This window comes from Nanorana parkeri, unplaced genomic scaffold (assembly GCF_000935625.1).
Source record: "Nanorana parkeri isolate BGI_ZX_2015 unplaced genomic scaffold, ASM93562v1 scaffold278, whole genome shotgun sequence".
In the NCBI taxonomy this organism is placed as follows: domain Eukaryota; kingdom Metazoa; phylum Chordata; class Amphibia; order Anura; family Dicroglossidae; genus Nanorana; species Nanorana parkeri.
In genome coordinates, this window is record NW_017306546.1 from 1,121,388 (window position 1) to 1,193,476 (window position 72,089).

At 41.4% G+C, this 72,089-nt stretch overlaps 2 protein-coding genes across 2 annotated transcripts in view; both read left to right on the top strand.

Moving 5' to 3' along the window:
• Nucleotides 1-5,205: 5,205 nt before the first annotated feature.
• On the top strand, nucleotides 5,206-39,994 carry SIRT2 (sirtuin 2). The gene is made up of 16 exons (XM_018557292.1): nucleotides 5,206-5,250; nucleotides 12,538-12,584; nucleotides 16,644-16,683; nucleotides 18,898-19,008; nucleotides 22,705-22,746; nucleotides 25,876-25,982; nucleotides 27,904-27,960; nucleotides 28,709-28,777; nucleotides 28,985-29,114; nucleotides 29,386-29,445; nucleotides 30,343-30,398; nucleotides 32,952-33,028; nucleotides 36,729-36,780; nucleotides 36,877-36,944; nucleotides 37,518-37,584; nucleotides 39,725-39,994. Exons 1-16 carry the CDS (start codon nucleotides 5,241-5,243, stop codon nucleotides 39,857-39,859), a joined length of 1,128 nt encoding a protein of 375 aa, XP_018412794.1. The 5' UTR covers nucleotides 5,206-5,240; the 3' UTR covers nucleotides 39,860-39,994.
• Nucleotides 39,995-64,315: 24,321 nt separating this feature from the next.
• Nucleotides 64,316-72,089, top strand: part of LOC108787678 (ras and Rab interactor 3-like) — a 9,254-nt gene continuing 1,480 nt past the window's right edge. The window contains exons 1-2 of the mRNA XM_018557285.1: nucleotides 64,316-65,015; nucleotides 71,717-72,031. Coding sequence (XP_018412787.1) covers nucleotides 64,424-65,015; nucleotides 71,717-72,031 — 907 coding nt within the window. The 5' untranslated portion in view covers nucleotides 64,316-64,423. The remainder of the gene's footprint in view (nucleotides 65,016-71,716; nucleotides 72,032-72,089) is intronic.

Sequence of the window (72,089 nt, forward strand, 5' to 3'; positions counted from 1 at the left end):
GGTGCTAGGATTTTTGCCTAGACAGGCAAAGTTGCATTTTTGGAAAAGGTGACAGTAGGGGTCTTTTGGACCCCCAGTATCACCTTAAAGAGTACCTGTCACCACCATTATGCTATCAAATGGGGGGCTAGATGACCCCCTCTATGTGATAGCAATTAAAGTAAAAAATTAAAATGTTTTTAAAAAATATTAAATGAAATAAATGTAAAAATTATTGCATTTTTTTGTTTAAAGTCCCCTGCCCCCGTGAGCATGTGCGTCTTCACATAAACATGTGTCGGGTGCACCTACGTACGAAAACGATCGCGCTACACATGTTGGGTATCGCCGCACACACCAGAGTGAGAGCAATAATTCTATGGCCAATATTTATGCACAACTCAAAATTGATGACCTGTGGGGGCTTTTAAAACGTTGACTATGGACTTTTTGGGGTACTGAATTTTGTCGCCACACCAAATTTTTAACCTGTGCATGTTGGGTATCTATTTACTTGTTGTAACCTCATCTTTTATATTTTCTAAAACAAAATGGTTATTTTATTGTGTTTTGGGGCACTAGATTTAACTTAAGTGCATTTTTCATAAAATGTTTGGATTTGATAATAAGTTGCGCTAATATTGTGCAACATAAAAAATTGCAACTGCCGCCATTGCATTCTACAGTGTCTTGGCTTTCAGAAGATATATAATATTTGGTGCTTTGAAGTGATTTTCCAGCCTAAAATGTGGATTATATCATGGGTGGAAAAAAAAAAAGGCCTCGGTCATTAAGGGGTGTACAAAGTGAAAAGAGAAACGGATTGGTCGCTATGGGCAAATGCTGCAGATTCTGTCTGCTTCAGTGTTGATAAATTCCCCCAATTTTGCTTTCAAAGGCTTATGTAGAAGGGCGTTGTTTTCTGTGCTTGAAAGGTAAAACACACTTCAAACTCAGGTTAGCAAATTGCCATTGCTTTGAATGGAGTAGTGTACATGGCAGGTTGAAGGCTGTGCGTGACCTGCTTTGTTTTGCATTTCTGCAGCCTCAGCAGGTCCTATTCGGGTGGGTTTGGACAGCAGGCAAAACAGATCAAAAGCAGTCTTTTCTTGTCAGTCGCTCATTGAAAACGAAAATGGCTGCATTTGACAAGAATGCCCATACATGAGCCCTTAGCATGTTCTCACATTGTGCTGTTACATTGTATAGATCAGATAAAGCACATTTTGTCAGCTTTGTGCTATACAACTCCGCACATTCTGCTGCTGCTAATTAAAGTGTATCTATAAGAAAAAGTTTTTTTCTAGTTTGTGATGGAGTGCGAAAGGTTAAGAAACCCTGGCATTGTTTAACTGCTATCTGGGGCAGAGATTTGCCCTTATTTCCTGTTCTGATGACACGGTTTTACCAGAAAGTAAGTGAGGGTAGATCTCCAAATGGGGAAGCAATAAAATGCTGACAGGGGTTCTAGCTTACCTCGACTTAAAGGAGAACTATGAGGTGAGTGCTTTTCACTCACCTCATAGTATTAAACAAAAAAATGTGTTTTTACTTCTGTCTGTTTTAACAATGGAGCGTTTAGCTTACTTCCTGTTTGGTGAAAACTGCTTGACCAGAACAGGAAGTAAGGGGGAATCTCAAACAGAGTCCCAGACAGCAGGGAAACCTGATTGGGGTTCTTATCCTTCTCCACTCTATCCAAAACTTGAAACAAAAAATTGGGCTATAGATAGACTTATTAAAGCGGAACTCTGGGAATGATCTTTTAGGAAACCTCAGGCCTCATTTACACAGACACAGAGGCCCATACAGTGTGAATGAGGCATTTGCTTATACAGCTGGGAAGTACCCAAGAGTAACAAGTGTCTGCATGCAGTCACTAATAGGCGTCCATAGGCACACACTGGTGCCTGCACTCAGTTCCACACTGGGATGAGCGTCTTTCAGTCTGCCATTGATTTTTACAGGCTGCCAGTCACTCCTGATCACCTCCCAGCCACATAAATGCCTCATTTACGCTGTACAGTTGTCTGCGTCTGTGTGACGGAGGCCTTACATTGCTGCAGGTTTGCTGAGTGTAAGTATACATAGCTGATCTCCGGAGGGTCGTTGGGATGCTGAAAATCAACCTGAGCCAGGCTGGAACAAAGTATTTTTCTATGAAATAGAAACGGTATGTTTGAAGCTGCTAACACTAAACGTAATAAACTTATTAAAGAAAACTCCAGGGTTAACCCTTGCAGTGTGCCTTCCCCCCATACTGCAAGGGTTAGCTGCTCCTTTTGGTCTAGGGCAGGGGCAGGCAACCTTGGCTCTCCAGCTGTGCTGAAACTACAAATTCCATAAGGCATTGCAAGCCACAGGCATGACTTCCCAAAGGCAGAAGCATTATGGGATTTGTAGTTTCAGCACAGCTGGAGAGCCAAGGTTGCCTACCCCTGGTCTAGGGACTATGATATAGCAGATATACTCACCTGCTCTTCTGTGCTGCCTGGCTGCTAGACCAGTACCTACAACCAAGCTACGGCAGTCTAAGAACCCATGACATCATCATGTTTATGCACGTGCATTAGACATGAGGATGCTGAGGGACATACCACATCCAGAGTGAGGTGGAGAGGGGAGTGCTGACTGCTGCAGGACCGACAATCAGGTAAGTGTATCTTCTCATAGGTGTGAACCAGGCCTTAGAGACACATTCATGTTTATTCAAACAACAGTGCAATGTTCTCTTATTATAACAATCTTTCCGGGCTTGTATAGCTCAAACAGATAACACTAGATACACCATAGTGCAGACCTTAAACTTACATGTTTCCGTGTACAGATTCCTTTCTGCTTCACCTATAAAGGGTGCAGCACAAGGGGGCACAAAGCTGGATTCATTGGAAGGTGGTTGAAGAAGATTTAAGAGCTTGTGGACTCTTTTCCTGCTGCTGTGAAGAGATTGCACATATGGCTCATATTACAACGGACACTTTAAAGAAGAACTCTAGGTTTTTTAAATGAACCCTTGCAGTGGGGCTACCCCAGCACAGCAAGAGTTAAGTGCTCATTTTGGTTTAGTAGCCAAAATAAAGAAGATATACTCACCTGTTCCTCGTTCCTGTAGCAGTGACCGCTCACCTCTCCCTTCACTCCAGCTGTGGTATGTCCCTTGTCTAATGGGCCTGATTTAGACTTAATGATGCCACCGGTCCTTAGACCACTAGCGACCACTAGGAGAAGAGGCTGCGAGGACCAGTCTAGCATCCATATAGAGAAGAGTCACTAGCACACTGACTGTGATAAAACTTGGTCCTTTATTGAGGCAAGTCCAACATATCACAAAGCAAACAATGTTTCGGTCCCTTTATCAGGCAAGCAAAGACAAACAACAAACATTCTTTGACTGATTAAGGGACCCCCTATGGCCCCAAAACATTGCTTTGTGATGTGTTGGACTTGCATCATTAAAGGACTGAGTTATATTACAGCCACTGTGTCGGTGACACTTCTCTATATTGCCTGTGATTGCAGAGCCATCCTCTTGTCACTGCAGCACCCACCACTAATTTTGTGACACATGCAGTTGGTCTAGCAGCCAGGCCAGTGAGTATATCTTTATTTTCATTCCTACACTGAAATGGGCACTTAACACTTGCAGTGCCGGGGTAGTCCCACTGCAAACAGGGCCGGATTAAGAGCATCACGGGCCTGGCGCTGAGAATTTTGATGGGCCTTTTTATAGATATGGCGACGGTCACCAGGGCCCTCTTCCTCCTGTCCGGGCTGTGATTTGTAGTCTCTCTACAGCTTGGAGTCAGTGATGGGGCACCAGGGCCCGGTTGCAGCTGTGACCCTGGTAGATCTGCCACTGACTCCAAGCTGTAGAGGGACTACAAATCTTAGCAATGCAGAATACCACCAACTATGGAGGACTACAAATCCCAGCAAAAAAGTATACAGCAATGCAGAATAATACCACTAACTATAGAGGACTAAACATTTCAGTAATGCATTACAGAGCAGTGCAGAATACCACCAACTATAGAGGACTACAAATACCAGCAATACATTATAAAGCAATGCAGAATGACACCATCTATAGAGGACTACAAATCCCAACAATGCATTGTAAAGCACTGCAGAATAACACCATCAGACAGCTCTAGAGGACTACAAATCCCAGCAGCACATTGTAAAGCACTGCAGAATAATGCCATCAGCTATACAGGACTATAAAAAAATCCCAGCAATACTTTACACAGCAATGCAGAATAATTTGAAGCTACATACTCCGTGTTGTTCTGGGTTCATAGCCTGATGTCTCCAGGCTCTCAGGAGTGCTGTGCGGGGTTTAGGGGGGCTCTGCAGGCTCTCAGGTGGCCAGTGCGGGCTCTTAGGTGGTAGTGCCGGCTCCAGGTGGTCAGTATTGACTCTTAGGTGGTCAGTGCGGACTCCAGGTGGTCAGTTGGACTGGCGGCTGCGGCCGCAGCAGATGCAGCTCTCTGCTCAGGCATATCTAAAGGCCTGGTTTTGGCCGGCTGCGATTTGGGTCGGGCTGGCCACGATTCGGGTTGGGTCAGGTTGGCCCAGCCTATTTGCGGGGACGGGCCCGGCTGCAAAGGGTTCATTTGAAAAATAATCCTGGAGTTCCTCTTTAGTAAGTGGAATGACACCTAACTGTGGAGTGACTTATATAGTGTATAGTAGAAAGTTTCACTTTCTTGGTAACCAGAACCTTGCACTGTTGTTTTCCATACCCATGAATATGTCTCTTACATAGGAGATTACTACACTGTTCTATTGGCACTTTTATTTGTAACTAGTGATCTGATTAGATGATATTTACTTTGTTTCTACATTGTTTTTACACTTTCGGTTGTTTCTATAATAGATCATACCTGGAGTTCCCCTTTATATGAATATCGCTTCTGCTATGGCTACAACAATGTACTAACACTTAATGCCCTGTGTATTGTAGGTCACCAGCACATACAACACAGCACATGTTGCTATTCTATTACGGTATATAAACTTCTCAGTGGAGTTGTGGCTTTTTTAGACGACCTAAAACAAGGAAAACACTCCTGCAGATGCTTGCTAGAATAGCAGCGAGCAGGAACCCAGCAGCCCAACAGAGCCTGTCACCGCAGCCCTGACACTAGCCAATCATCGCTGTCTTTGCACCCTCCAATGGGGTTCGGGCGGAGGCGGGGCGTATGCTGGTCACATGACCTATAGTTCTCTGCCTGACTCGGGAAGCAGCTGGCGGCTCCATGGCTGCAGGTAGTACACTGTAAACGGGCTTGTCATTGTCTCCCTTCCACCCATTCGTGTCTGCTTTATTTTCTATATTGCTTCTCATTAAAAATAATAAGGGGCGAACCCGTGCGGACGTTGTCAGCTATGTCGCAGACATATGCAGTCTACTCCACTGCAGTGTTTATGTTAGGTCTGTGTGAGTTTAGCTGAACCATTGCAGAAGCGCAGCTGCACAGACAGATTTGGATTTGTAATAGATTTGGCCATACATGCTTGTGACTAAATCTGAAACATCTGGATTGTTTGGTGCTTTAGGGGCCCATTCACAGCAACAGCATGCATTAAACTCCCTACAACAGGGGTGGGCAATGCCAGCCCTCCAGATGTTGTGGAACTACAAGTCCCATGAGGCCTTGCAAGACTCACAGTTACAGGCATGACTTCCAGAGGCAGATTTTGGGATTTGAAGTTAAAGCACAGCTGGGGGGCCGGAGTTGCTCACCCTTGTTCTAGGGACTATAATAAAGCTGGTGTGCGTTATGCAGGGGTGGTAAAATAAGTTGTTACAATTCATCACACTTTTTCTTATTTTAACTTTACACATACAGCAGTGACCTGTGTTTTTTACTGCACCGGAACAACACAGGCCAGCAAAAGAACACTCAGAAAACAATTGTGCCCTGTTGACACCACAATGCATTTGTGATAGGCGGTGCGTTACAGCGCAAAATAAAGGCGCATGCTGCATTTTTGCGCAGTGGATGCCACCACTGCTGGTCACTGCACAGCAGCACACCACACTGCTATGTGGGGTCCTGCATGAAGTGTACACATTGTACACTACCAATAAAGCAAAAAATGTAAACAGTGACAGATCCGGCAGTGTGCAATACAATGCACACCCCCGGAGCTGCCACAATGCATTAGCCCGCCTACTAAAATCCTGCTGCTAGTCTGTTAACCCCTTAATGACTGAGGACTTTTTTTAGTTTTTTGCACCCATGTTATAAACCACATTTTAGGCCTGAAAGTTACTTCAAACCCCCAAACGTTATATATATATTTTCTGAAAGCCAAGACCCTGTAGAATAAAATGGTGGCAGCTGCATATTTTTATGTTGCGTGATATTAGCGCAACGTATTATCAAACCTCAAACTTTAGTGAAAAATGCACTTCATTTAAATTTAGTGCCCCAAAACACAATAAAATAAAGAAAGATGAGGTTTTAACAAGTAAATAGATACCCAACATGCCCAGGTTAAAAATTGTGTGCGTCGGAGAAACAGCGGCAAAATTCGGTACCCCAAAAAGTCCATAGACGACGTTTTAAAAGCCTCTACAGGTCATCAGTTTAGAGATGCGCATAAATATTGGGCCCTAGAATTATTGCTCTTACTCTGGCATGCACGGCGATATCCAACATGTGTAGAGCGATCATCGTTTTCGTACGTAGGCGCACCCGATGTGTATTTATGTTATGATGCGCGTGCTCGCGGGGGACTTTTAAAAATGTTTTTATTATTTTTACATTTAATATTTTTTAAAACGGTTATTTTTTTAAAACTTTAATTGCTATCACATAGAGGAGCTTACAAGCTCCCCATGTGATAGCAGATTGGTGGTGACAGGTACTCTTTAAGGTGACTCCTAGTGTCACCTTTACACTCTAAATAAGCTGTTGAAGTGCTGATCGCACTTCAATAGCTTATTGCTGGGCTTCAGGAGCCCAGCACTAACAGCTACGTGACTGGAAGTGATGCAATACGTGTCGCTCCCGGTCCCATAGTACAGGGAGGAGATTGGTGAATGGATGTTCGCCACTCTCCTCCCCAGCTTCCCGCCGACACCCAAGATGCCGGTCCCGGGCCAGTAGGAGGGGCAGCGGATGCCAGGAAACACGGCAGGGACCCAGAGAAGCGATCTAGCGACAGTTCAGTCACCAGAATCGCTTCTATTGTAAAGCTGACAGTCGGCTTTACAATTGTAAACAGAGTCCCGGCGTCTTTAGCCACTGGGAGCCGGCTTAAACGGGCCAAGTGCAGGTGATGTACTATGGACGTCCCTTTTCACTAAGGGGTGTAATGTTGGGGAGCTCACAGAGCACTCGCACAGCTTTTCCATTAACAAAAAGTCTTTATTTCTCTTTCAAAGGAAGTCCAACATAAATAGCTTGTCTCCAGCATATAACATATATGGGCTCACCAATCCTCGAGGTGTCACACACACTCACAATGTCCCAGTCCTGTAACAGTTTTAATAGCTTCTCTTGCAGCACTGCTGCTCCGGCCTCAATCCCCAGGGCCCCTGTCTGTCACCTCCAGACAACCCCAGTAACGTGCTAACCCGCACAATAGGTATCACGAAACCGCAGCACTCTGCTGCACTGGCCTCCACTCTGACTCCTGGGTGGAATTCTCCTGACTCACAGGTGGGGCCCTGAACATGAGCCAGCATTCTTCTCATAAGGGCTGTGCCCAGGTGCACAATCTTACAGTGCTGGTTACCCCTAAAGCCTGGACCCAGGAATGGAGATTTCATCCCTCCCAATGCTCTTTGAAATCTTCCAGTTCCAGGAACCCATGCCAAATCCAGAAAACATGGAAGAACTGCAAAGCCAGCTCTTTCCCAGTAAACGTTTGCACTTTCTGGAACTGCTCAGCCCCCCTGGCTGAGAGACCTTGGTGACTATATTGCCAAAAGACACCCGGGCATTGCCAGGCACTGCCACAAGGGTTAAAATGTCACAAAATTGCATTTTAATATGTTTTCTCGCAAGGTGCTGTTGTTTACTCTAGAGTTTTACTCTACATAAAAATGCAGCATGTTCTATTTATCAGAACACATCAACAAGGTGCATTGGGGTGAACTGAACTCATAGGATATAGGGCAGATTGCCTTAACCATTCATTGGGACTGGGATTGGGTAACACTGCCTAACGCATATGGTACAAATGGGCCCTTACAAGCATTAGGACTGTTTATATCATAGCACAGCAGGGTGAATAAAAATCGATGTTTAAAAAAAAAAAAAAATCGGATTTTTTTTGATTTTTATCAAATTTATTTTAATGAAATGCTTTTGGAGTAAAAATCTATCTACAGATAGTTTTCTATTTAGGATACATTATTCATTTATTTTATTCATCATGAAATGGAGCTTATTTATCTAGCATGAGGCTGTACATTCTGCAATTTACATTTACGATAAACTCATTCAATGAATCCAAGCTCTGCAAGCTGAGATAACATGCACGGCATTGATGCATTCACACAATTTCACAGTAAGTAACCAGGAGATAAATCATAAAACAAAGTTCAGGAATATTCCTTTATCCCATTGTTTTGCAAATCCACTCACCTGCTGCTCGCCACGCCCCTCACCTTTTTGTGTCACTGCCTCATCACCAGCCGTCCCATTAAAGTGAATGGGACTGTCGGTGAGTTAACAGCGGGTCAGAGAAGGAGCGTGTGAGACAGAGATGACAGGTGCTCTTGAAAAATTATGATTTAAATCGAGTTGACTTAAATCAAGCCTTTTTACTAGTGATTTAAATCGACTTATGGACGCTTATGAGCATTGATTGAGGAATCTCCTGCTGTTTCCTTTTTATTCTGAGAGTGGCCACCAATACCCGAACAGAGCTGCCAGCTCATTGGTTGCTAGCTCTGTTCAGCTGACAATTTTCTGACATGATCCTTTGATCAGCTGATCGAGGGTTGCTGGTTGGAAAGGTGCGGAAAGTGGCACCCATGCATCAAATTTAGGCCGCTTCATCTAGAACTGGCCGAAATTCAAAGCGTGTATACCCGGCTTAAGTGTGCCATAATGTGCTAGTATACTGTGCATACTCACATATTATGGTAAGAACCCACCCACCACAGCAGACTTAACTTCCACCTTAAAAGTGAAAAATATTAGAACATTATCTGGGCTTTGTTGTGGAGAGAAGAGCGTTGTGAAGCCCGGTATATGCTTCTGATTGCATCTCAGCATATCCTGTATTGATCTGTTGAGACAGCCTGCAGCTCCTGATCTGTAAACTGTGATGTATGAGGTTGGCAATCTCCGGCTGCATTGATGTGTGAGTTTGTATCTTAAGCTGGCCACAGACCTTACAACTAGGGATGCACAGATACTTTTCGAGTACCAGTGCCGATACTTGGCATTTTCATGAGAACTACCAGGGTTGCAGCGGTTGGAGCTGGGACCTAGCTCTGGCCCTCCACCACTGTCCTGAAATCATTAGTCTGTATTGTTTTAGAAAAACTGTCACATGACAATAAACAGAAATGTATCAGTACTCGTACTTGTAAGTACTCGGCAAGTACCAGTACTCGTACTCGCAAAACTGGTATCTGTGCATCCCTTTATATTTATAAAAACAAAATCATACAATAAAACAGACATGTACAAATCCCAGGAGCTCCGTTTGCGCCTTACAAATGACAGCTGCCTCCTAATTTTTGAATCTTTCTCTCATTTAGTCTTGGAGCTCAAAAGTATCGGTACTTGTACTTGTACCAAGTACTGTACTTGGTATCTGTGCAACCCTACTTACAACCATCGCAAGACTTTTGTCTTGCGATGGTTGTAAGGTAATTAAAAAAAATAAAACTACTTTAAAAAAAAAAAAAGTAATAAAAAAAACGTACGATCTGCCCATCTTGGACAGGCAGATCGTACTTGCGATAATCACAGGCCCGCCCCGCTGAGGGGCAGGCTTCCGATGACCGCAATGCTGAACGAGCAGTGTGCGCTTGCGCACAAGAGGGGACGTGGTGGGCAATTGAAGTGAATGGCCTGCACGGGATCGCAAGGCACATTGTGCCTGCAGTGCGGTCCGGTGCGTTCAAAATGCTGCACTATTTTGATCGCACTGGACCGCGAAAAAGTTAGAAGAAAACCTTAATGTAGCCTGAGCCTACTCAAGTATAGCAGCTCCAGAATACACAGTAAATGTATGCCTTGTTCACACCAAGCGCGTTCCAGGAGCAGAGCAGTTACAGACCGGAGCAAAACTGCGTCCAATGTATTCCAATGGTATTGTTAGCTCCAGTTCACATTGCAGCGTTCCTTTCCAGAGCAGGTAAAAAAAAATGCAGCAGGCCCTATTTGACCTGCTCTGGAGCGCTCTGGAATTCATGCAAACGCATTCAAACGCCCTGGAACGCACTGAAAGCCCGTTTTAAACTAAAAATATATATTTTTTTTAACCAAAAACGGCCCGGAACGCAGCAAAAACGCGGCACAACCCACTGCACTGTGTGTGCAGAAACTCATGCAGTTAAAGCAGTTAAAGAAGGAGCCTCGATTATTTCAAATTGATGACTAAATGCAATGTGAAGAAATTATGCCAAGCAGTTTTGTCCTATATGCTGTCTAATGAGATGAAGTAATCAAAAAACCCGTCTTTAAAGAAGAACGTCGGGCACACATTTTGTTAACCCTTGCAGTGTGGCTACCCCTGCACTGCAATGGTTAAGTGCTTGTTTTTGTCTAGGGTTGAAAGTAACAATGATATACTCACCTGAACCTTAAAGCTGGTTGGCTGTACTCTGGTCCCTCCAGCCTGTCTCCTCCTTCGTTCGAGCAATGGAATGTCGCTCAGCATCCTCATGTCTAATACACTGTATAGGACATAATGACTCACAGGATCTTAGTCTCCTAGAGCAGAGGGGGGAGAGAGGCAGCAGGGACCGATTTAAAGGTGCCCATACACTGTACGCTTCTCGTACGAGAATCGCGGGAAATCCCGCGATCGTACGAGAGTCGTACAGTGTATGGAAGGCGTGCGACCGTTTCTACTGTACGGTCGCACGTCTTTTGTCGAACCAGCATGTTTGAAAACCCGCCGAGAATCGTACGATTGTCGGCGGGTTTCTAGCCTACTCGTTCGATAGCTGCGGAACGGGCCGGTGTGCGCACGCGCACACTGCCCGTTCTGCATTGCGGTCATCGGAAGCCGTCCCCTCAGCTGGGCGGGCTTTCGATGATCGCAAGTACGATCTGCCCGTCCAAGGTGGGCAGATCGTACGAGCTTTCAATAAGCATACGAGTATCGCAAGACAAAAGTCTTGCGATGGTCGTAAGGTGTATTGGCACCTTAACAGCCATTCAGCAGCGAGGTTCAGGTGAGTATATCGATGTAATCGAGCACTTAACCCTAGCAGTGCGGGGGTAGCCCCACTGCTTGGGTTAAGAAAATTTGCACCCTACTTTTTGCAGTTCTACTTTAAAGCTTACCTGAACCCTAACAATGCAGTTTTCTTGTTTGTCCCTTTTTGTTCTGTATATAAATACTATGGCAGGTATTTAGGCATATCTGTATGATGGGTTACAGAAGACTATCTCTTGATCTTACCATATATCTTGTGAGCTAATAACGTCCTGTGCTTTCTGTTTTTGCTGACTGTTATCAGTTACATTGTTCTTAATTAGTGCTGAGGTCTACAGGCAATAGAAGAAGGGTGGGGTTGTGTAGTCCTATCTTGTTTCTGCTGTCCTGACACAGAATGGCGATTGAGAGTTATTCTAGTTATCCTAGGAATGGGAAGTGTGTTACTTGCAAAATCATCTTATGGAAAAAAAGCTTTAGAAAAGAAAACAAATGTAGCCACCACGTCTAAGGAATGATATGCTGCAGTATAAAAATGGTTGTTTTATGTATAAAGACACTTTAAAAGAGTACCTGGCTACTATTGTTGATCTCCTTCCGAAGATGCTAGCTGTCTAGGGCCTGTTCACACTAGTACAGTGCAGTAATCGCACAGTCCTGCACAATTAACGAATTGTACCACACAATCACACCTACTACGCGTTCTTGGTGTGGGAGGTATGTTGCGTTGCCATTCATTTGAATGGTACTACAAACGCACCTCCCCCCCACAGTTCGATTGCCCGCAACGTGCGGTACCGCAATGCCGTGCATCCCATTGCAGTGTGACTTGGGTCGCGACTTAATGACCAAGGACAAACGTGGGTCCTGAGGTTACACAGGTTAAGAACCACTGGTTTAAATGACACTAGCTGTTATTAAATCTGGAAGGCTTAGGACATTATTGTGATGGAAAGTCCAACGCAGCATAGAAAAAGATCTTGGAGCTTAGCTTTATGAACTGTAGGTTGATTCCTATGATGTTGTAGAATATTTTAACTTGAAATACAATGTAACAACACTTTGTAAAAAAACAACCTTTTGGAATGGTGGAACCATCTTTTCTAATGCGATTTGTGTACACACACACATCTAAAACATGAAAGGTATATCCTAAATATCTGTACTGATTTTATTTTCCTTTTTTTTGTCTTGAAGCAAAAGAAAGTGAGGAACTCAAACCCCAGGCGGAAGAATCAGAGGTACATTAATACATTCAAGTACTGCTATTACAATTATGAATGAATGTATTATTGAAATTGTTTCTATTGTGTTAAAGTGACACTAAAGAAATGCATTCAAGTATCAAGTATCTTAACTAGTAACAAAAATATATCTTATTTGTGTATCACTCGCCTGTAGAACCTCAAATCATCTCTGAATTGGTGCTGACACTGTCCTTCCTTCTGGAGGGTGGCTACTTTTGTTCCCCATGGGCTGTGTGTGTTGTAAAGTAGTCACTGCTCCAAGGTCGCTCCCGGGATGGACTACAATCTTAATACAAATCAGTAAACTACACGTGAGTTTGTAGTCCATCATGGGAGCAAGTTTGGAGTGGTGGCTACTTTACAACACACACAGGGACCATTGAGAATAAAAGTAGCCACCCTCCAGAAGGAAGGACAGTGTCAGCATGAATTTAGTGATGATTTGAGGATCTACAGCCGGGTGATACACAAATAAGTTAAATTTTTTTAATACTTGGGATACTTTAATGCATTTTTAAGGTTTAACTCCTGAGCTTAGTGTCACTTTTTAAATTCAAATAATCAAATACTAAACATAACCTGAAAATGTTTCCACGTTATGTAGAAGCGCTACCAATAACATTCAGAGATATAAAAGTACACACCGGAAACCGAAAGGGAGATATATAGGCCTCATTCACATGGGCGTGCACATCTGTACGGCATGCACGTCCGCGCATGCCGTACAGATGACCTGCTCCCGGGTGTATCATGTAATTGACTGCAGCTGCCTGTACATCCCTATGAGAGGACGCGAGTACATGCCGACCCGAATCTGTACATCCGAGACTGTCTGTGTCCAAGTGCGTACACTTGGACCTCTATGGATTTCCAAGCCTGGGTCGGTGTGCAGCTGCGTCCTCTTGTGGGAATGTGCAGGCAGCTGCATGCAGTTACATGGTAGCTCTGGGAGCAGGTCTCTGCCGTGGCGTGCACACCACACGGATGTGCACACTCATGTCAGTGAGGCCTTATTGCCATCCAATCTCTTGCTCTACCCGCCATATTTCATGCGATTCCTAAACAAGAAAGCAATCATTACAAGTAAAACTGGCCATAGGCGACTCAGAGCTTTGCCAAAATGACAACACAAAGGGGAAAGAAGGAGTCACGCTTATAGTAACAAATATCCAGACAGATCTCCCGGGTTTCAAAGATCATATAAAACAAGCAGAGTTCCCCTTAATTAAAGAAATCCCATAATCGGAGCTGTCTATAAGTAAAAAAAACAGGCTATATATTTATATCAAAATTTAATGAAAAAAGTATTTAAGTATAAGAATAATAACAGATATAGAAACACCAAATAACAAAGACATCTAAAATCAATTAAAATGAAACAAGTCCTCCCTGATATGGCCCAAAGTGTCAAATAGTGCTGATAATAATATAATGACCACCAAAGTGGTCGAAGAGTCACGGATTTTTTGACACAAGCGCTGTGTTTGAAGAAAAAATGGATTTAGGAGTATCAAAAAAAGAGATGTACTCACTTATGATGAAATTGCATGATAAGGCAGTTCCTGAGAAGGATAATATCGAGTAGGTAACTAGTTTGTCCACAGAGTTTGCCTCGACGGTCCGTTATTGAATTCCAGAGGATCGCATCCTTATAGTGTTGTATGCACACTTCAGGGGCTGTTGCCGGTCCTCTATACTGGCTTCCGCCCACCAAGTGGTGACAATTGGTGTATTCCGTAATGGAGATGAAAGGCTTTTATTCCACACGTGCGGCCGCACTGGGAAAGGCAGATGAATGGAACTCCAGGGTAGTATATCACTCACTTCCCGGGTCGGGGATCTGTCAGCTTTTCCGTAGCTCGTCTATCCCTCTCGTAGCGGGTCAAAGATCTGCTAGAGTCCACTCAGCAGGGACAAGCAGCGTACACTCAGTATGCAAAACAGGCTGCCGAATCCACTTCTATTGTAATGTAGCTGATTTTATTCGTAGCTGTTATTTTGAAAAGAGCTTCAAACAGCCGGCATTGTCAGCAGAGTAGTTGATGGGCATTCAAGGAGGGCTCGATACACGTTATCCCTAACGCGTTTCTTCCCCGAAAGACACAGGGGCTTCCTCAGAGGGACGTGTACTGTGCATCTTACAAAGGTGAAACATATAGCTAACTAATAAGAGCTTAATCATACTCAGATGTGTGAAACAATCAATGAACCGAAAGCCGGCTCTGTGATTTTCACAGAAAGGAGTTCATTTATGAGGGCAGCCTGTAAAGCCCCATATATTTATTTCAAACCAGTTGTAGTCATCATATTTGATCAATCACAAGATTCAGCCTTGATTAGACAAAATTCCATCAATATTTATGTGTTAATGTGCCAAAGCGGTTTCGAGGCTTTAGACATAGCCCGTCGGTGTGCATCTCCTTGAGTATGTCACACCGGCGGCCCTGCTCGAGAATCGAGGAAAGGGGGAGGAGTCATCTTTTTGCACAAGACATCTCCCGATCCGCAGACATAAGTTTAATCCTAGTTTATCATATAAGGTGCAAGTGTATGGACAAAGGCAAACGTCTTTGAGCCGACCGATGGCATATCCCCGTCGGCAAGCACTTAGACCAAGTCAGCATGCAATATGTAGCTGAACAGATCAACCAGATGTCTCCTGCAAAACAATGTCCGTATGATATCCCATCTAAGACTGCCTCCAGATCGCCCCGGTCACATACACACAAAGGCACAAGAGATAATCTTTTTATTTATATGGATAGCCAGGGCACTCAAAGTATTCACACTACGAGTAATTAATTACAACCAACAAACTGGAATAGAAATACCCACTATACAATTCGGTGAAACACATAATTGCATTAATATATGTGTATGTCCAGGGGTACCATGATTGAGGGGAGGAATGGTTCAGAGGTAACAAACTAGAAAAGGGGGGGGAGAGAGAAAGAGATCGGGCTCACAAGAGACGACTAAAGTTGATCAAAGAAAGACTCATAGAAAACAACTAAAGTTGATCATATCATTCAAGCCTGGCGCTTCATGCGACCCCGTTTGATAGATCCACCTACACTCTCTTTGTAGAAGAAGCTTATCCCAGTCGCCCCCTCTTCTATGTTGGTGAACCCTATCCAGTGCAAAAAAGCGAAGTCCGCTCTGCTCTGGGAGCAGGTCTCTGCCGTGGCGTGCACACCACACGGATGTGCACACTCATGTCAGTGAGGCCTTATTGCCATCCAATCTCTTGCTCTACCCGACATATTTCATGCGATTCCTAAACAAGAAAGCAAAAAAGCAATCATGACAAGTAAAACTGGCCATAGGCGACTCAGAGCTTTGCCAAAATGAGTGGCAAAACGTATTTGAGAGAGATATAGCTTGCAAGGTGGTCAGTATGCCACAGAAACATAATGTGGAGTCCCAACAATACACCATCCACTGAGATGTACTGTACTATGTTTGAACTTCTGCAGTAGGTCATGTGACCGATCCAATAATTGCACTTTTACATTATTATTCAAAAAGTAAGCATAGTGTTTTTACTTTCAAGAATGTGTTCTTTGCATAGATGGATACTATCAATAACCTGGAGATCCACTTCACATGTTTGTCGGGACTGCTGTTACATGGCATAACCAAGACACCCAGGGAGGTGAATGGTGTTCAAACAGCACCCGTTTCAATCCACAACATTAATTACCATCTAGTAGCGTTAACATTATGTGGAATGAATGACACCACAAAAAAGAAAGAACAGACATGTCATATAAAATTCTGTAAAAGAAAGTGTTAATTTGCTACTGTATTGTTGAAAACACTGTGCATGAAAAATTAGCATGATCCCTTTCCACTCAGCGTGGCTGGCATTTTCATTCTACTGTCATGGCCATCGTATCCAGCTGATGATGAGAGGTGTATATTTTTTTCTGTATTGTTATTTTAATTTGACAGGTATTTGCATGTTATGAAATGACAGTCTTGAGCCTGCTATGCTTTTTTTTAACAAACATGTATGTGCTAATAAATGCTATAATCTTTGATTATTTGTAGGAATCAGATTCCAGCGAAGAAAACAGCAGTGCATCAGAAAGTAAGCTATTCATGTGTGGCAGTCAGGGTGACATTTTATGAAAATGTTTTTCTTTAGCAGAAATGCCGGATTAGACATTGCTTTTTGCTTCCTTGCTGATGTTTTTTCTTCTTCTGGATAATATATACTGAATGAGAAAAAGAAATGAAAGGAACATTCCAGACAAAACTGAAAATTAGATCATGTGGTACATACAGGTAGCACAGGCTTACTTGCTCTGTATATAGAAGCAGGGGTTCTCAGATAACTGTCAAAAGGGATTTCATGGACTGGTGCACCAGTCCACGAAATCCCTTTTGACAGTTATCTGAGAACCCCCGCTTATGATGCAGCAAAGCTATTCCCAAACACACCCATTTCAGGCTCCATGCTGTCTCTCACATACAGAAAGCTTTATGCATGAAAACAATTACTGAGAGGTTTCTCACAACCACTAGCCAGATTCTGATCTGCCTTGGAAGTTTGAATGATTGGTTATACAAAAAGGATTAATATAGCGCATAGTTCACTTACATAGAAATAGCAGCCAGTACAGGAGATGCTGGTGAACCCTGACTATTAGCCCTTTAGCTCCTATAGGGAGTGTTATACCTAATTCAGTACCCCTGGGCATGTGAGATTTATAGACACCAGGAGCATGTGCTTTTCATCTGTTCAGCACTGGAAGGAACCTGCCCGCTAGCCTTGTGAAAATAAAATGGCAAACCCCCCCAGTGCCCCCACACGGCTAAGCTCTCTCTCCACCACCCACACATGACAGTGCTGGGGCCAGGCAATTGGTTGCTGAGGCACCTATTGCTTTATTATTGGAGGGAGTCACATGCTCCTCATATCCATTAGCATTGGACAAGTGGAGTGGCAGGTTAGCTGGCTATGAAGTGAACCTGTTGCTTTGCAAGTACTTTAGTACGGTTGAACAGTGCCTTCTACTGCAGTAGTATAGCTTACTCACAAGGCAATCAACAGCATAGTAGCAATTAAAGAGTCAGTATAAAGAATAATTTAAGCACAATTACAAAGAGTTAAAACCTTATCAAAGTTGAAACGTCTTCTTGTCTGTGACCAGGCATACATGACGTGTACACTGTCTTGAACTTTGGTGTAACTAAGTGTAGAGGCCATGTTAGACAGCTTCGGTAGACCACTGGTGGAACAAGACTGAACTAGAAGTGTTGATCAAATTATTTTTCCTATAGTTCTCCTAAGGGTCACAGGAGGACACAAACTAGCATCATCCCGTCACCCTAAGCTCAGTATACCGCGAGCTACAGCTCGAGGTATACTGATACGCCGCAGCCGGGACAGATCCCGACATTACTAACGAGATCCACCCAGCCGCGGGATTGACAGCTGGCTCTGCCTATCTAGAGGCAGAGCCAGCTGTGCCTGCCCCCTCCCCCGCCAGTTCCGCCAGTCAGTGCTGGAGAATGGGCCAGGGGAGGGGGGGAATCCCTGCAGGGAGCCGTGAGTGACAGTGACGGCTCTCTGCAGGACTAGATCGAGAAGTGAGCGAAAGACGGTATGTGTTCTCTCACGTCACGATCTATTGAGCCGACCTGTGACAGTTTCATTGTCACAGGTTGGCTAGAACTATGAGGCTGAGTGATTTTAACTCCTCTCATAGTTCTCCTTTAACACCGAACTAGAAATAGGTTGTAGTCATGGTATGTTTGATTCTGCTTTTGCATGTTATGATTTTAAAAAGCTTCTGGGAAAAATGAATTGAAGATTTTCCTAATAATTTTATTAAAGTGACACTAAACTTAAAAATGCATTCAAGTACCTTAACTATTGACAAAAATGTGTCTTATTTGTGTATCAATCAGCTATAGATCCTCAAATCATCTCTGAATTGGTGCTGACACTGTCCTTCCTTCTGGAGGGTGGCTACTTTTGTTCCCCATGGTCCCTGTGTGTGTTGTAAAGTAGTCACTGCTCCAAGCTCCCTCCTGTGGTGGACTGCAATCACACGGTTAGCTTACTAATGATTGTAGTCTATCACAGGAGTGAGCTTGGAGTGGTGGCTGCTTTACAACACACACATGTACCATGGGGAACAAAAATACCTCCTGAGTTCCGTGTCACTTTAAAGTGAAAACCGCTTTAGTAAGGACACTTTTATTGACCCCTCCAATCAGTCATTATTTTTTTTACATACCTGAATTGTACCATATCTGTGGTTTCTGATTGGAATAAGTTACTGTTTTGTTTCAGTGGATTTTCTGCGTGATCTTTTTTCCCGGACGCTGGGCATTGGTACTCCGGAAAAAGTCCTTGATGAACTAACCCTTGAAGGAGTAAGCAAATTCATGCTTAGCGACAAATGTAAGTTGCATAACAAGGTTTTTGGCATTCTACTTTTGACACATTTTAGAAACTTTATTATATGTATGTGTGGTAGGATATTTCACAACTTACCTACTCCTGCTGTAAAGAACTCCTTCCTATAGTGTTGCTAAATGCCTTTGTCTTCCATGCACAATGGAGAACATTCGGACCCCAGTTGCAATTCACCAAATTACAAAATGTGTATAAGCAAATGTATGAGGTTGGGCTCACACATTACATTTTCCTTTAAAAGAACCAAAACTTTGAGGGCCTCCTAAATAACCCATTTTTGTGTGTATCTAATCAGATAGGCCCTTGCAGTTCAAAGTACAATAAACTCCCCATTATCCAGCATTCACAGGGATTAATATATTCCAGATAAATGTAGTTTCTGGTTGCTGGAGAGTTACTATTAAAAATAGGTTTAACTAATGCTATACGACATGGCTTCTGGGTTTCAGTGTCCTAGTCGCCTATGCCATAGATGGATACATTTGTTGTGTAGATTATGAGTGGCTGTCTTGACTTGTTCCTCTGCAGTGATGAGTCTGTAAAGGTGTTCATCCAATTTTTCTTTTGCGAGGATTTGCTTATTGTTTTGGATTATACATTCATCACCTCAGAATTGAACTGTGCGGCCATTATTAGCAAGGGTTTTCACTGATAGAATGCTTTCTTCTAGGTCCGGAACGTACAGTACATTTTTTACGAGGAGGCTCTGCTTGTCCCCTGACGGCATGATGCAGTTCAGGAATCCTTGACCGTTGCCTTCTGCAGTAATACTTTTTCCATTTGCTAGAAAGACTTTGTCCTTTGCACTGAAATCAATTTCTGTGAAAAAGGTCTCATCACTGGTCATGTGACTTGTTGTGCCTGAGTCAATACACCATCCACATGGTATACTGTTCTGAATCACTTAAAAGGGAGTACTCCATGATGTGCCTGCAGTTTCCTTTGGGACTGCCTTAACTCTTTCTCTTGTAGGTGCCTCTCGCCTTCGCTGCTCAGCTTTTCAGACTGTACAGTCCTTTTTCAGATGACCAGTCTTTTTAAAGCGATAACACACTCGGTTTTCTTTGTTTTGCTTTGCGCTCTCATGCACCTTAAGGGCTTTCTAATTTTCTTCCTTGTGCATATTTTCTTTCCTTCTGTCATATTCATCATTAGATTTTCCTTTGGCGTATTCTAGTGTTAGTTCCTGCTCAGGTCTGCTTTCTAGAGCATTAATAAGAGCACCATCTGAAACATGCGCCTCTTCTAGCTTCATTTTATATAGCTTGCATAGCAGATATAGTTTACTGTTTAGGACTTGTTTTGTAATGCAGTCCACATACCTTTTAGTTGTATTATCTTTTCTTATGTGGATGTGCTGGTCATCTTCCCCTAGCAGACTTATAATTGCTTTTGCTTGCCTTTTCTTCTTATCCCATTCCTCCATGGGCATTACTGGGTCTGTCTGTACTCAGTACTTGCCACAAGTCGTCTTTGCCTAGCAGCATTTCACGCTTGAACTTCCATAGCTGCTATTGTTAAGCTGTGCAATTTCAAACTTCATATCTGAACTACTTACCATCTTTCAGTAGCTTGGATGTGGCCCTTGTTGACTTGCAATGTTCTGTTTAGCGTCTTGGCCCATAACATGTTGGTTATGTGTTTAGATGAAGCACTGAGATCTTGAAGAATGCTGAATTAAGTTTTATTTGCTTAGAAGAACATTATATCAGAATACAGCATTATACAGCATACAGAGAGAACTTCCTGTATATCATAGTTAAGCATGCACACAAAGAAAAGCATAGACTATCATTGCACTACAGCGCCATCTACAGCTCAAAAGACATTTTACATCTCAATATGCTGTTGCATTTCCAAGACTTATCTCTGCATGAAATCTATTGTGTAGGGGAAGCAGTTCAGGCTTAGTTGCACCAATAAGACATGGCACACAAAATGTCCGCCCAAGAGTTCCATAGAGGAGTTCAGATGTTAGGTCCAGGACAAGATACAGCACTAGTCCCACTGGCAATTTAAATCCTTAATCCAGGCCAGGGTCTGTAGTCGGTGGGGAGGAGGCTGGCCTTCAGTCCCCTCGAAGGGCCCAGGGCACTTCTGTGATATTCTCCTTCCTGTGATATTCTCCTTCTGTGATATTCTGTGATATTCTCCTTCCTGCAGCAGGGTCTGGGCCAGCATGTCGCAATAGGCACTATTAAGAGTCAGGTTTTTGCTATTTCTATTCTGTTCCAGAGGCTGCTGGCCTCTCACTCTTTGATCAAGATCTTGGTACAGGGGGTCTCCCATGTAGCTCTTCCCGTCTGTTCCCATGTGACTTCATTGGATCTGAATCTGGTTCGCTCTGTGCTTCAAAAACTGCCATTTTACCCCATTACAGACATTCCTTTCTGTACTCTTACCCACCAGCTGGTGTTCTTTGTAATGATAACTTCTGTGTGACAAGCGTCTGAACTGACGGCCTTATCTTGCAAGTAACTCTTTCTTATTTTTCATAGGGACAAGGTGGTATTAAGTCCTAGGATTATTTTCTGGCCAAAGGTAGTTTCTGTCTTTCACTTCAACTAGGATATTGTTTTTCTCTCCCCGTGTCTAGCTCCAGTTTACCAAAAGGATATTTCCCTTCATTCTCTGGACGTCGTTCATGCTGTATGAATCTTTGCCCAGCCACTGCTTCTTTCGGGAAGACTGATTCCCTTTTTGTCATCTCGAATAGACCCTGTACGGGTACATTAGCTACTGAGCTTATGAACTACAGGATCAGGTTCCACTCTCTTCCTGTGAAAGTGAAATCTTATAGATCTGTGAGTGCTTCTTGGGCTTTTTGGCATCGAGCAACTGTTTTCCAAATTTTCAAGGCAGCCACCTGGCCATCTGACATTAGGTCATTCAGGAAGCTCCTGAAGCTGCAGGCAGTCCCAACTTCTTCTGTTTTTTTTGGGACATCCCAAAGGTTATAGACGTCCTGTGTCTCCTAATGAATACAATAGCATTTTTGGTACTCACTGTTAAACCCTTTTGTTGAGAAACATAGATCCCACCCCTCTGTGTTTATGATCATGTTCCTGGTACTGCTTTGCTACAAATTTGAGGAATGCTCTTAGTAGCAGGAGTTATCCTGGGCTGGTCTACAGGGTTTTTTTTTGGTTTTGTTTTGTCCAATTCTCCTGTAGGTGGCAGTATAACCCAAAGGTGAAAGACTTCCAGTGTCCCTCAAAGGATTTCAAGAAAATTATTTTACAGTGAGTACAAAAACCCTATTTTATTGCGGAATAGATATATCACGTCTCTTCTGCAAAAAAAGACCCTTTGTTTGTTATGTAGAGTTCCACTTTAAAGAATACATTTGTACGATGTGATTGTTGTAACTGTAAATTAAGAAATTAACAGCACTTTTGAAGCAGCATTTATTAAAAATCATTACCACTGTTGATAACAAGGCGCTGAGTGTTAGGTGCGCCTATGGAAAGAAATATAGATGCAAATATTCATTATATTTACATTTTAATTACAATCGAGTTTTTCTTCAGATTTTCAGCCAATTGTGTTCATACATTGAAACTAAAATCACACCTCATATGCTGGGTACAGTAAGAGTTGTAAATACAGTTTTGAAATGATATCCTTTTAGAGAAATGTTTAAATGATCTGCTAACTTTAACCCACTCTTTTCTATTGTAGGCAAGAATGTTGTGTTTATGGCTGGAGCAGGCATCTCAACTTGTAAGCTATTAGATTAGTTTCCTTTGTTCTTTTTTTCATATGACGTTGACATGATTTACCCTGAACCTTAAAGCTGCAGTTTAATCTGCTACAACTGTCCTCCCTCATCAACATTCTGACATTTTTAAGTAGACTATTTCTGTTTACTTTACATACCTTTTTAGAACTAGTGTTCTCATCACTGGGTCTCTGTGCTTCTCTTTTCAATGCATGGCTAGTGGGAGGATCCTGCTGTAAATAGCTTAAATGTTATGCAAATATCACAATGCCTTGATGAGTCGATATCAGTGTAGAGGAATTGGCATTCCTAGACAGACTAAATTTGCATGCAAGCCACACACACATGTGATGGTGAGTCTTAATCATTGAAAGAACTAAAGGGGGAGGTGAAACTACAAGTCCAATGAGGCATTGCAAGACTTTGACAGCCACTGGAATGATTGTAATGTGTATAATTTTGGTCACACACACACAGACACACACACAATTTAGTTGCCATCCACTCACTGTCGTGAGAAAGATATCATTGTGTTCTTTAAACCAATCATAGATTCCTAATGTGAGTGAAAGGGAGCAACTAGGATAAAAATGGGTAGGCCAGAGACATTGGTAGGACTTCAATGGAACAGAGGACAACTAAAAGCCACACTTCGAGAGAGAGAGAAAGAAAGCTTAATCGCCACAAAGTCTTGTTTAGTAAGGAATTTATAGACAGCAACAACCAAAGCTAAGTCACTTTTAGGGTATACTCTTATAGAAACCATTACATGTGATAGAAAAGGGTATAGTATATGCATGTGTATGTATGTATTGTAGCAATTTGTATTGGGTTTTTTTAGAGATGCACCGAAACAAAAAATTTAAATCGAAACCGTAAATAAAAATACATTTCAGGCCGAAACCAAAAATATTTTTTTTTCAAACCTTTTTACATTTTTGAAAATGTTACATTTTATTTCTTTTTTCTATGTAGTATCCGAGGGGGGGGAGGGGATGGTGTTTAAAACATGAGTGCCACACCCCTAATTATAATAGAAGAAGAGAGTGTTTGGAAAGATGGGGTTTTTAAGGCACTCCAAATGATGATTCAAAAATGGTCTTTTTATATAAAATGTATAAAGTTTATTGGATGCATGATTAAAAGAAAAAAAGGAGAATTGAAACAAGAGCAGTAATGAGCACAGGCACTTCTAATATCCACCGCTGTCCTAGGTATTAGTTGATTGACATCAAGTTAACATGATTAGTTTAAACAGTAAATGCATAGATACAGTTCATTAGTGGGTCTCAACTCCCACACTGTGGTTGACACACCTCAACTGATGGGGCGACTGATGTGAAGTAATACAGTGGGGTTCCTAAATAATATGAAATTAAGCAGGGTTCAACTGGATGAACTTATTAGTATATTTGTGTACTATAGATTCAGCATGTCATCCACTGCAACTAGACACGATTTGGTATAACATGATTAATTGACCCTTGCCCTGATTATTAAATTGTCGCCCTATGATCAGTTGATATGTGTCGACCATTCACATCTTGTTCTATCTATAGTACACAAATATACTAATAAGTTCATCCAGTTGAACCCTGCTTAATTTCATATTATTTAGGAACCCAAGACACTCAATCTCTTTTTCTGCAGCCCCTGTTAAAAATGAACATGAATCCTCTATACTGAGTGTTCTTGTTCATTTATAACTTATGGAGATATTATGTATGCATGAATGAACCGGAAGTGATGTAAATCAATTTCCATTCATTCATAATTGGGGACACAGTAAACATACAATGTCCTCAATTATTTACAAACAGCGATTACTGATCGCTGAGGCAAAAAGGACATAAACAGCGCTCTCGGATGGGGGAGGCTAACTGACAAACATGTGTGCAGCCCTGGAAACAGGAGGAGAACCTGTGGATGCAGTTTGACAAAGGAACACAGAGGGCGCAACAGCAAACACAAAAATAGAAATAAAAATAAAGCACTGGCTAGTTGGACTGTAATGTGTATAACAAGCAGGGGATCAGATGTGGGTGGATGGAGGTGCATTGGGTAGAGAAGAGCGACGCGTTTCGAGGTATTCAAATCTTTCGCAAGCTCGCGAAAAGCTTGCGAGCTTGAGAAAGAGGTGAATACCTCGAAACGTGTCGCTCTTCTCTACCCAATGCACCTCCATCCACCCAGAGTATCCCCACCTCCTCACTGATCCGACTACCCTGTGCCCACAGCTGACCTGGCCAAAACCGAGCACCGACATCCACAACTGCGGTCACAGCAGCCCGTGCTACACTCGATATTGGTCTGTCCCTCCTGGTTCTCCTCCACACTGCCCGAAGTCCACATCCTCTCAGCGGCATCACGGACAGAGCCAACCCCCTCCGCTCATATCATTCCCTTCCGATGGATGAACCTCCCCAGGCAATATACTAATCAGATCCAGACAGACACCACGAGGGTCCCGATCCTCCTTACAGGCCGTCCATCTTCCAGTCCCTGGATCCACATGTAAGTGATATTGCATTGATTCTTCACCAGTGATTCTTGACTATCACATCTGATCCCCTGTTTGTTATACACATTACAGTCCGACTAGCCAGTGCTTTATTTTAATTTGTATTTCAATTTTTGTGTTTGCTGTTGCGCCCTCTGTGTTCCTTTGTCAGATTACTGATCGCTGACTGCTTGTACCCGCTCTCCATCCTGACTTGCTGTCATAAGAGGCTGAGCCGGCGGGGTGGGTAGGAGAGAGCTCAGTCTCCTGTGACAGCTGACTCCCCCAACACACAAACACGCCGCCAGCTCAGCCTCTCGTGACAGCTGTCTCCTCCGCCGCACTCCATCCTGACTTGTCAAATCCGAGCGGGGCGGTGCGTGTGCCCGGCCTCTTGTGACATGCCGGCCGCTCTAGCGCTCTCCCCCGTATTGCTCAGCCACTCTGACAGTTTCTCTCATGAACATGGCAGATTATGTGATGTAAATGCAATGGTGGGAGCTTAGCGCCTCGCTGTCTTTCTTTCAGTCTTCTTTGTAACTTGCTCTTCTTAAAGTTTCAATAAAAATATACCGTTATAAAATGTATAGATTGTGAAGTTGCTCAATAATTGTTTATTGATCGTCTAAAGCTGCAGGAATCCCTGACTTTCGTTCACCAGGCAGTGGACTATATTCAAACCTTCAAAAGTACAACTTGCCATATCCAGAAGCCATATTTGAAATTGGATTCTTTAAGGTAAGGCTGTGTTGTATATGAAATTTGCATCAATAATCACACATGTTGCAAATTCAAATTGGCAAAATAATGACATCTATTTTGTTGCATGCATGTAACTTACTAAATTCTCTATTCCTCAGTTATATTAGAAAGGACAAAATATAATAATAGTGTAATAGAATCCACTAATACATTTTGGATGAAAGATATTTTGATGATAATGGAGAACTTTTAAATGTCTTTCCTTTGAATACCTATAGTTGTTATGTGACAATGGAATAATATAGCAGATAAGCTGGTTTGGTTACAGGTACGTTCCCATTCCACTTTTCCAAAAGTACACTTGCGTATAGTAATTGTAATGGTGAAGGTTAGAGCTGGTAAATGGGCAAGGTTACAGTGTCTCTTTAATGCATGGTGGAAGTCATATACATGTAGGTTGTGAAAGCCCTCAATAGCTGTCTATTGATCTTCTGAAGCTGCAGGAGTCCCTGACATGCAGGGGAAATTGACAGTGTGTCTGGAAAGGGCATCCCTCAACCTCATATACTCACCTTGCAGTTTCTTGTCCCTTTGTAGCTGATGAGACTACCCAGCACCTCTGGGTATGAGGGAGTATGTGACCTGCTCCCCTGTCACAGAACCCAGGCCAAGCAACCAATCTTTAGACCCAAACACTGTCACATGACTGTAGGAGTGACATTACCATTCGCTGACAAAGCCAATTTAAGTGCTGGCAGTGGAGGAGCAAGGAGCCGTGAGGAAATGAGGGTAAGGTGAGGTCAGGAGGAGGGGTCAGGGGATGCAGGAGCAATGTGATAGTGCCCTTTTAATATATGGCAGAAATGCTTAAAGCTGAACAACCGGTAGGCACAAATGAATGCATCTCTTTATGCAGTAATGCATCTTTTAATGTACTTCCTAAATGCAAGCAGTGTAAGTACATGAAGTTGACTTTGAACTTAGAGTTCCCTGTGCAGCAAAGCTCAGGCTGGAAGAGGAAGAAGCAGCACAAGGAGCCTGTCAGTTTTACCGCAGTGCTCATGTGTTGACAAGGCGCATGCTGATAGGAGAGAACAGAGAGAAAAGCTCATCAGTTTTCTGCTTCTCTGTTCACTGTACAGTCACAGGCTTAAAATGAGTAAATTTCAGTATAGCACATATTCGCAACATTCATTTGTGGGTGTTTCTTGAGCCTGCTCCCCACTTCTTCACCCACATCTTAGTACAGCAACCATTGTTGCTTTTAATTATACTGCAGGGACAAAGAAAGGAAAAAGTAATCTAGACTTGATGTGCACCAAAAAATGGGTAATTAGCCCTAGTAAGTAGAGTGTACACACAGTTATACTCTGTACAATCTCAGCTGAATAAAAAATACATTATTATTATTATGACTGGGTTTCCACTTGGTGTTCCAGCTTCTTCCTATAATTCAAAAACATGCTGGTAGGTTAATTGGATTCCTTGCAAATCTACTCCAGTGGACATACAAGTTGGTTAGAGATATTAGATTGTAAGGCATTTTGGGGAACAAGGGCTTTGAAGCAATGCCACTGCTCCAAGCCAACTATTTCCATACCCACTATTTCCATGCCCATGGAGATCCAGGTGTTAAGCAATGCTCCACAACTTAGCAGAAAAGCAGGGAGTCGAAAATCAATGACTTCAGTATTATCCAGCTCTATTGAACACAGGTATGGCGCACTACAACCCCACCTAGGACAGACCCTCTCATATGCTTTTAGCTTAATGCAGGCTTCATCACAGAGATGGGGATGCACACAAGTCAGTGTGTGACTCCATGTTGTCTTGCTGGTTGGGGAACAAGGACTGGTGTATATGGATCCAAGTATTCTGTATCGCGCTGCATAATATGTTACTATAAAAATAGTGCAAAGTAAATAAATCTCTAAATTAAGAAATTCTTCTTTTATAGCAAAATCCAGAACCATTTTTTGCTCTGGCTCGAGAACTGTATCCTGGTCAGTTCAAGGTAAGTTCAATGATATTAGTTTCATATTTTATGACACTGAAACAACAATATTTTATGACACTGAAAAGTTGATTTTATGACACTAAAAAGGAGAATTACGGGCAGAGTAAAAAACACTCATCCCCATAATTCAAGCCAACCTGTGACACTGAAGCTATCACATGTTGGCTCTATTGATTGGAAAGTCAGCGAACACCGCTGATCACTGACTTCCCGATCGTCTCCCTGTAAAGAGTGGTAACTGTCAGTCACCTATCCCCACAGGGATTCCCTTCTCCCCTCTCCAATCCTCCACCGCTGACTGTAGGAACAGACGGGGGAGGGGGCGGGTAAAGCTGGCTCTGCTTCTAGAGAGGCAGAGCCAGCTGTCAATCAGCCAGCTGGGTGGATCTCGACAGTATTGGCAGGATTTATCCCGGCTGTGGACTGGCTATATGCTAAGTTTTGGATCGCCGGAGGACACAGTATATGTCCTCCTGTGGCCCTGAAGATAACTATAGCCCCATAATTCTCCTTTTAAAAAAATTGTATCTAGGAGAAACATGGCAGATGCTAACAATACTTACCCTTAAGCTATCACCTGAACCATTGGGATTATTCATACCAGCCTTAATTATGAATGGCTCTAGTTCATTACCAACTGGAAACAGTGGTACATAAAAGACCATGCCTAGTTATTCGTTCTTCATCTCTATAGCATGCTTTTTATTTTAGCAGCAAATAATATTGTCATTTCTTTTTTATTCAGCCAACTATTTGCCATTATTTTATGCGTCTGATGAAAGAAAAAGGATTGTTACTGCGGTGCTACACCCAGGTATTACTGTTTGCATCCCTATGATTAACACAGTACGGAAATAATGACATATAGACGTACATTATGTAATCTAATTGCATACATAAGGTAAAGGCATAAACAATATAAATTGGAATGTTAATATAATGCAAAGTTGCACCATTCAGTATTGTTTTTTTGTCATCATCTTCATTGTGGAAAATTTTCTATATTGTGTTTGCTTCTTAGAACATAGATACACTTGAGCGGGTAGCCGGCCTCTCGTCTGATGACTTGGTAGAGGCTCATGGAACTTTCTACACCTCTCACTGTGTTGGAACATTTTGTGGAGAGGAGTATTCTCTTTCTTGGATGAAAGGTATCACACAGCTTATCGTCAGTGAACAGATTTTTTATTTTTTTATTACTTGCATAATAACATAATAAAATCAGACAGGTTTCTTTTGAATGTGCATTTTTTCACCAGGCTGTAGAGAACAGCACATTTACAGGTCTATTCCCTCATATGACTAGACCTTTTTTCATATTTGTTGGGATCAAAGTAACTGAATCATTTTGATATAAAAAGCTTAATGGTGATTTTAACATATATCTTTTTATGATTGTTTTTTTTGTTTTTATCCTTTTAGAAAAGATTTTCTCTGATCTGATCCCTAAGTGTGAAAAGTGTAACAATTTGGTCAAGCCAGGTAAGTTGTAAGACATGGTAGTCTATATGTAGAGGAAAACACATTTATGATGCAGTTATAACAGTTGTTTAAATACATACAATTCCATACCATGGATCTATGATTATCCAGCATGCTAAAATATCTCTACCAAGTCTTAAATCCTAAAGAGACCGTATACTCAAAAGTGATATTTTAGTTTTTGGGGGCTGGGTTCCTCTCTGGCTTTTCGGTCCAACAAAGAGATCTCACATTAGCTCCTGTCAGGACCCAGAGCACCCCCAGGTGGCGCCGGAGCCAGGTCTGGCATCTTGTTAGAGGAGAATGAGAGCCCGCCATAGTAGCCACAATAAGGGTGCAGTTTTAAGAAGACAAGTACAGAGATCTTACTAATAAAATCCCTGAGTAATATAAGAAATTGTTCGGTGGTTTACCACTTACCAGAATGTTTGTTCTGGATGAACTGGCCCTTTAGGCTGTGTTCCCTTTAAAGAATAACTGTACATAGAGAAAATTGCCCATTCATTCCTAAGGATAAGGTGCTTATCACTGAAATGGTCAACAGACGGCCTCTCCATTGGAATGGATGGAGATTTTCTGCTCATGCACAGAAGAAGCTACCCCACCAGAAGGCTTAGCAGTAGTGGCTGTTTGGCTTTCAGCAGGCTGCGCAGTGAAGATCTGGCAGGAGCGAGGACAGATGAGTATACGTTTTGGTGGGCGCTGCGCGGGGGGAGGTCAAATAAACATTAAATGTACCAAAAGTACAGCTATTATATATTCCTACATACATGTACTATTTACTACAGACATTCAATACATGATGTTTGCTCTTTCATTTGCCAACTTTAAAATAGTTACTTTTTACTTTAACTTAACAGGATAAGTTCACTACTTCATGTCATTTCTTTTTTTCAGACATTGTATTTTTTGGGGAAAGCCTTCCATCCCGCTTTTTTTCTGCTTTGAAATCTGTAAGTAGATAGTGCTCTGTACATATGCTGTAACATGCACATATTTAAACTGTATTCTAATTTATTTATTTTTTCACAGATTGCTAAACCATTTCTTTATATGTATCTTACATATTTCTGTGCTCTTTATTAAAATAAGGTTACATTTTAAAATGAGAATTATATAAAATCAGTAAATAGAACCAGGTTAAACATTTACTGACTTTGCTTGCAACAAAGGACAACTAATGTAGGATTTTGACACCTTGGGGTTGATTTACTAACCTTATAAACACGCCACGAACAAGTATACACCTCTGTAGTGTGTTCCCTCACAGCATGATCTATTGGTGGAATCTAGACACCTTTGTAGTGTGTACACACTCAGCAGGTGTGTTGTGCAAAGCCCTGCATGAATTGCAAGGTGATGTTGTGTAAATTAGCTCTATGTTATGTTGCTTGCGTTGATGAATGCAGGAATGTAAATGCATGAGCTAACCATTTTTGTCTAAACTGTGAAGCAGCATTATATATGCATCATGTGCATGATTTTTCCATATATGGCATTAGTGGAAATATGCTTATAGAGACTTTTTGGTTGATAAATACGTTTTGCTGTGTAAAAATCACAGGCACCTAGTGCGTGCGTGTGTTTAGGTTAGTAAATCATCCCCCTTGTGTTTATGCTCAGTGCTCCATGGCTAATATACAGCTGAATGGGGAAGGCTTATTATGGCAGCTTGATATTGCATTGAAGTTACTTATGTGGCCAGATCTGATACAAATTGTTCATCACAAAGTTCTTTATAGACTAACTCCAGCATACTGGTATGCTGAATCATATGCTGTCTTCTTATGTCTCTAAAGGATTCTAGTGGTGAGATATTCCAACCATAAAACAAAACTATGGTATCCAACTATTGCTATGGATTGTCTATATGCATAAAAAAGTAGGGGAGGCTAGCCAAAAGAGAGTGAAATCTTTAATATGACCTTGAGTGAAAGGGGTAGAGTCACAAACTGCTGCAGTCATTTTTGTCATTGGAGTCCTAAGAGATATAAGAAGCTGGCAAGTAATCGAGTTCCCCACTTTTAGATGGATCAGAATTGGAAGTGAATGCCATGACATAAACAGTTTTTTCTAGTTTTAGATAGAGTGGGGAAGGATTAGAACTCTTGTTGGGGTTTTACTGCTGTCTTGGGCTCCATTAGAGACCTCTCCTCTGACGTTCTGTCCTGGTGACAACGGTTTCAACAGACAGATAGTGAGAGAAAATCTGCAACAGGGACACAGAAACAAAAAGGCCAGGGGTTCCAACCTTCCATTACTCTGCTAAAAAAAAGCCTTGTTATTTCTCTCTTTGCTGTTGTTGGAGAGTTCGACTCACTTCCTGTCTAGTAAAGGGTTGCCAACCGGACAGGAAGTGAGGGAATATCTCTAATGGAACCCCAGGGTAGCAGTAAAAACCCAACAGGATTTAAAATCTTACCCCACTCTATCCAAAACCAAGGAAAAGGGTTTTTGACTTCATATACACTTTAATTAGTACAAAGGAGAATTTCTACACTACAGTGCTGCAGGAACATATAGAGAACAAAATAATCTATAGCTGCGTGCACAATTGATCAGAAATTGGTTTCCATTCTCTAAGCTGCTCTCCAAAACAACATCTGGAATCTGACTGATTGCAAGGGTCCAAACTCTCGTTTGTTTCACTTCTTCAGTTCTGTCACAGACAATAGTGAGAAGATAATACAGTACTGTGAAAAAGTTGTAGGCAGGTGTGGAAAAAATGCTGTAACGTAAGAATGCTTTCAGAAATAAGTTAATTGTTTATTTTTATCAATGAACAAAATGGAAAGTAAATGAAAGAAGATAGCAGAAGATAATTCCAAATCAAATCAATATTTGGTGTGATCACCCTTTGCCTTCAAAACAGCATCAATTCTTCTAGGTACACTTGCACACCATTTTTGAAGGAACTCGGCAGGTAGGTTGTTCCAAACATCTTGGAGAACTAACCACAGATCTTCTGTGGATGTAGGCTGCCTCAAATCCTTCTGTCTCTTCATGTAATCCCAGACAGACTGGATGATGTTGAGATCAGGGCTCTGTGGGGGCCAAACCATCACTTCCAGGATTTTTTTTTGTCCATTATGCATATGGCATGATGTATTTATACTCATAATCCAACCAAAAATGAATGCAGTTTTGTCAAGCAAAAAAAGAAAGTACACACAAAACTACAATCCGATTTTTTTAGATTAGGTGCCAATGATTAGAAACTGTTGATGGAACCAGCATTATTTTAGCCCAATAAATGTAGGATCTGGGGTTCTTTTTGCTATTGAAGTGTGTGCATGCCAAGACCAAAAAACCTCTCCAAGAAGGTTGTGGATGAGCCCGGCAAGGGATTTTAAAAGATCGCTAAACTATTTGAAACAAATCACTTCACTGTACAATGTACAAGTGGCATAGATTTCACTGACTGCTTTTTTGTATTGACTCTTTCACACAACTGTATACCTTTCTGTATGAGTCTATGCTAACACAAGGATTCCCTGTTTCCTTAGGATTTCCCCAAGATTGATCTCCTTATTGTAATGGGAACATCACTACAAGTTCAGCCATTTGCTTCTCTTGTTGGCAAGTAAGTATTGCTAAGTTCTTGTGTCCTGGTTCCGCATATTAGTTATGCTATTATATTGTTTTGTATGTGTGTGTGATTTTTGTTTTAAAGGCTCAGTCAGGTTTACATAGTTGCTTGCAAATGGACTCAAAGGTTGGCTTCTTATAACCTTTAGAAAATCAGTTAGTGTGGTGTCTATCAGGTCTTCCCAGTTGCCAATGTTTTAATGTGGTGTAGTGCTCCTTAAATGGGTTCTCTATAACGTAGTTTTGGGGAATTTGGCCCGCAGAGTGTTTTGTGGGAAAGTTCCGATAAATATAGGAAGCCACCTGTTCATACAACTCACCAGTGTCTACCCACAACTGAAATGTCTATTTTTGGGTAAAGCTGCCCTTTAATTTTGAAAATTTCTTGGTTTGCCTTTCATATTTATTTAGTAACTGTAATAAACACTTAGCTCTTCTTTTGCTGTCCTGACCTATTAACAATATACGTCAAGTATTCGACAATATTCCTGAGTCTCTACAGTTGTTAATAGTCATTGTTTCTATCTCCTGTTGCTAGGATCACTGGTTTACTATGCTTAACCCTGCAGATTATGGAATGTTAGTATATTCATGAAATTTTGCCCTGGCTGTTGTATAAGAGGAGTGCAGAGACTTTTCTTGCACCATGGTATTGAACGTGCTAGCTAGAAGACTATGCACTCACTTGCCTAGGATTCTTGTAGTATATGATAGTTATTCCCAGCTTATAGCAAAGCATAGGGAGATGTTGGAATTCCAACATTTGCTTACATACCATAATTATATTTCTAGCCATAGACAATCTTAAGGTGCACATAGATATGAGAAAGTGGTGTTTTATACCTTAGGTTCTGACAGGATTGATAAACAATCTTTCTGTCTGCGAGGCACAATTTACTAGCAAAATCTTCAGTTTACCAACACTGTAGACTGTTGGACAGGCTGCATTTTTTCTGCCAATAGTCCAGTATATTGAATACCTTTTGCAGTGATAAGACCATCTTGTAAGTGTGTACCTATCACATATACATAGATAGAGACAATAGTTTTTTACAGGATTTGGTATACCTGAGTATCTTTTAAATCCATTAGTTCTATAGGCTGAGTAAACAAATAGCTCTCTAGTCTCTTTATAAATAACCTCTTGGACTAAGGTAAGGAACCCAGCATATCATTTTAGGGTAATTCTGGGAACATGTAGGAGGATTGATTGGTTGGAATGCTCTGGAATATATGGTTTCAGTACTTCCATGAACTGCTTAGATATGTCAGTGCCTTTAAAGTCAGCAGACCTGTCTGTTCTTTATTGTATTGGGAGCTTCTAGAATGTTGAGGACATTGATGTTGTCAGGGTATTTCTATATAAAATTACAAAAACTGATGAACTATGACTTGTACAGAAACTAAATCAAACTTTTCTGGGCAACAGGCCAGAAGTCTGTGCTGGACAGATAAATGAATCAACCAAAATAGCCTATTGTGTACAAATTAAGCAATACACAAACAATACAGGAGAAACCCTTTGTACAACCAAACTGATTCAAAGAGGTAAAACATTGCAAATGAAGTCTAAGGATTAGATAATCATAAAACCACAATTGACAATACTGAGAGAAACGTAACTTCAAGGTCAATAATTACAAGTGTTTAATCAAGAAATACAAAGGCTAGGGATATCACAACTACAAATGAAAAATTAACAAAAAACCCTTACAAACTCCAAGACAGTTAATCCACCCGATTGTTCCAAGAATTAGATTACCTATGATTATTGTCTGAGGTTGAGTAAGTTATCATACACATCCAAGGCTTACTCAACTGAATGGCAACGATATGAGTGAAATAACCAATCAACTACCATTTCTGAACCGATCAATTGAAAGAAAGTAAATAGTGGTTGGGGAGTCGCCAATACGAAGAATGCTTTCAAACCATATAAAATACCAAGAGAAAAGAAGAAATAGAGGAAGAAAAGAGGAGGAAAGGAGAGGAAAAAGAGCTCTGAAGAAAACTTCCTGGATGTAACATAAGGACTGTCACTCATTGACCATCGCTAAGACTTAACCCTTGCTGCCTAAAACGAGCCATCATCTCATCCAATAAGACTCTGAACATTTTTCTTTTGAAGGATTGGTGAGATACTGATTATATATGAAGAATTAACTTTTTTTACTCCAAAATCATAGCGGTTACATTTTATTATTAGTGTTTTTGTTTACAATTCTAATTAACAGTGTGCAGGGTGAATTCTTTTGATAATTTTTCATATCTTTCTCTATTTTATTCCTGAGATGGTATTGTGTATGGTTAAATTGGGTACAGATTTGTATGTAACTAGTTTGCTACTATAGGTATACTAGCCTGTTCGCTTGTTATCCCCATTAGACTAGTAAACCTATTATCTTCTGAAATCGTTAGGATCACAAGGGAACTTTTACTTTTGACATAAGTCTCTTTCTTTCCTATGGCCACGGGAAGTAAGAAACAATCTTAAAGGTGTCTAGGTATTTTAATACACATATATATATATATATGGCCGTCAGGTTCTGGAGATATATGGTGATTGAACAAAAGTGTGAGTATTGCATGTTTTTTTTTTTCATCAAGATGGCTTGATGCTTGGAGAAAACCAAAAGATTCCTTTAACTCACAATGTTTGTTGCCAGCAATGAAACAGGTATTCATGAGCAGCCACCTCATCTGACCTATTGATTGCTTTGCATTGTCCTTTATTGGCCAAAGAACATGAGGCCATTTTACGTGACCAGTCCTGATTGTGATAGCACAATTCCTTCATTATCTTCCCATGTGTAGGATATTAACCAAACACAAATTCAGAAGTAATTTAATAAACACAAGGAATAAGTCAAATGCTTTAAGTAGTGTTTAGAAGGTCTTCTCTCAAACACCAGATGTAAACATGGCAGAATTTTTATGAGAACTTCTGGATAGCAGAGTGTAAAGCTGACCATACACTTTACAACCATTGCAAGACATTTTCGTCTTGTGATGGTTGTAAGCTAATAAAAGCTTGTATGATCTGCCCATCTTGGACAGGCAGATCGTACTTGTGATCATCGCAAGCCCGCCCCGCTGGGGGGAGGGCTTCCGATGACTGCAATGCTAAGCGTGCAGTGTGCGCTTGCGCACACCGGCCTGTGCGGCATTTGTCTTACGAGCAGGCCACAAACCTGCCAAAAATCTTACGATTTTCGGCTGGTTTTCAAACATGCTCGTAAGACAAAAGACGTGCGACCGTACAGTAGAAACGGTCGCACGCCTTCCATACACCTGCCGATTAACCTACGATCGCGGGATTTCCCGCCATTATCGTACGATAATCGGCAGGTGTATGGCCACCTTAAGAGGCTTTTACCTTTTCCATCTCTCGAATAACTGGAGATGTTTTTTTTTGAAGAATGGTTGGAAATCCCACTACACACAGTTTAGGATCTGTAAGACAACAAGTCCAAAAAGGGCTCACACTGTTTTGAATGCATACTGTGGCCCTACTACTTGTTAGGACCTTCAAATATCATTAAATGATTCTGTCCCTCTCCCGTGTATATATATATAGGCATAGGGTTGCTGCTGTCTTTATGCAGTAGCATATATAACAATTGGCAAGGTTTGGCAGAGTTTTTTTCTAGGTATATATAAGCACAAGTAATATATTCTATGTTATCTTTCTCCAGAGTGCCTAGTAAGACACCGCGTCTTTTAATCAACAAAGAAAAAACTGGTCAGGTATTATCACAATAAATGTAATCGGTGTTTTAATAATAATGATAATAATGTGAGTTTTACTGATTGTGTTACTGAATCTGTTTTAAAACGTTACAGGGAGACTCATTTTTTGGACTGCTCGGTTTAGGAGGCGGAATGGACTTTGATTCAGACAAAGCTTACAGGTAATTTACTTACTCTTTATTTTACTCCCTTTTGGTCTGTTAAATATTGTAACATTGTAAATGTTTTGTTATATCTGTTCAATACGTTCAAAGAAATACCTGTTGATCCTACCAGAAATCCAGTGCTGTTCTGTGTTCAGTACACTCTGCAATGTTATCTCAAGCAGTGTTATCAGCCCTGCCCCCTATATTATGGAGATAAGGAAAGGGAGGGGGGTGTTGTCTTAACACACATCCTGTCTTAGTGTGACAATCCTGCTCCTCCATAAGTACAGTTTAGTGAGTGAGCAGATTCACTTTAGGACAGGAAGTGCATTGCTCCCAGATCCAGCAGGTAAATATAAAGGGGCAAAAAAAGAAACGTAATATAGCTGCTGCATCTAAGGACTTGAATGCTTCAGAAAGACTGTTGTTGGGTTTAGCTACACTTTGGTAATGCTGACTTTATGTGCCCTTAAACAAATTATTTATCAACCTAATCTTTATCCTGTTGACCTTTGTATACGGATAATAAGCTGACTATGAGGATTTTGTGAACACAATGTTTCAATAATAATAACATTTTCTATTTAGGGATGTAGCCTGGCTTGGAGACTGTGATGATGGTTGTCTTGCCTTAGCTGAATTCTTAGGATGGAAGGTATGTAAACAGTATCTAACTGGGAACGTTCCAGGACAGATCTGAGAAACCTTGCTCTTTAGGTTGTATTTTTTTTAATACACTGTGTATACATGATATATAAAATGGTTTTGGCTGTTAGATTTGGTACGTAATACAACTCGGTTTTGTATATTTGATATCAAATGTTGCCCATAGTTGTAATAGTTTCAATGATCCTACAGATTGGCATGCAGCAAACTATTAAAATGGAACTTCAGGTTTATATAGTACCTATAGGCTGCTTCAATAGTACTTTCTATAATTTAGATTGACACTAAACTTGTTAAATCTTAAAAATACATGAAAGTACCGTAAAGGAGAACTATGGGTTTAGGGCTTTCCCCCATAGTTCTCCAAAGAGTAACGGGAGGACACAAACTAGCGTCCTCCCGTTACCCAAAGCTCAGTATACCGCGAGCAGCAGCAGGCGGTATACTGAGACGCTGCAGCTGAAACGGATCCCGACAATTATGTCTGGATCCGCCCAGTTGCGTGAGTGACAGCTGGCTCTGCCTTTCTAGAGGCAGAGCCAGCTGTACCCGCCTCCTCCCCGTCCATTCCACCACTCAGCGCTGGAGGATCGGAGCGGGGAGGGGAGAATCCAGTCACTCCCCTGTCACAGCTCTCTGCAGTGACAGAATCGAGAAGTGAGCGAGCGCCGGTATGTGTTCGCTCACTTCCCGATCTACTGAACCGACCTGTGACAGTTTCATTGTCACAGGTCGGCTCAGATTATGAGGCTGAGTGAAAAGCACTCACCTCATAGTTCTCCTTTAACTATTAACAATACTGTACTTTGTGTATCACTCCGCTGTCGATCCTCAAATCTTCTCTGAATTCACGCTGACATTGTCCTTCCTTCTGGAGGGTGGCTACTTTTGTTCCCCATGGTACCTGTGTGTGTTGTAAAGTTGCCCCCGCTCCAAGCTTGCTCCTGTGATGGACTACAATCTCAATACAAATTAGTAAACTAAATGTGAGATTGTAGTCTATCACAGGAGTAAGTTTGGAGGAAGGACAGTGTCAGCACCAATTCAGAGATGATTTGAGGATCTACAGCCGAGTGATACACAAATAAGATACATGTTTGTTAATGGTTAGGGCACTGGAATGCTTTTTTAAGATTTAACTCCTGAGTTTATTGTCACTTTAAGTTTAATATTTTTTTTGTTTACCACTGGTAGAGGGACAGGCTCAACTATTATTGGTAGCAGTAAACCATACATGAGGCAAGGACACCCATGGAACAGTCCAAGATGGTTTGTCCTGCACTTCTTTTCAGGGCAGGACAAACAGAAAACCTTTGTACAACAAGTCCATAGCATAAACCAAATTAAACATCTGCTTGTCCAAGCTACTAACTAAACTCAAATCAGTTCCTGCCTAACAGGGTGCCCTCAATGGGTTTCCCAAAACGAACAGTTTCCCAAAACAAACACCAACACCTTAAATTTGAGTGTTCTATCAGCATTCAGCTCTTTCTTCCAGCATCAGCCAGCTTGCCTGTGAACAGCTGAGACTTGGCAACTAGGAACGAAGGCTTTATCCCACCTGACGCTCTACAAAGACTCCAGGACCCAGACCAGAACTGATTAATATTCTGAAACAAAAATTTTGTTGTACTAGTCATTGAATTGTTAAAAGTTCCTGATACCACCGTGCATTCCTTGTTTTTCATCCTGGAATTCCTCCCCAATATCTTGAAGTACAGTGGGGAGAATCTACTAAATCTGAAGCAGTTGTGCATAATAACCAATCAGCTTCTATCTTCAGCTTTAAAAATGAAAGGTAGTTGGTGATTGGTAGCCATGCAGAGCTGCTCCAAATTTTGTCTGCTACAGTCTTAGTACATTTATTTCCTTTTTTATTCTTTCTCTTCCTCTCAACTCTTGTTTACGACTAGACGGGACAGCCACAGTAATATACACGGATATCCAAAGCACGGTTCCATGATCTGACATAGTATAGTCCCAAGGATCAAGGGTTGTGCCTATAGTTTATGTTGTGTGGCATATAAAAGTTATTGTTCCATGTTTTTAAGTGATATGAATTGTTTAGCTAACCTCGGACCCATGCAAAATTAGTTCCCATTCTCAGTCACATTTATGACCCTTCACAGGCTGAACTGGAAGAAATGGTGAAGAAAGAACATGCAGCTATTGACGCAGCATCTAAGAAAACAGACAGCACCCCAGGAAAGCTGGAAACAAAAGAATCGCCTGAGAAAAATCAAGAGGAAAAACCATCAGAATAGAACATTTCAAAAGTCATTGTGATTTTTTTTCTTTTCACTTTCATCCGTGCACCCTTAACAGGTGCCATTCTCTAAATTAAATATACTTTATGGCACTTTATGTACAGGTATTAAAATGATGATGTCAGAATTCAGGTTGATGGGTAACTGAATTTAGATCAGTGCTATCTGCACTATAATATATCGCTTCGATATATCAATTTGATTGTTTAAGGGAAGAGCCTTCATAGTAGGCCCATTGCCACTGCTGTTTCATCATCAGTTTGTGATCCAGGACATATAAGTCATCAGCAGCAGCTGTTGCAGGGTTTGTTTATCAATGATTACAGTAGGTTGTGATAGTTCTAAGTGAGATAAGAATCATTTTACATACAACACCCTCTCTTAATGATGCTGCATTATGACCAATTATTTAGCATTATTTTATGCTCTTTTTATATACTGTAAAACAGACACAAATAAACGCAGATAAATAGTAATGCTATCAAAATGATTTCCAGTTACTGATCTGGGCACAGCCGGATTTACTCTCTCTGGTGCCCCAAGGCCAGGTTCCTCAATGCGCCCCCCCCACCTGGCAACACTCCCCCCATGGAGAATGGCAGACCTGCAGGTTGCATACAAATGATCTTGGCGACATCACCGAGATCACTTGTACAAAGCAAGCGGCGGCTTCTCCACTGTACACTTAGCTCTGCTTGCCCAAAGCAGGGCTAAATGTAGAAAACAACTACCCGCCTGGCGCCCAGGACTGCATGTCCCAGGCATCGGGAGATAGGAATTCCACACCCCTACTGCCCCTCTACTCCCTGCTGCCCCAAGTTCGTGCCTTGGTTGGCCTTGTGTGAAATCTGGATCTGGGCCAACTTCCCTAATTTTACAGTCAATGGGGGAATTTATCAAAACTGGAGCAGACATAATCTGGACCAGCTATCCATAGTAATGAATCAGCTGCTATCTTCATTTTTTCCATTTAAGCTTTCCAAAAGTAAAGACAAAAGCTGATTGGTTTCCATGGGCAACTGTTCCAGATTCTGCCTGCTCCTGTTTTGATAAAGTCACTGCAATATCTGTACGTGTGCAGTTAGTTCACTAAAGTAAATTAAGCTACAGCTTTGAGAAATGACCTGGGGCTCCATTTAAAAAAGTAGCAATATGGCCTTGCTGTGGCCAAAGCCTGCAAAGTGCTATTAAAATGAATGAGGAAAACATTCTCAGAGGAGAGCCCAGTTATGTGACCAGCTCCCCTCCAGTCACCTCTTTAATAGTTGAGTAGTTGTGCCAGTATACTCAAGAAGAGATGGACAGCAATTTAATTTTGACAGGCAAAAGAAAAGTAACATAATCCAACAAACTCAATTTGTCTTTTATGTAGCTTTTTCTTTAATGAGATCCCAAGCAGGAATTGTCAGTCTTTGTACTCTGGAGCATGAGATTGCTCCCTTAGCGGGTGCTTCTCTGGGCTTGACGGTGGGAAGCTGGGAGGGGTCTTTTACAGTTTAGTGATAAGGATTCTTTTAATTAATTACTGTACTTTTGCATAGGTGCAATTGTCAATATGAAAGTAATACACAGGCTTAAATATATATATATTATATACTATATTGCCAAAAGTATTGGGACACCCCTCCACATCATTAGATTCAGGTGTTCCAATCACCTCCATGGCCACAGGTGTATAAAATCAAGCACCTAGGCATGCAGACGCTTCTACAAACATTTGTGAAAGAATGGGTCGCTCTCAGGAGCTCAGTGAATTCAAGCGTGGTACCGTGATAGGTTGTCACCTGTGCAATAAGTCCATCCGTGAAATTTCCTTGCTACTAAATATTCCACGGTCAACTGTTAGTTGTATTATTACAAAGTGGAAGCAACTGGAAACAACAGCAACTCAGCCATCAAGTGGTAGGCCACGTAAAATGACAGAGCGGGGTCAGCGCATGCTGAAGTGTACAGTGTGCAGAAGTTGCCAACTGTCTGCAGAGTCAATAGCTACAGACCTCCAAACTTCATGTGGCCTTCAGATTGGCACAACAACAGTGCGTAGAGAGCTTCATGGAATAGGTTTCCATGGCCCAGCAGCTGCATCCAAGCCTTACATCACCAAGTGCAATGCAAAGCGTCGGATGCAGGGGTGTAAAGCACGCCGCCACTGGACTGTAGAGAAGTGGAGACGGGTTCTCTGGAGTGACAAATCACGCTTCTCTGTCTGGCAATCCGATGGACGTGTCTGGGTATGGCGGTTGCCAGGAGAACGGTACTTGCCTGACTGCATTGTGCCAAGTGTAAATTTTGGTGGAGGGGGGATTATGGTGTGGGGTTTTTCAGGGGTTGGGCTTGGCTCCTTAGTTCCAGTGAAGGGAACTCTTAATGCATCAGCAGACCAAGACATTTTAGACAATTTCATGCTCCCAACTTTGTGTGAACAGTTTGGGGATGGCTCCTTCCTGTTCCAACATGACTGCGCACCAGTGTACAAAGCAAGGTCCATAAAGACATGGATGAGCGAGTTTGGGGTGGAGGAACTTGACTGGCCTGCACAGAGTCCTGACCTCAACCTGATAGAACACCTCTGGGATGAATTAGAGCGGAGACTGCGAGCCAGGCCTTCTCCTCCAACATCAGTACCTGACCTCACAAATGTGCTCCTGGAAGAATATTGAAACATTCCCATAGACACACTCCTAAATCTTGTGGACAGCCTTCCCAGAAGAGTTGAAGCTGTTATAGCTGCACAGGGTGGGCCAACTCAATATGGAACCCTACGGACTAAGACTGGGATGCCATTAAAGTTCATGTCCGTGTAAAGGCAGGCATCCCAATACTTTTGGCAATAAAGTGTATATAGATTACATATATAGCAAGAATAGATAGGTTCACATATATACCAAGAATGGACAGACTTGCATGTATACCAAGAATGGAGAGGCTTACATGTGTACCAAGAATGGACAGGCTTACATGTATACCAAGAATGGACAGGCTTACATGTATACCAAGAATGGACAGGTTTACATGTATACCAAGAATGGACAGACTTGCATGTATACCAAGAATGGACAGGCTTACGTGTATACCAAGAACGGACAGGCTTACGTGTATACCAAGAATGGACAGGCTTGCTTTTCTTGTGCTGAATTCCACCCTCCCTGCTCTGGCTTCCCCCGTGTGTGTGGTGCTCTTTCTCCCTCCCCTCCTCTTTCTTCTTCCTCCCTCTTTTCCCTTTCCGTAGTTCCTTCTCTCCTTTTTCTTCTCTAATTTCTTCTCTTTCCTCTTCTTTACAAAAAATGTGCAAAACTTTCAGGGTGTCACTCTATGGGCGACTGCTAACATGTCTATGGCGGTCATGATCACTCGCTCATTGTTTCTCTGTGACGGGTGTCATTGTTTTTGCTGTTCCATACTCGTGTTTACCCTTTCATGTTATGCCTTTCTGCGGGTTACCTCAGTTAGTCATTGCTGATTATATTCTCGTTTGTATTTTCTCGCATGACTCTGTTGCTATATGTGTTTGGAATTGTATTATGTGTTGCCTTGAGGCACCTTGTGTATAAATAATGAATTAAAACAAAACAAAAAGAATGGACAGGCTGACATGTATACCAAGGATGGACATGCTTACGCGTATACCAAGATTGGGCATGCTTATGTGTATTCAAAGATTGCACATGCTTACGTGTATTCCAAGAATGGACAGGCTTACGTGTATACCAATAATGGATACCAAGAAATGTACAAACCAGTGTCTTTTAAGCTCTTCTAAAATGGGAAGTGTGGGCTGGATTTCTCAAAATTGACAACAAACTATCTCTACTGCCCATTGTGTCCAGTCATATTTTATTTGTCATTTTCCAGCATGTGCAGATATTTGATGAACCATCCCACCCATGTTTCAGCTATTGTACCCCTAAACTCACTACTGCTTTAATGTACACTTGCAGTGAGTATATTTCCTATGGGAGATATGATCCTGGGGCCTTGTCTACATGGCTTATTTTATTCTCATGCTAGGGTTGCCACCAGTTTTCACCCGGACAGTCCGGTTTTGGTGTGTTGTGTTTGGGTGCCCGGCCAGCGGGCACCCGGACACAAGACACTCAGTGCCGACACAGGCACTTTACATTTTCAGACAGGTGTGGCTGCTGAGGTCCTTGTCAAGCGCGATCTCGAGCAGCCGCACCGCTCGGATCTTCCCCTGACCTGCGGGCAGCCTGCTCCCGCAGCTCAGGGGAAGATTCGGGTTTCAGGCAGATGTGGCTGCCCGAGATCACGCTTGACTAGGACCTCAACAGCCGCATCTGTGATTGCTCCTCCTCTCTTCTAGCTCTAGTTATCTATCACATAGAGAAGAACAAGGAGACGTTCTTTTCTATGTGATAGATCACCAGAGCTAGAAGAGCGGTCGGGCTATGTCGATCCCTATGCAGCTGAAAGGAAAAGGCATAAAGAGGCGGGGTTACAGAAATAGCCGAGCGGCAGGGGGATTGAAGATTTATAGGAGAACGTAATTCGACACAACACCAGGTCGCTGACACTGTGCTACCTGCCTGTGGACCCCCTGGAGAGACACCATAGCTCAGACTGCACTGAGAGTCGCACAGCCCACCCGAGAGTCGTACAGCTGGCACAAACCACCGGGCCACCTGAAGACATCAGGGCGCCAACCCAGAACAGCACAGAGTATGTAGCTTCACATTATTTTGTATTGCTGTATAATGTATTGCCGGGAATTTGTAGTTCGCTATAGCTGGTCTCCTTACTCTCTCCCCTAGCTGCCTCTCCTCACTCCCTCCTCTGTATTCCCCAAAAAATAATTGCTGCGCACGGCTCTAGAGTGTTTGGGTTTCACTTGAAGAAAAGGTGGCATCCCTACCTCATGCTGCTGAACAATGTGCCGCCTTGTTGGCATTTTCTGTATTTGCAGGACTTTGATTTCATTGCATTGCTGTTTGCAATGACTCGTAATTGTTTTTGTTGCATGTTAACCCCTAAATAGACTGATTATTGAAAGTTGCCCTTAGTTCAGTTACATCAAGCAATGAAAAGAAGATGTGTATGGCTAGCTTAGCTCTGCCTGAGTTTTCCTCCCCCCAACAACATTTCTTGGGATTTCAGCACAGCATTTTCAGCATTGTCAGTATGTGTATAAATTTTCACGAAATGTCTGATTGTTATTTTTTTTCTAGCATATATAAAGCAGTTAAGTGATGTTTGAAGAAGATGCTTCTTTAAGACAAAGATTGCCATAAAGGATGGTCAAAATAAAAAAATAACTATGTTCCACAACTCTTATTTCTAGGCAAAATACATTTATATTGCTTGTAAATTACCAGCATCTTTTGTTTTGTTTGTTTACTGTAATTACTGCTAAGGACTGTTACAAGTGATTAAGTGCCCATACACCTTACGATTGTCGTACGATAATCGTATGCGATCGAGTTTTCGTACGACAATCGCAGCATGTGAATGTAGTGGCTGACCGATATTACTGTACAATCGTACGACTTTTGTCTTTTGACCGTGTTTGAAAGTCTCCATGCAGTCGTACGATTATCGTACAGTGTGTGTGATTGTCGTTCGTTAAAAGTCGTACGATTCTCTGTTGACATGCGCGAACAGCCTGAAAACGGAAGTGGACCAAGTTTTACACTGGCACTCAGCCAAGCATCCTTGTGTCTTCGATGTGAGTGGACCACTTCAGGAAATCTGCAGTATCTGTAGCACTCCTAACACAAATGCTTAATGCACAGCATTTGCAATGTGCATCCATAAGTATGTCATGAATGAAGATCAAAATACCACTGACAACGTCCACCCCAGTTGTGTATTATGTTTTTATGGTGCCCTAGGAAAGAAACAAGTTGGTCCTCCCCACACCCACCCACACACACACAGAATTTACAGACTCCCGCTGGGGTCTGCGTTGGTGTCCGCACGATAAGGGGATGTGCTCTGTGTGTTGTCAGCGGGAGTTTGTTAAGGATGACCTACATGACAACTTCACGACAAAACCGCACTCATTCTCCCTGCTAGCTGTCTCTCCTTGCTCAATCTCATGGATGTCTATACTTCTTCATGGTCTGTCCTGTCTGTGCTACCTGTCTTTCCCCGCATTCTCGTCAATACGACAATCGTAAGGTGTATGGGCACCTTAAGGTTTTCTTTTATACCTCATTACCTTTGGAAGCAATAACCAGAAATTCAATTCAGCTACATTAATCTAAGGTATAATTTAAGTGACACTAAGCTCAAGAGTTAAATCTTAAAAATACATTCAAGTTCCTTAAAGGAGAACTATGAAGTGGGTGAAAATCACTCAGCCTCATAGTTCGAGCCGACGTGTGACAATGAAACTGTCACACGTCAGCTCAATAGATCGGGAAGTGAGCGAACGCATACCGTCGCTCGCTCACTTCTCGATCATGTCCCTGCAGAGAGCCGTGACTGTCACTCACAGCTCTCTGCAGGGATTCCCCCCTCCCCTGTTCGATCCTCCAGCGCTGACTGGCAGAACGGACGGGGGAGGGGGCGGGTACAGCTGGCTCTGCCTCTAGATAGATAGAGCTTTGGGTCACGGGAGTACGCTAGTTTATGTCCTCCTGAGACCCCTAGGTCTCCCTTAACTATTAACAAAAATTTAACTTATTGTGAATAGCCCGTACAGCACCCCCTCGGTTCTGCTAAACCGAAGGAGTCCTGGGGCCGAAGCTAGCCGAAGGATCGGCCGAAGCTACGGCCATATCCCTCGGGAGCTTCGTGAATAGACCCCTAAGTTTCACAACATGGTGCAGCACCACCAGCTCCAGCAGTGTGCCTTGTCCTGCATACTTCCCAGCTGCCAGACAATTTATACAGTGGGTCACGCAGAAGATGCTAACATTCTAACCTATGCTTGCTGGACCACATGTCAGTGGTCACGTGGATCCTGATGCTGACCGCGTAGTCCAGCGATACAGACATTATCTTCAACATGCTAATGGAAGGCAGGGATGGCCTTCTGGAAGCAACAATTGAGGCCAGATATCTGGCACTGTGGCAAAGCATGGGATGCAAATTTGCAGAAGGATGGCAGACTATACGAGCTCAAATGGTAGCAGCTGTAACTGACCACTGCTTTGGCCTACCATTGCAGAACTTGCTTGTTCCCCTGCCAGCTGTGTAGGAAGTTCCTCTGTGTCTCTCATTTTAGGGCCTCCCAGACATAAAGACAACAGGGTACTGCCTTATTTTATGGCAGTTATTGCAATAGCGCAATGGAGTATGTGGTGCTTTGGTGTAGAACACTAGACTGCAATAGTATGTGGTGATGTTTTGCTAACAATGGGAAGCTTGTCTGTGTCACCAAGTTCACACTGCTGACCCTGAAAATAAAAGGAATACAGTATATAGGAATAAAATATACATCCCTCCAAAAAAATAAGTAAAAATTTAACTAAAACACTAAACCCCAAATACCAACACTATAACTCTAAACCATTTTTCACATTTGTTTAGCAGAATTTAAAAAATAAAAGTAAAAGAAAAGAGAGTGGTTAAAAAGCATTGGACCTTTCATCTGTACAGCACTAAATTGGGTATATGGGCCAAGTGATACCAATATAGTTTGGATTTTTGACTAGTGTTTAGGTGCTTAATCACACAACTGATAAAATTATAATAAAAAGACACATACATTATTTGGTTTGTTGAATTATACACAGTTATCTTGAGTAGACTGAAAAGATGTCACTAGATATAGAGTATGTCCGTATGAGAAATATTTGGTTATACATGTTATTAGTCAGTAGATGGCACTGTTCCATGAGAATACTGGTTCTCTTACCATCTTCCCTACTCTTATCAAATAGCTGGAAACATTTTTGTTCCAGGCAAAAGAACCCGAAAAAAGTAATTGATAATAAATCTTGAATACTTCTTAACGGGTTGTACAACTGCAATAATTCAGAAAGTACTTTGTTACTTTTACAGAATTACTGTATATCTGAGAACTTTTATCAGTATACATGTACGTCTTTTAGATCTTTTAGAGTAGATCCAATCTAATCATCTTGCATTGAATTGTATTGGAACCGTACAGTCTCCCTGGCACTATACACTCAGTCTGGCCATTCTCCTCTGACCTCTGGCATCAGCAAGGTATTCTTGCCTAGAGAGCTGCCACTCGCTGGCTATTTTCTCTTTTTCAGACCATTCTCTGTAAACCCTAGAGATGGTTGTGTATGAAAATCCCAATAGATCAGCAGTTCCAGAAATACTCAAACCGGCCCGCACCAACAACCATGCCATGTTCAAAGTCACTTAAATCACCTTTCTTCCCCATTCAGATGCTCGGTTTGAACTTCAGCAGACCATCTTGACCATGTCTACATACCTAAATGTATTGAGTTACTGCCATGTGATTGGCTGATTAGATATTTGTGTTAACGAGCAGTTGAAGAGGTGTACAGTACCTAATAAAGCGACCATTAGTGTATATATCCAACATAAGAATAATAATAATAATAATGATAAAAATAGGTGTTTGGCTTATCCCAGTATATTTGCAATGTCAGGTCAGGGATCTGCTACATGGAAAATTTCAATTTTATGCTACTGATCACTTTAACATCTGCTGCACATTAACATCAATATGTTGTACATGAGGTGCCAGGACCGGTTATATCATTCATTAGGATGAGATACTGTATAAAATGTCCATGTATTTTAAGCCTACAGATTTGTGTGTGGTATATTTTAATAGATTTGTAATGCTGCACTCTAGCTTTATCTTTAGTCTTGCACAATACTGAAAATGCTTTTTTTGATTCCACTGCACACCGTGGGCTTCTTCAAGTGTGCATTTAAAGCTGCAACAAATCAGACAGAGCCCATCTCATTTTATGGCTGGAGGACATCAGCATCACCCAGCGTGCCCATTTCATTTACTGGATTTCAATTCTTTGAATCATGGAGAGGGTTCAGCATCCCAAAATCAAAAAGGTGGTGAAGACCTAGGTATTATCTGCACACTTTCTCAATGTCACAATAACCCATATAGCCAATAAACAGTGCAAAAGGTATGATGAATACGCTCTGATTCCCCTCTCAAATAGATACAAGGGGTTAAGTATCTGAAATGCTAGCAGCAATATAGCAAACAATCGATTTCAAAGGTATTACAATTTGTATGAAATGGGATAGGAGTGGTTACTTTCCTTTTTTCATTGATCTTCAGACGCATAGTCCATTCATTTCCCCGGCAAGTATCCGCCAGAGCATATCCGACTAAACAATAATTCAGAAAGTCCGGAAAGTCCTGAGGTTCTGATATTCTATCCTCTCCTTTATTTTCTCCAAATCAGGTGTCGTTTTTCCCTTTCTGCCACGATTTTTCTGAAGACTCACCGCTCAGGGATGGCGGAGTATATCTGTTAGTATCTCACAGGAGAAACGATTTTGGAGAAAGAAGGCGAGGCCCTCTAAGTGCAATAACTAAAAAAGTTTATTTCTTAAAATATACAAATGCACTTACAGAATTCATGAACTGAAAGAGCTTAGAAAACGTTAGCAGAATCTCAGCTATGAGAGGCGAAGTCCTGTCTTCACCTTTTTTGTTTTTGGTTTACTTTATGATTAGGATATGAAATGTATTATTTTTCCCTGTTCACTGCATCAAGTTTGCACATAGACCTATCCTACCTTGACCTATCAGTCACTCACACACGGATTGCAACTAAGTCCCTTTATTACATTGTCCCAACAACAGAGTGTTTCTGGGCTACAGTGATTGAGCCCAGCATTTTTTGTTACACAAACACTGAATGATACACCGTGCTTGTTTTGTTAATTTTTAATTTATATTGGTTTGACAATTTATTCACCTTATGCCGAGATGGTGGTTCCCGGCATTTACACAGAGTTCATGGTTTCTTTTGAACAAAGAGAATGTGCTTTTACACTTTGAGAATCCACATTCACCTAGACTGAGCGCAACTTACTTACTTCACTATATATTCACTCTTACACATAGTTGCGGCTGGTCTTATTCTATATTTAGACACTCAGTCCTAGCGCAGTGATTCTTGAATTATTATTTTTCATTGTAACTGTAGGTAGCAAGCTGGAAGCACTGCATCTGAAATGATATACCATCACAAAAAGGGATGAGACTTAGGATCATTAGGAGTCCAGTGTGTGAAGGAGGACAGAGAATGGATTAAAGTGTATGTAAACCCCAACAAGGAACATCTATTTGCGCTCTTTAAATATACCATTGAAAGAGTTTTGTGATATCTGGTTTTGGGCTTATACACATGTGCGCAAATACAGGCATATAACCACACATAGAAAAATATGCCTGCAATAGCGGCGCCTGAGAGCCCCTGCTTCTGCTTTTTTCCAACCATAGGAATGTATGAACAGAAAACGCTGTACACAAGTATATGACCTTACACGTATGCATGTATACGCCGGTACAGCACCCAGAAACCCCTCTTTATATACTGCAGTTCATGGGACTACCATCTCTATGATTTCGCCTTGGCTAGCACTGGCAAAAACTGGAGCATCAGTAGCTCTACCATCTGCCATGTAAGCTTACATTTTTCCAGCTGTACCATGCTTAGTCACAGGCTACACATGAAATCCATAAGCACCATGTGGAACTCATTGTCAGAGCATAGTTCTAGAAGTAGGCAATCGAACAGGCAGTTACTCGGGATACAAATCAGACCAGTAGCCTAAACTGGCCCCTTCGGGTACTCTCCTGCTCAGCTTTAAGTGCCATGTTTTAAAGAGTCTTAGATGCAGCTGGTGAAGTCGTCATATTAAAATGAACGAATTACCTGCTTCAAATCCTGAATAAGTGACAGTTTTCTGCCACCTCTCTACTACTTACTACGACTTACCAAAGCTACCATCAGTATATAACTCCTGTAGGAGGTTTGGGAATAAATCTGCCAGGATGGGGTCTAGCAAAAAACAGAGTTGAAATTTCCTGCAAGGGGAAAGTTATTCACATCTAAGTGGTATGTCTCCAAGACATGACAAGAGAAAGCATGCAAAGAAGGACAGCACTAAGGTGACCCTGTTATTATATTAAAAACTGTGTCGCACCCTGTAATATAAGAAGCTGAATACCTACCTGTCGGGTGGGCAGCGAGTCAAATCTTCATTCTGTTTCAAAGCTACGAGCACTGCAGCTATGCAACATTTCCAAGTGTGTCACATAGCGCATACCCCTGCTGAACACCTTGGTTCCTCGTACTGGCTGCTACATTACGACAGGACATAATATGCCAATTAAGTATTATACATCTTCTGTGGAGGGAGATAGTTTGCAGCTTTCTGTACAGGAATGCTGAATTCAATGGCAGAATAGATATACTGTATACATGTAATACAGGGTACAACCCATGACACTAGTGTCAGAGCATTATGGATTTTCTAACAAAAGACTACTACAGAGGCTGTTTGTCTTCAGGCTCTCTCTCCCCAATTGAAACTCCACAGGGACCCTTATGAAATGAAAAAGCAGGGAGGGGAAAGGGGACAAGAAGGGGATGAGTTATTTCTCTAGTCCATTTATCAAAACTGGAGTAGACAAAATCTGAAGCAGCTGTGCACAGCAACCAATCAGCTTCTCTCTTTCATTTTCAAATCTTAACTGAACAAACTGAAGAGGGAAGCTGATTGGCTGCTGTGCACAGATTTTGACTGCTCCAGTTTTGATAAAAACTCGTCACTGTATGTTAAAGGGGATGTGAGTGGGAACGCAATAGGGATTGTTTTTTCTTTTTGTACCCAACACCGTATAAAAACCCATAGCTGGAAAATCCACAATTCACTGCAAATAAATAAGCCGGGAACCCAAGGGTGTTGGCATAGCATATTGGTTACATTTCTCTTCATTACTGTCTCTGTGGCAGATATGTACACTGATTTTCTTTTCAATTGTAGACACTTCAGAGCAGCACACAGGAAATGAGAATGCAGTTCGTAAATTCCAGTAATGTCTCATTTACTCACACCCTTACACCCTCCTATTCATGTCTTACTTGGGGCCTTACAAGGTAAGTCTTTATAACAATGTACTGATGATTAAGAAAAATGTGTTATTCCCATTAAGCTTTTTCCAATCATTGTATTAAGGTTAACATATTATTGTAGCCTATCAATATACAGTATAAGGGTAATGTGTCTTGGTAAAGACGGACTGAGCTCCGTCAAAACATTGACAATAAAATGCTGATGCCCTTACTTATCTCCGCTGCAAGGCCTGCGAGTGCCTCTATACCTACTTTTGATTTGTATTGATATTTTTGTGGATGAACACCTGGGTATTTACAGCACCTTACAAATAGAGTGCACAGGCTACCCCCGGGACTATATATTAAGGTAGCGGGGATTCTAATGTGAATCGGTGTGTAGGGAGAGCTGCATTGCAAGTTTAAACATATTTCTACTTTCATTTTACCTTTGGTCACACTTGCAACTAGAATATATAAATAATAAAGGTGATGAATATCTGAAATCACAATAGGGTGGTATGAGCTGTTACATGAGGGATATGATATCCATCCACAAACTCAAACCAGTTTCCAACTCTAAGCAAAACAAGTGGAACCTTTATTCATTTTAGGACAACCTTCAGTAGCTAGAGCCTTAACTTTGGGCAAATACTGAGCACAATTCATTTCTTCCAGGCTAAGCAATCTCTTCTTTTTTTAATTTATTTTTTAACAAATAGGCTCTTGTGCTACTCTACATTTTTTTTAGGAGAATATGAAGGAAGGGACCCTACATGGCCCTGAAATGTTGGCATGCTTTTGACTTGTGTGATGCTGTCTTCACAATAAATCTGTGATATGCATGTATTTGTAGTGCTGGTGATTTCTCAATCTCAATACAAATTAGTAAACTAAACATGAGATTGTGGTCCATTACAGGAGCGAGCTTGGAGTGGTGGCTACTTTACAACACATACAGGGACGATAGGGAACAAAAGTAGTCACCCTCCAGAAGGAAGGACAGTGTCAGCACCAATTCAGAGATGAGAATTGAGGATCTACAGCTGAGTGATACACAAATAATTAGGGCTGGTAATGATTAAAATTTTCGTGTTCGATTAATTGAAATTGTTTAAAATCGATTAATCGATTAATTTTGATTAATTATAACGCACATACAGATCCAACTACATTGGCCTATACACATACAGCACAGCAATGAAGTAAGAAAATTAACTAGGATAACACTAATCCTGCACGTTAATAATCTCACGTGCCCCACTCAATATGGCCGCCGCTTGAGTGGCAACTGAGAATAATAACGTGCTGGATTAGTGTGATCCTAGTTCATTTTATTACTTCATTGCTGTGCTCTATGTGTATAGGCCAGTGCCTTGGCTGGCGCTCGTGCAGAAAGTTTAAAAAAAAATTTAATCGATCAAAAAGATTAACGATTATTCGAGAAATGAATCGTTAATTTGCACAGCCCTACACATAATATAAATTGTTGTCAATTGTTAAGTTACTTGAATGCATTTTTGAGCTTCAAGGTTCCTTTTTAAGGTAAGTTTAGTGTCATTTTAACCTCACGAGGCCAGATTTTTCAGATTTTTGCCATTTTTCACTTTTGTTTAATAATTTATTTACGTATAGCTTTCAGAGTTTGTAAAATACTTTATATTTTCTTACTAGATTGGGACTGATACAATAAAAAATAGTGCTACTGATTTTGTGCCTCCCATGATAGTTGCACAAATGTATATAAAGTGATATTTTTTATAACAAAACTCATTGTTAGCGGACACAAACACAACATGACTTACAAAATTCCTACTAAATCTAAAAATAAAACCGTATTCAGTGATTAAATAAAAAATATTTGTAGATTTTGAAATGGCCTTTTATTTTTGAAACAGTGAACATCAGTGCAAAATGGTGCTGGTGCAGGTATGCTAAACTGTTAATAAGCAACTTATGCTAAAAGTCTGAAGGTATGCGCTATGTTGGTGCGTGATGCTATAAAATGATGCAGTCATCCATTTTATGCAATGCAGCGTGTTACAATGTGTGGTAATGTGTTGCAACACATTAGTAGAATAGAGTAGAATCATTTTAATTTTAAAAAATGGCTTAAAGAGAAACAAATCAAAGCACTGCTATGTGTTGTAACAACACACTGCAGTGCATGTGCATAATGCACACCAGTGCGTGTGTTACATGCACAATAACACGTACCCACTTGTGTGAATAGGCCTTTAGTTTACTGACTCACATTACATGTATCACCACAATGTATGTGTGAGTTCGGAGGGTTATTTCTGTTTTTTGTTTTATTTTTATTTTTTTACAGTCCTGTCTGGGGACTGTCCCCTGATATCTCACTTTTGACTTAGAGAAACAGATTGAGTCCTAACAATCCCTCTCGTCTGCAACCCCACACAGAGTAACGAACACAGAAATGCTGAGTACAGAGCACTTCTGTGTTCATTCATTAACGGAAGACATAGTAAACACGTGACTCATGTTTACTATCTCTTCCATTATGAATGAACACAGGAAAAGCTCACTACTGAACTACTGAGCACTCCTGTGCTCATTCAAGGGCTCGTCAGACATGTTTACTGATCAAACAATCATATCCACGCTTGCATGCATCTTGAACTGATGTTCAGCTCCTCCTGTGCCTGCAGCCACTGACAAGCGGCAAGGGGAGAAGCCAGCACAGGTGGAAGAGCTCCAGGAGCATCAGAAAACACAGGGGGATCCAAGGACACATTGAGGGGATTAAAGGATACACAGAGGTGCAGTAGACCAGCAGGGATCATGAAGGACCCAGGGACACACCAGCTTCTGAACATTTCTTCTAACCACCAACCATGAGTTTATAGCAGAAGAGAGAATGCAGTCGCTGTTAGGGATACTGACCTGGCCAGCTGGAAGCCGTCTTGTTCTGCCGTATCCCTTACGGTGGGGGTAGCAAAAGGGTTAAAGTGCACAGTTAAATAAAACCTGAGCATATTAGTATAAACTACACACATATATCTTAAAGTAATACTCCAGGAAAAAGTTTTATTGACTCTTGCAGTGGGGTTACCCCTGCTCTGCAAGGGCTAAATGCTCCATTTTGTCAAGGTCCAAAATAACTTTTTTCTTTTTTTTAACCTAGACAAAAATGAGCAGTTAACCCTTTACTTTTTGAATTTCTGTGCCACAAGCGAGAGTTTCACTGAGACACATAAACCACAAGACAAAGAAAAATGTCAAGAAAATTAAACTGTCCTATTCTGTATACTTTTCTGCACTCAGAATATAGTCATAGAGATATCACATTGTCTGAATCAAGAGAACTTTGTCTAAATAGTTGGGGACTACTTAGAAACCAGTAACTATTGAAAAATAAACACTTTGATCAGAATGTGTATTGTACAGCTGACAAAGTGTAGTAGTCAGAGTGTGTAATGTACAACTGAGCATATAGCATTCATGGTTAAGGAGTATGTAATGTACTGTACAGTTTACAGAATGTAGCAGTCAGGACTATGCAATCTACAGCATACTGTATAGTGTGCAGTAGTCAAGAGCATATACTGTGTAGCATTGCTTACAGAGCAAAACAGTCTGTAGTATATAACACAGAGCACAACTTACAGAGTTCAGCTGGCAGGAGTATGTCCGGGGTAAGCACTATGTAGAGGGCCCCACACTACTGGTGGTTCAATAATCTGAGGACTCTGTGTGTTCCACAATGAACTGGGTGACTTATCTTGATGTAACAATCATACAAGCATCCTTCCCCTAGCAGACCTCACTAGTGAGGAGTAACCCATACCCCTGTGAGAGTATGAAAGTCACCCCTGTAACTGCATCTTACCCCACAATTCTTTTTATTCGTATCAGGCCAATAATTTGGGATTAGAGAATTTAACATTCTTACTGAATCACATTCTTTTATATACTATATTAATGCTCACTCATGAATAATGGAATTTTACCTTCTATGTAGAAAACACGTCTGGAATTTCACGCAGTCAGATCATCATATTTATAAAATATCAGAGCTGATGTAAAAGGGATTTTGAGATAGGAAAAGCATTCCCAAATACCATCCCATTGTTATATGGCAAAATTAGAAAGACCCAGTGTAAGAGGTTGTGGAAGCAGTGACATTGCAAGTTTATTTTGGGTGTCCTGCTTCTCTGGTCTGGGGCTGCTGTATAGATGCCTGGGGTCTTTTAGGATCCTCGGAACACACCTAGTGGACCTGATGATAAAGCATTTGTGACATCTTAATAACAATACTATGTATCAATGCTTAAAGCAGGGGTAGCCAAACCCAGCCCCTCCAGCTGTGGTGCAACAACAAATCCCATGAGGCATTGCAAGACTCTGACAGTCACAGGCATGACTCCCATCGGCAGAAGCATGATGGCATTTGTAGTTTTGCCACAGCTGGTGCACTTTTTCTTTTGCCCCCCAGCCCTGACTAAATGGATAATGCCTTTCCTACGGATCCGTACATACCAATATCCAATGGGTATGGCCCTGCTTGTATTTACATCCAGCGGTGCTATGATCCCTCTGCTGGCCGCATCTGCACATTACAGCCCCTAAGACTTGTATGGCACAATCTCCCAACTGGGAGACAACCAGGGATAGGCATGGACCAAGGCTGTGGCGGACATTTTACAAAGTACAGACCTTAGTGAAGGATACCAAGGGACATTTCAAATTAAAACCATCAAAAAAAAAACTTTGTCTAGTCTCTGGTCTAGTTCCACAAGTACAAATAAGTTTAAAATAACATTTATATAAAGAATGCTTGTGGTATACTGTTATATATGTACGGACACCTTGCAGATCCCTGGAGACAACTGTGACCAGGAGAGGGAGACTTGTAGGGGCGGATGTCAACAAACAGCGAGCAGTGTCTCTCAGAGCTTGGTAAGTATAGATCTGCAGAGAGTGAGGGTTGGATTGTTCAGGTCAGGGGAGGGGGCAAAAATAAAAGCACTGTGTCTAAAAGTGCACTCATTTTTTAAGCCAGGGGTAGTCAAACTTCAGCCCTCCAGCTGTGGTTAAACTACAAATCCCATCACGCTTCTGCCTATGGGAGTCATGCCTGTGCCTGTCAGAGTCTTGCAATGCCAAAATTCTTACCAGACCCTTAATCCGAGCACAGGTTCGCCAGGGCAGGAAAGTGTGGGAACGATCTAACACCTCCCCTCCTGCGCCTTACCAGGCCACATTGGGAGGGTGTCCCCATGCCGATGGGGACAAGGGCCTCTTCCCCACAACCCTGACCCTGTGGTTGTGGGGCTCTGCTCTGCTTTTCTTTTGCAGAAGTGTAAAGCATTACATATGCTTTCTAGAATGGTATGGATTGCTTTTATGTTCTTTTCAATGCACACATACTTCCTTTAGAGAAGTGTTCAGGAAATGCCTATTGTATACAGATCTTTAGATAAATGTTGTATGCAGATTGCTTTGACAATCGGAATTGAAGTATGCATGTGGATTATGTTATTGTCTTAAAAACACGCATATGTGCATGTAAAAACTGCACGGAAAAATATAAGACATGCTTATAAATAAAAAGAACATTTTACAACAAATATCAGCATAACCTGTTTGCCTGGTACTGATTGAAAACAAATCCACTGGCTCTTTGTTGTATTCATGGTTTAAATGGACATTTAGAAATAGTATGTAGAGGAAATAAGGGGAGGAGCGAGAGTGGACCTAGTAAACTGACCTCTTTCCTGTTCGAGTTTATAGGAAGTCTTGCAAAAAAAAAATGTTGTTCTCCTTTTTAACTTGGCAAGTCACCTCTTATTTGTCTTATTTGTCAGCACTCAACATAGCAGGAAGGTTGGGTAAGTCTGCAATATAGCTTTTGCTAAAAGAATGTGACCAGTGCTATAGGGATTGTGGCTGAAGTATTTAATTCTATTAATTTATGTTGTTAGGACTAGATACAGACTGGCAGTAAACTGAAAGTGAGAATCCCATAGAGCTATCATACATCATCTATGAAAACATTTAGTTATATACATAATACTATTAGAATAAGAAGTTATAGTGATTTCAAACTGTTGGTGTTATATAAATACTGTATAATAATACTAATAGTGGTCTCAAGTGCGAGTGTACAAGTTTTTTATTTTCAAAAACATTGTATATATAAATTGCAATTGATTTGTCTTTCTTTTATATATTTGCGTCTCTTAAAATTGTGTTATTCTGTATTCTTTATTATCTTTCTCATTTTTATTAATGTCTAGGATAACATAATAACTGAATTGGTTTATTAACGTGTGAACTTGTTCTTAAATATTAACATAAAGCATTATTGACAGCTCTAGCTGGGACTGATAAATAAAAGTAATAGAAGGGATGAGATACTTTGCTTTACTGAAAACGTGATGCTCTGTGTCTCTGTGGCAACCTTTGTTATGATACATTATACGGGCCTTACATCTGCTGTTAAAATTACCTGTATTTTGTAAAACCTGAATAAGAAACTATGTTTAAATGTGTTTTATTGGCCTGCTTTATAGGGTAAATCACTTCAAAATGGATATTTCAGATTTTGGTTGATACTGGGGTGTTAAAATAGTTTATTAGAGTATTTTTGTAGGACTCAACTGGCGTGATTTCTTTGCTTGAGTTTCTGGTGCTGCACACCTGTTGAAACCCAAATGAGGGGTTCTCACTTTCCCCTTTTAGATTCTTTATTTATTTTATATTATGGAAAAATCAACATGAGAAGGTTGGAAAAAAGTTTTATTCTAAGATACATTTACTCTTGCAATTCTTCCTGAAGTGGGTTACACTAGGAGAATCAGTGACAGATAAAGATTTGGGGGTCCTAGTGGACCACAAACTTAGTATTAGCATGCAATGCCTGGGGGACTCTTAACAAAGCAGGCAGAGTACACTCATGTATTAAAACACTGGTTTGGCCTCATCTTGAGTATGTGATTCAGTTTTGATGCCCAAAACTGGTGGTTTAACCACCATCTATTTTTTCCAAAATTAAACAAACAAGAGTTTGGACTTTATACTTACAATAGGGTGTGTGAGAAAGTACAGCAGTGCATTCTTAAAATAGAAAGTATTTATGTCACCACTTCCATCATAAATCTAAAAACACAAGTGGTTTATTATTCAATAAATAGAGCCATGCAAAAAAATCTTTTATGCCCGATTTGCCAATTCTTCATATAGTACAAGTATAGCTTTAAATGATAGAACTGCGTATTCTGTCTTATGAATTATACATTATCCTGTAAAAAAATCACCTTTTATAGCTGAAATGCAGACTCTATGCCGTTATGGTTCATTAAAAACAATTAAACGTATTTTAGATAGTAGTGTAAGTACCTGAATTTGCTTTAGTATCAGCCTCATGTCATGCCCTGCAGTGCAGCACAAAGCCTGAGAGATATAGGGGCAGCATTAGGAGCCAATCAGGGGTTCTGTATACAGATGTGCTGATAAGGATGTGCCAACAAGAGAAGCAAGCAGAGTGAGCAGATGAATAGTCTACTGCTGATCCTTTACTGTCAATTCACAGACTGGGGGCAGGGGATGACCCAGCTGTACAGCCTAACTCCAGCAGAAAAATATCAGGTCACCAAGATAAGAATACAAAATGCAGAACTTCTGTTTAAATGACGGTATTTTTGTTATCCTCTTCCCCCACTCTTTAGCAGTCATGTCTTTTATAATGTGAAAATGTGTTCTCATCGAAAATATCTTCTGTGCTGTGCTCATGGATGTCTCATTTATTTTAGAAGAGTTTTATTGCTCCAGGGATACAAAAAAACACTTAGCTTTAGCTAATTGGCAGAAAGCAGTACCTAACATCTGTATGCTTGCACTTCCTTATCGGCCTTAGAATATGTTATGACCAGAAATAAGGGAATTATGTCATACTGAACTTCCCTAAACTGCTCCATTACTAAAAACAGAAATGATACAGCAATATCCTTTGTGAACAGTTATTATTAGCTGTATATGCCCAGTACCAGGCTACTAAACTGACCGCAACAAAATAAATAAATAAATATATGTATATAATTACAACAATAAATTGAATAGATTTAACATGGGTAAATTAACACGTTACATGCCTTCCTTGCAACTAACAGAACAACCAATATGCCATCCATGATCTGGCTGCTTTGTTAGCTGTGTGTGCCCTGCCCACTACATCTACAAGTAGGCCTCGTTCAGACAGGCAAGAAGGCTCCACCACCACGCTGAAAAATGATCTGTGGTGGAGCACTTTTCAGAGGGAGGTAGAGAAGCACCTGCCCTGTGTTCAGGAGGCAATATTGCCAGCTCCAGAACATTGTTTTTTTTCCATCCATTAAAAATGTACTATTGCAATACCGTGCCACAAGCACATGCCCACAGGGTTGCAGCATCCATGCAATGCATAGATAAAATAGACTTTATTAAAGGCAACTGTGCCATCGATAGTATTAGTGCAAGCATGTATTAAATATAAATGAATACAGTATATATTACAGTCCATGTGATATGTGCAATTCATGTACAGTGGCTTAAAGTCTTACATAAACAAAAAAAGGAAAGATTTAGTATAGGCGCTGTGCAAATGTAGTAATCCGTGGCAAAAAAAAAAATCATATTTCAGTATGTTTTAGGGAACCTTGTTTAATGCGTGGACATGCACTGTGGTAGTTGCATGGTTGCACGTGCCCAGCCATTTTTTATGGATCCTCAATGTACATCCATGCACCAAAAACAAACCCTGCACCTGGCTCTTTTTTTTCAGAGCACTGCAACGAAGTGCAGCACATATGTATGTGTTCTAGTGCATCGAGGGCCATAGGTGTTGTTTGGTGTGTGAATATGCATTGGGTTCCATTAAAAACCCATATGCCTAGGTATAAACGGCACCTCGGTGATCTGACTAGTGAAAGCTGATCAATTACTTTGGAGTATGGCATTTTTTAGATAAATTTGTATTAGCTGTCCAAAAACCAAGAATGTGTGATATCGACCATAGTATCATATAGGCATTACTTTACACTTCTCTATTCTAGCTCTGAAATTGTGGCTCCTCAATCGTGGTGGGGCTTAGAAAAACGATGACAGTTTGTCTAAATATAGGTGTGATTGTGGCTCAGGATGAGGTTGAATATTGTCATGATTTCAGCTGTCTAACATTCAGGCACAAATTTAGTTTTGTCTCTACTTCATTTAAGGATTCTGTGGAAGGGTATATGCAATTCCTACTGGATTTTCCCTGCTAAATAATGAAACTGGATCTACAACAAAGCAACAAGCCTGTGCAACATTTCTGTTCAATCCAGGTGACATCCGAAAATGGAGCCCTCTGTATCATCAATCCTCTATTTCTGCATGAACACGGAGACACGTGGCTCACACATAATTCACAAAGTCAAGTAAAAGAGAAAAGAAAGAGTGTACCATGGAGGCCTGAACAAGAGCATGAAGAAATCAGACTTGGACCTGCACTGGAAGGTGAGAGAAACCCATGTGAGAAACATATATTGTAATTAGCATTGAAGGGAATCTAAATTCAAATAGTTTTTTAATTTATGATGTAGTACAGAAGGGTTGGAACCCCTGTCCAGGTGTTATTGCCGTATGCATCCCCGCTGCGTGGATTCACCCCCTCTGTGTGTCCTGGCATCCATAATTTTGATTTCTCACTTCAACAGAAATAGAGGGAAAATCATTGGAGTCACTGGTTCTGGTGACAACTGTCTAAAGGGGGATTTGCCTTATTTTGGAGATAGCTCCTCTTACATTCTGTTCTGTCTATAGGACAGGAAGTGAAGAAAATTCCCAATGGAATGCAGATATATAAATTAAATGCCTGACAGGGTTCTAACTACTCCTTAGTTTTGGATTTTAGATATACTCTAGTGTAATGTATAAAGCAGAAGGTTTAATGCGTTACATAATAATATTACCAATTCTAATTATTTTCTAAGATAATTTAAAAATATTTTACATATGGTTTAAAGCTAAACCCTGGGATAAACAAATATTGTCTAAATACAACTGTAATGTGTATTCTCACTTGAATCTTGGTGTCCTTTGTGTATTTCTCCCTGATCTGTGCAGTAATTCAGTGTGAAACTTTGCCTCTGTGCAGGAACTTCCTGTAATAAAGACCAGTCATTGCTGCTCCCTCTCCCTGTACCTGGTGACTAGTCTTGTCTCCGCCCCTCCTGTAGTTTTCTGCAGTGAGCCTTTAGTGTGTGGAGCTCCTATTTTGCAAGGAATATCTGGATTTTCAAAGGCATTTGCTGCATATAAAGTTTATTTTTTATATTTTGTTGCTATTGAGGCATATATATTTTAAGATGTTTTTTGCCTGGAGTTCAGCTTTGAAAACATAGCTGCTTAAACCTCTAAAAAAAGTACATGAATAATTTTCTCTCCATTTCCAAAGATGGTGTAACTGCTAATATCTAAATGCATACCTGCACTACCTATTGGGAAACCCAGCACACTGCAATATAATGTATATACATACATACATTGTGATGTGCTGAAGTGCAAGTGTGTTGGTTGATACTGTCTATGTGTGTTCAATGTGAAGAGAATTAATGGTAATGCAGCACAAAGCAAATATACATTGCAGTAATGCATGTTTTACTTTAAATTTGTGTTGCCCCGACCACATAGGTGGGAATCCAGCTTAACTCTGTATATAAAGCATGTGTGTTATCTCCAACATTTCAAACTGGTTTTAATATTTGCAGCAACGATAATAACGAAACAGCATCATTAACATACACTATGGGCATAGATGAGGTGGTGTGTACGTGGATAGAGAACTGGCTACGGGAAACCAGGTACTCGTAAAATGAGATCCTAATAGGTTGGACTTGATGGACTAATGTCTTTATTCAACCTCAAATACTATGTATATTGCCAAATGTATTTGGATGCCTGACTTTACACGCACATGAACTTTAATGGCATCTCAGTCTCAGTCCGTAGGGTTCAATATTGAGTTGGCCCAACCTTTGCAGCTATAACAGCTTCAACTCTTCTGGGAAAGCGTCCACAAGGTTTAGGAGTGACACACTCCTAAACACTATGGGAATGTTTGACCATTCTTCCAGAAGCTCATTTGTCAGGTCAGGTAATGATGTTGGACGAGAAGGCCGGGCTCGCAGTCTCCGCTCTAATTCATCCCATAGGTGTTCTATCGGGTTGAGGTCAGGACTCTGTGCAGTTAAGTCAAGTTCCTCCACCCCAAACTCGCTCATCCATGTCTTTATGGACCTTGCTTTGTGCACTGGTGTGCAGTCATGTTGTAACAGGAAGGGCCATCCCCAAACTGTTCCCACAAAGTTGGGAGCATGAAATTGTCCAAAATGTCTTGGTATGCTGATGCCTTCACTGGAACTAAGGGGCCAAGCCCAACCCCTGAATAACAACCCCACACCATAATCCTCCCTCCACCAAACTTTACACTTGGCACAATGCAGTCAGGCAAGTACCGTTCTTCTGGCAACCGCCAAACCCAGACACGTCCATCAGATTGCCAGACAGAGAAGTCACTCCAGAGAACACGTCTCCACTTTTTCCACTAGATTTCAGTGGCGGCGTGCTTTACACCACTGCATTTGACGCTTTGCATTGCACTTGGTGATGCAAGGCTTGGATGCAGGTGCTCGAACATGGAAACCCATTCCATGAAGCTCTATACACTCTGTTGTTGTGCCAATCTGAAGGCCACACAAAGTTTGGAGGTCTATAGCTATTGACTCTGCAGACAGTTGGTGACTTCCGCGCACTGTACACTTCAGCATGCGTTGACTCCGCTCTGTCATTTTACGTGGCCTACCACTTCGTGACTGAGTTGCTGCTGTTCCCAGTTGCTTCAACAGTTGACCGTGGAATATTTAGTAGCAAGAAAATTTCACGAAACACCTGAATCCAATGATTTGGAGGGGTGTCCTGATACTTTTGGCAATATAGTGTATGTTATGGTCATTATGAGGGTTCCCTTAGCCAGTAGTATAAGTACCATGAGTGCCAGGGGGTGGACACTACAAGGCCCAGGCAGCCACTCAGCTATACAAACTAAATTTCTGTGATAGATTTTTATTACAATCATCATCATAGAAATAATATGATACAACATTATAAAAATGATTGTGCTATTCAGTCATGATCAATAAATAACTCTCTTCTTATACAGCACATTGCAAGAAACATTGTGATAAAGGCCTAAAGTTAAGTGAGATATTAGCACAATCAGAACTTGACGTAGCCTTGTTGTTACTTCTCCTGTGATGTGGTAATGAGTGTTAATTCTTCCTGTTTCATTATGCCTGCAGATATACATGCTGATAATCTCAGCAGTACAGACAAACCCCCAGATATTTGTGAAGAACTATGTATGGCGGATCCTAAAGTTTTAATTAATCAAGATCAAAACTTAAATGATTGCTGCGGAAAGGCCCAAGAAACTTCAGATTCAAATCCCAGTACTCCAAAGCTGCTTAGGAAATCTGTAATATGTGTACATACTGTAAGTGAGCCAAAAAGAGAAAGCATGGTGGAATTAAATGAAACACAAACTTTGGATAATAGTTTCAGTGACAACAATAAAACACTAAGGTTGTCGCAGGAAAAGAAATGTGCTTCGCGTCAACACAGGGTGTCCTGGATTCAAGAGGAACATGTAAACGCTACTTTGAAGAAAGCTAATTCGGACACTTCTCTAAGTTCCTCTGACAGTTTCCTCCTCCCTCCGCTTCCAGAGTTGGATTCTGTATCCATTAGTAGTGTTGAGGAAGATGGAGAACGTAGCTCCCTGAGGCCAAAGAGACACCATTCACATGGACTTGGAGATATAGTCAGACATAGTCTACTAGCGGTTAGCACAGCACTAACTGGGCTGGTTTCTCCAGAGAAACACCTGGTAAATAGAATCCAACAACTGGCAGAAGACCCTTCATCTTACCTGGGTGGAACTGTTCAAACATTCATTATCCAACTACAAAAACGATCTGTTGTATATCTTTCTTCTACAGAGATGCTACAGGGTATACGTCAACTGCTTACTAACTTGAGGAACCATCTGCTGGATAGCAATGAGACTTTGGAAATTCTGGATCGTCAAGAAATTGAGGAAATCAAAATTGGTATGAAATACACTGTTCTCTAGTGTGCTTTAAAATTTATGAAATTAATTACTGACAACTCATATAGTGAGACAGCATAGGAAAAATAAAATAGAACACAACTAGCTACACTTTATACAATCCTGAAATTGTACCATGATTTATTACCTAATTGAGTCCCATGTTATTACAAGTGGACCCTTGTGCTGTATACAATATATATCCAACATTTAGGGCCTCATTATGGAGTCAGATAATCATTTGCGTAATTGCGTTTTTCTGGATATGGATAAGTCTGGATATGAATTGGAGTATGTGTACAGGATGTGTGCATAGAACAGTAGGGTTTATTGGAAGACCATGCATGTTTACACGTTCTGACAGGCAGTGAGTGTATGTAATTTCTGGATGATATCATCAACTGGTTCCCAGGACATTTCATACATTAAGCTGGAAAAAATAGAAACAGATGTACCAGTTACATTACTAAGAAACATAGAGGAAATATAAAGGAAGTAAATACTGTATGTAATTGCATGGCTATTTCGTAACATAACAGTGGTTGGGTATTACATTTTGCTGTATTAGTTCCAGGTGTCATTACTATAGTGTTTTAAAAGAGATTATTTTATAAAGAGCCAAAGATTCACCAGGCATTGGGAGACATATCATTAATCTGGAAAACTTAAATAAAGCACATACATCATCAAATTTGCTGATGAGTGCACCTATTCCAAAAAAGACTCATCAAATTTTGGATTTCCTTGTTTAATGTTCAAGCGATCCTGGCCTACACTACTGCGTGCTTAATGTTACAAAAGTGCTGAAGGGTAAGCATCACCCTGGTTGTACATAGGACCTCCACTTATGCCAGAACAGATAGTAAGATCCACTGTTCTCTGTGCTAACTCACCTCTGTTAGGAAACTGTCAAATGACAGAAAAGTAATCACAGTTGTATAACAATGGATAAAGCTTAATGCTAGGAGCAGACAGGGCCTGATCTTATTGGGGAGAAGCTGGGATGTAGGAACTTCAACACTTCTGTTACCTTAGACACTCTTTTGGATATCACAGGTTCACTTTAAGTGCTGGTTTTAATACCGTAGGGTTTTCCCTTAAAGCAGAAAATGTTACATTTGTTTTTCTAAAATTCAACACCCCAAAGATTTCTTATGGAGCCTGCAATGATCTTTTTCCTTGCTTCACAGTCAACACACAAATGTGCCACTTGTTGGCTGAGTATTCACCAAAGATTTGTCCGATTCTTTGGTTTGTATTTGGTATTTTCCCGCAACTTTTTTTTACCTACCATCTTTATAAACACAACAAATGTTGCCGCAAACAAACAGAAGAAAAGCTGTCCGCACACCAGATTCCACTGGAATAGTTTATTGAAGCTTGTACCACATCACTGGTGTCCCACCCAAGGTCCGCCCCGTCTGATCCGTTTCACCCAATCACAGGCTTAGTCGTAGAGATGAGAGTGGACCAGTTTAGACTGTGCTTTATATCATCAAGTTCCTCTGCGTATCATTACATGGTAATACAAAAAAGTGGACCAGCCTTAAATCTCACCAAGAAACATAGCATACATTATACATAGCATAGTATAGCATAGCATATATTATACATAGCATACAATATCATACAATGTCCTGCAAAAAATACCATTGCTGAATTTGCAGGACATTGTATGATATGTATATTATAAGCTAGCTATATTTCTTGTATGCTGTTTCTTGGTGAGATATAAGGCTGGTCCCCTTTAATTGTGTTACCATGTACAGACATGCACATGAATTTGATGGCATAAAGCACACGCTACCCTGGTCCACCCTCATCTCTATAAATATGCCCGTGGTTTGGGTGAAAAGCATCAGTGGCCGGACCTTGGACAGGACACCAGTGATATGGTACAAACTTCAATTAACTATCCCAGTGGAATCTGGTGTGTGGCCAGCTTTTCTTCTATTTGTATGAGCATATTGGAGCAAGGACGAGGCAAGCACCTGCCTCATACCTTTCCTGAGCCATGGAGGAGCAGTACTTTTTTTTGTGTTCTCCTTAAGTGCTGCCGCAGATCCAAGCTAGTAAAGTATTTGGATTGACCCAGAAAATAAACAGTATTTTATACAGAAATATACACTAAACCACAGATATATATCTTTTTTCCAAAAAGGCATAGAAAGTACTAGTTAATTGGGGAGGGGCATCCACCATCAGTCTTAAAATTTTGGACATTTATACAAGAGGTGACAGTTTTAAATTTAAATATCTTTTCATAGAATGTGTATACAATTCCTGCATGTTCTGGTTACTTTTATCAATACTTTGGTGTAAGATGAGGAGACTATTCTCAGAAAAAGAATGCCTCTGTGGTTTTACATTGCAGGCTGAGACTTCCGTTCACACTATAGTTCTTGCTTCAATATGTATACTGTGGTTGCACATCAATGTAAAAGAAGAGATATGTCACCACTATACCTAGGAAATTAAATACCTGCCCCAGCCTCTGTATAATACACATATAACTATTCTAAAGCCAGAATTTCCTATACTCATTATGAGAATGAAAAAAGATTTTCTTTTATATCAGGAAACTCCTTACACAAGCGTAGAATACAGCTAACACTTTTATATACAAACACACACAAAATTGGACAAGTTTAATTGGACAAATGGTTTTGTAGGTCATTGATGGGAACAAATGTGGCCCTTAACTATAATGTTATTGTGAAAAGAGGATTACTGGGGTTAGGTATTGAGCTAAGGTCTGACTTTGACCTACTACATTAAAAGTATCACACAGAGGTTCAGAAGACCTCAGGAGACTTGTTGAAGTTAGCAGAACAGGAGGGGGTTACCAAGGGATGTCTAAAAATGTAGACCTACGTTAGTCTACACGCAGTTTACAAATGGAAGAAATCATTACTCCCTCACTCTGAGAAAGATTAGCATGTACACTCCTGAGACAAATAACATGAGACAAATAACAATAGGGTGATAATAATGAGACTCAGAAAGCCTGGAGATACAGCCAAATGGCGGGCCTTTCTGAGTGCTGAAGCATGACTGCCCCTTTCCGTCCTTTGCAGCTTCCTATTGAACAGCCTCAAGCTTCATACAACAAGTCTCATGTCCATAACACAAAGGGGAGGTATTCTGTAGCTCAGCATGGAAGGACTGGGCAGGGCTGATAACAGTGCTTGAGATTCCAGGGCAGCAAAGGCAGAATTGTCAGTTTAAACAGGAAGTTAGGGGCTTACTGTATTTTTGACAGAATCATCAGATATTTGCATGCAGTGTTGGCGAGGCTTTAGGAGAGATTGGTGAGGCTTTAGGAGAGATACGTGCAGTGTTGGTGAGGCTTTAGGAGAGATACGTGCAGTGTTGGTGAGGCTTTAGGAGAGATACGTGCAGTGTTGGTGAGGCTTTAGGAGAGATACGTGCAGTGTTGGGGAGGCTTTAGGAAAGATAATGTAAGTGCAGTGTTGGTGAGGCTTTAGGAGAGATATGTGCAGTGGTGGTGAGGCTTTAGGAGAGATACCTGCAGTGTTGGTGAGGCTTTAGAAATGATGCGTGCAGTATTGGTGAGCAGTGGCGGACTTAATAACCAAAGGGCCCTGGTGCAAGATTTTATCTTGGGCCCCCCTCCCAAGACAGGGGTGGGGGGGCGGGCGGGAGCGGATCAAAATAGATTATAATAGGGAACATTACAGTGTAATATTCCCCATTATAATCCACTTGTCTGATAACATCAAATAGCATTTCACAACTATTATACTCTAGCCCCCCCCCCAACCCCACGCTCGGACTTACCCAGACAGAGGACCGCATGCCAGGAAGTTTCGATTTGAGCACTGCAGGGGGCGGGGCTTGTGACACACACACGCCTCCTGTGACTCACCTCCCCTCCCGCTGCTTGTTACTATGGACGCGGCCGGGAGGGGAGTCACAGGACCCGCCCCCTCACTGACATGCCCGTCGGCAGTGCGGGGCCCCGGTGTTCGAACACCGGGACCGTGCACTGCCAAAAAAAAACGGATCGGACCCCACTGAGGCTGTGGGGGAGCCCAGGACTGGACCCCACTGGGCCCCCCCACAGCCACAGGCCCCGGTGCCCGGCACCGGCGGTAGTTCCGCCACTGTTGGTGAGGCTTTAGGAGAGATACGTGCAGTGTTGGTGAGGCTATAGGAGAGATACGTGCAGTGTTGGTGAGGCTTTAGGAGAGATATCTGCAGTGTTGGTGAGGCTTTAGGAGTGATGTGTGCAGTATTGGTGAGGCTTTAGGAGAGATATGAGCAGTGTTGGTGAGGCTTTAGGAGAGATACGTGCAGTGTTGGTGAGGCTTTAGGAGAGATACGTGCAGTGTTCGTGAGGCTTTAGGAGAGATACGTGCAGTGTTGGTGAGGCTTTAATAGAGATTCGTCCAGTGTTGGTGAGGCTTTAGGAGAGATACGTGCAGTGTTGGTGAGGCTTTAGGCGAGATACCTGCAGTGTTGGTGAGGCTTTAGGAGTGATGCATGCAGTATTGGTGAGGCTTTAGGAGAGATACGTGCAGTGTTGGTGAGGCTTTAGGAGAGATACGTGCAGTGTTGGTGAGGCTTTAGGAGAGATACGTGCAGTGTTGGTGAGGCTTTAGGAGAGATACGTGCAGTGTTGGTGAGGCTTTAGGAGTGATGCGTGCAGTATTAGTGAGGCTTTAGGAGAGATATGAGCAGGGTTGGTGAGGCTTTAGGAGAGATACGTGCAGTGTTGGTGAGGCTTTAGGAAAGATACTGTACGTGCAGTGTTGGTGAGGCTTTTGGAGAGATATGAGCAGTGTTGGTGAGGCTTTAGGAGAGATACGTGCAGTGTTGGTGAGGCTTTAGGAGAGATACGTGCAGTGTTGAGGAGGCTTTAGGAAAGATACCTGCAGTGTTGGTGAAGCTTTAGGAGTGATGCGTGCAGTATTGGTGAGGCTTTAGGAGTGATGCGTGCATGTTGGTGAGGCTTTAGGAGAGGTATGAGCAGTGTTGGTGAGGCTTTAGGAGAGATTCGTGCAGTGTTGGTGAGGCTTTAGGAGAGATATTTGCAGTGTTGGTGAGGTTTTAGGAGTAATACGTGCAATGTTGATGAGGCTTTAGGAGTAATACGTGCAATGTTGATGAGGCTTTAGGAGAGATTCCTGCAGTGTTGGGGAGGCTTTAGGAGAAATTCGTGCAGCGTTGGTTAAGCTTTAGGAGAGATTCGTGCAATGTTGGTAAAGCTTTAGGAGTTATACGTGCAGTATTGGTGAAGCTTTAGGAGTAATACGTGCAGCGTTGGTGAGGCTTTAGAAGTAATACGTGCAGTGTTGGTGAGGTTTTAGGAGTGATACGTGCAGTGTTGATGAGGCTTTAGGAGAGATTCGTGCAGTGTTGGTGAGGCTTTAGGAGTGATACGAGCAGTATTGGTGAGGTTTTAGGAGTGATACATGCAGTGTTGATGAGGCTTCGGGAGAGATTCGTGCAGTGTTGGTGAGGCTTTAAGAGAGATAAGTCCAGTGTTCGTGAGGCTTTAGGAGAGATTCGTGCAGTGTTGGTGAGGCTTTAAGAGAGATACGTGCAGTGTTGGTGAGGCTTTTAAGGTGCCCATACACCTTAACATCGCAAGACTTTTGTCTTGCGATGGTCGTAAGCTTATTAAAAGCTCGTACGATCTGCCCATCTTGGACAGGCAGATCGTACTTGCGATCATCGAAAGCCTTCTGATGACCGCACTGATGGGCGGGCTTCCGATCACTGCAAACGGGCAGTGTGCGTGTGCGCACACCGGCCCATTTGGCAGCTGTTGAACAAGCAGGCCACTAACCACTAGGTTTTAAAGCCTGCTTGTTCGACGGAAGACGTGCGACCGTACAGTAGAAACGGTCGCACGCCTTCCATACACTGTACGATTATCGTACGATCGTGGGATGGTGTATGGGCACCTTAAGAGAGATAAGTGCAGTGCTGATGAGGCTTTAAGAGAGATTCGTGCAGTGTTGGTAAGGCTTTAAGAGAGATGTGAGAACCTCTGCTTAACATCATTCTAATGCTGAAATATTGTTTATTTTGTAGAATGAAATGCATATACTTCTTACTGAAAGGTCACTTTACAAATATGTATGATTTTTAAAAGATTAAAGCAGAACTGCCAAAAATAACAAGATAAAAATGAATTGCATTTTTAAAGATAAAATCAGCTTGTGCTGCAATGTTCACCATCAATCCAGAGAATTTTCCTGCAGTACTTTTTGCCACTAGAGGTCCACAGTCTGATGGCCAGCATCATTCAACAGATTTTGTCTAAACCCAGGTTGTCCCGGACATGCCCCAGCCTGTGACTGGACAATGAAAGCAGAAGCAGCACAGTGATGAGCTCATTTCTCTGTCACTCTGCTTTATCTTCTTACCAGTATGCTTCTTGTCATCACATAACTGATTGGCTCCTTCTAATTCTTCTTCCTTCCCTCTCTGAACTCTGCTGTACAGGGATTTCAGGAGGCTGATACCAGGTCAGATGTAGGTTCTTACATTTAAAAATTGCATTTAAAAATGCAATTTTTAATGTATTGTATTAATGTTTACAGAACTGCAATAATTTGTGTATTTTATATCTGCCTAAAGTTCAGCTTTAACAAAACTGAGGTTAGATATATAAATATATCTATTACTTTAAGCAGCGTGGTAATAGCTTCTTATTTACTTTCTATTCAGCCTCTATCATCGAATCATCTCTGTACAAGTGTGTGCTGAAACCCTTGCAAAGTACAATTTACTCTCAACTACTGGAGATGCACAACAGAGATGGCTCTATGGAGAAGTTGCTCGATAACCAGCAGAAGATGAAGAAATGGAGCCTGGATGAGCAGCAGCCACGAGCAGGAATTCCTGGGCTTGCCACCATGGAGAAGATTAAGCAGAAACTGGCACTCATGCACAAATCCTATTCCCCAGAAAAGAAAATACGCCACTTGCTGAAAATCTGCAAACATATTTATGAGTCAATGGAAGCATGCAGTGGGAAGAAAGGTAAGGTAGATGATATATGTTTTTATATTGCTCCAAATACTGTTATAAACTTATGTGA

What these genes read in the sequence shown, in the direction of transcription:
- SIRT2 (XM_018557292.1), top strand. An exon ending in TGGAGCAGGCATCTCAACTT is followed by an intron (nt 22,747 to 25,875) that starts GTAAGCTATTAG and finishes GATCGTCTAAAG; the next exon opens with CTGCAGGAATCCCTGACTTT. An exon ending in TAACAATTTGGTCAAGCCAG is followed by an intron (nt 29,446 to 30,342) that starts GTAAGTTGTAAG and finishes TCTTTTTTTCAG; the next exon opens with ACATTGTATTTTTTGGGGAA.